The sequence below is a fragment of the Gossypium hirsutum genome, chromosome D11, assembly GCF_007990345.1.
Source record: "Gossypium hirsutum isolate 1008001.06 chromosome D11, Gossypium_hirsutum_v2.1, whole genome shotgun sequence".
In the NCBI taxonomy this organism is placed as follows: domain Eukaryota; kingdom Viridiplantae; phylum Streptophyta; class Magnoliopsida; order Malvales; family Malvaceae; genus Gossypium; species Gossypium hirsutum.
In genome coordinates this window covers 47,570,145-47,642,233 of record NC_053447.1, presented here as the reverse complement: position 1 = coordinate 47,642,233, position 72,089 = coordinate 47,570,145, and the positions used below count along the sequence as shown (strand labels likewise).

Genomic DNA, 72,089 nt, shown 5'->3' with positions numbered 1-72,089 from the left:
ATAGCGAATATTTTATACCACTTCTACCAATAAAACTAATTCAAATTGACAAACGAAATAATACAGTTATAGACTAAATGCCCATATTGGTCACTTGTCGTCGTTCGCTTTTAGATGGATATTGCCTGTAGTAGTTCGAAGCAACGTGTCTTAGTCGACTTCTATGGTGTGTGCGCTGCCACAAGCTTCCCTCTTGATCAAATGCAGCTAGTATACCGACGCCCCGATCTGAAATAACACAGATATCAGGTTGGGGGCACACATGCCTCCTTAACCTCGAGAGAAAGAAATCCCAGTCATCAGACGACTCCCCCGGTGTTATTGCAAATACAATTGGAAGAATTCTCCCACTGCCGTCCTGTGCCACTGCAACCAATAGCCGATGAGTATACCTACCCAATATGAAGGTACCGTAAATTTGTACCAACGGCTTGTAGTATGGAAATGCGTCTCGGTATTGCTTAAAGGTCCAAAATAGGCATTTGAACACTTGGTATCCACGTAGCAATCGGCCGTTGTAGTACGCATGTTCCGTTTCAAGGTCTGTGACGGCACCTGGGACGTATTTCTCTAGCACCTGATACCACTGCCATATTTCATTATATGAGGCGTCCCACCCACTATGCATCTTTTCCAACGCCTTCTGCTTAGCTATCCAAGCCTTGCGGTAAGAGGGCGTATACCCCATTTGGCTACGGATATTGGCAATTATCACCGGCACTGAAGTCCTAGGATCTGCTTTTATCGTGGGCAGTATCAAGCTAGCTAACATAGCTGAATCCATTTTGGGATGATCTTGTGAAACACTACAGAGGGAGTACATTAAATAATGCAACATTGCAAAATAAAATTATTATTCAGATACATTCAATCTTGTACCTGCAGCACATGTATGTGGACCTTTGTACTTTTTTATCTCCCACAACCCTGTCATTTTCCTTAACGAGGCGACGATTTTCCATGAACATGTGTCGTCTTGCACCGCACACTTCGCCTCAAACTTATCAGATTTTGATTTAACAACGTGGTAATTAACGCCGTTTTTGATGCTATGCTGTTTCAAAGCACCAATAAAACTATCATTGTTAGTAAACTAATTACCAACTTCAAGTTCACCGAAATCTACCCCCCGAACTTGTACGATCGCGCAACCGGTGTGGTAGATCTGGAAACTCTAACGCATCATCTGCTGACAGATCGACATTATGCATGTGGGCTGGAGGTGAGTATGCTCTGAATCGTGGATTTTTTTCTTCATCTGAACTCCTTTTAGCATCCTCACCCTCTGTTGGAATCGGCTCCGATTCAGAAAATAATCCCACTTCTGCACCATCCGGCCCGGGCTCTCGAGGTGGATCCACATCGGAGTCATCTTCTAACCCATAATCATCTGCAGTGTACGACGTCCCCTCACCGGTTGACGTCGTAGGTAGTACGTCATCCCTTCTTCTGGGCATTTGATAACGTCCCCAATTGGATGTAGATTGCCATCCACTAGAACTTGTTGCAGTTCCCCAGTACGTATTTCCAGCATCAAACGTCGAGCCACCGATGTACATGTCCCATCCACCGACAGAGTGTCTTGCGGGGGATGTACATTCAACACCGCTATCGAACATGGGTTGTTCCGTATTTTATAACCCGCTAACCGAGTGTCGGTCAGGGGTCGTGTATACATCTCGAACACCGGACGGAAGTACATCAGTTGGCGACGTAAATTGTACATATAACTCAATATAAGTTGCTCCACTAGCACGATGAGTCTGCACCATTGCCTCCAAGCTACGAGCACCTTTTATGTCGAACGAGTCATATGTCACCGGATCAACACAAGAACAAAATCGATACGTGATTGACAGAACTTTCATTGGCGTCGTTCTGAAGATTTTACACCTAATTCTTTTACGAAGTTCTGTCAAATCTATCTTCTGGTTAAATGACAGTCACACCTTATTCTCCGACAAAAAAACAACACCATTCTCGGTGTGGCAAACCTCACAATCGTAGTAAATAACAGCACTAATACGTTCACTCATTTTGAAACTCTAACTTTCTTAGTCTCTCTAAATTGTTTCTGCTATGACTTATGCATTCTAAGAACATTTTCTGCCTAATTTATAGCCTCAGCCCAAACTTGCTATTGTAGCAAAATCGCGTCCACGAGGGCGCGATTTTATAATTTCTTCTCAAATAGCATTTTGGTAGAGGCGATTTTATACTATTTGCTCAGAAACGTAAAAAAAAATTATTTCTTACATGACTTACTATAGCAAAATCGCGTCCATGAGGGCGTGATTTCACAATTTCTTCTCAAATAGCATCCTGGTAGAGGCAATTTTATACTATTTGCTCAGAAACGTCAAAAAAAAATTTCTTACATGACCTACTGTAGCAAAATCGCATCCACGAGGGCGCAATTTCATAATTTCTTCTCAAATAGCATCCTGGTAGAAGCGATTTTATACTATTTGACCAGAAACGTCAACTCGAAATAATTTATTCCGGGACCTAAAAACCCTAAAAAGCCTAAACCTTAAACCTTAAAAGCCAAAAAAACCAAACGTGAAAAATGCGACAAAATTGCGTTCCCAAGAACGCGCCACGTAGTAGGACATCGCGTCCACGTTAGCGCGACCTGCTAACGTGGAAGGAAATCGCTCCCTCAAGGACGCGATTTCCTTCCACATCAGCAGGTCGCGCTGACGTGGATGCGATGTCCTGACACGTACCCTGACATCGCACTGACGTGGACGCGATTTCCCGAAAAATGGCCCATTCCGGTAAATAATAAAAAAATCGACCCATTTCGGTAAATTTTGAAAAACGGCTTTTTTTGATAAATTGCCCACCAACCTACAATTGAGATATTTTATAAGTCGCTTTCTTAATAAAAATAGAAAACTAAAATATGCCACCAATTTCAAAAATAAAATATCTAAATCAAACTTCAAAAAAAAAAAAAAAACTCTACTGCTTTATCCGAAAAGAAAGGAAAACTGAGTACAGTAACCCAAAGCTTATCCTTTCGGCGGCACCAATTTGAACGAACACATTACAGTTGTTTTTGAAGTAACCAAATTCCCAGTTTTTGTTCAATGGCAGTCTCCACTTCTTTTCTACCCACCATCTCCTTCAATCCTATCTCTTCATCATCATCATCATCATTTATGGGTCCTGCTCTGGTAAAAACCCATCATCAAGGTAGCTTTATTATGGGTCAGTTTAGACGGTTGGTTATCAACTGTTCAGCTTCTTCTGATATGGGTGCCTCCCCACTCCCAGACCCCATGAACTTGAGGTATGTTTCAGCTTTAAGCTGGATTTATTTCCTTTTTGATTGTCATTTTACTGTTTGTGAAAATGCCTGTGAAGTGGTGAGACTTTGTTTCGCGCTTTCAATTTTGATGCTGTTGTTAGAATTTGATAGACTCTTCGATATATGTTGGTAATTCTGGTATTGTTTTGTTAACAACTGAGATGAGCTATGAGGATGAAAATTCCAAAACCTTGCACTTCTGTATTGGATATCAGTAGTCACTAGAAAGCGGCAGAGTTTTCATAACTGGTGCTGTTTCTGCATTTTTATTAATAAATTTCTAGTTACTTTCTGAGCCATAGAATATGTTTAGCTGGGTTCTTTCATGTGCATTAGATACCATTTTAGAGGCATCCTTCAGATTTAATACTTATGAAATTGATTTTCTCCGTAGGTGATTCGATGGTTAATGAATCAAAATTATTAGTTTCTCCTTATCTTACTTTTTTCCCAATATATTGATGAAGCTGTGTTAGCCTTTTATGCCTGGGAGTTCAATTTCTCATTGCTATTTTCAAGGTTACTGAATTGGAATTCTTGATTCATACATGTGGCTGTAGTTTTATAAAGGATATGCGACATTCTTTTTGGTTCTTTAATCACCTACTCAAGTTTGTTGAACAATTAATTGAACTCCTCTGCAACCTCCCTCCACCCTTTGTTTATTTATTTATTTTGACATTCTTGTAAGCACTTGTTTATATTGTTTTAACAGACATAATAACATGTCATCTATGGCTCCCTTTGGAATGCAAGTAAATGAGAAACCATCTTATAAATGGCGAAGGGTTTTGCTTAAAGTAAGTGGAGAAGCACTAGCGGGAGATCACTCTCAAAATATTGACCCAAAGGTTGTGATGTGAATAATTGTTGTACTTTTAGTGTTATTGCTTTTCTTCACAATAATTGAAGTATGAAGCTTGCTTGGATACAGGTTACGATGGCTATTGCTAGGGAGGTTTCATCAGTGACACGCCTGGGCATTGAGGCTAGTCTAAAGCCCCTTCTCTCTCTTATATGTTCCGTGGCCTTTTCTTTCTCCATTAATCCTCTTTTTAAATTTGGTTGTTGTTTCTTAATTCCTTTTTTCAGTTTCAGTGGTTGTGTTATTGCAATATCATGTTGAATTGGGGGTTAGTTTATCCGTAGAGTAAGAGTACAAGGTTTTGGTGGAAGACCATGCATTGCCATTTGGATATCAATAAGGATGGTATTTGCTTTATTTGGGTGTGATTCAGAATGACATTTGAGCAGGATAAACAATTCATACTACCAATGAAAATGGAAACAATCTTTCTTGAGAGTTAAGTTTAATGATCTAGTAATTACATTAAGTTGCAACGTGCATCATAAATGCTTTCATATTAACCTATTAAAGAATTATGCTAGGAGACTGCTTAGCAAGAATGAGTGGTTGGTTGTCTGGATGATAAGCTGTCTGAAAGAATTAGAAACTCTGCTGTTTAATTTCATTTTAGATGCTTATCGCAGGTTGCAATTGTGGTTGGTGGGGGTAATATTTTTCGTGGATCCTCTCGGGCAGGATGTAGTGGACTTGACCGTTCATCTGCTGATTACATCGGGTAAATATTTTACTTGATGCAATTTTATGTTTTCTAGAAGTCTTTCTGGTTTTGCGCAGATATTGTATTTCCTTAAAAGACCAGTTCTAGTTGTTGCAGAAGGTAATTAGACCTTAGCCACTTTACAGAAATCTTATCCGTCTCTTATGTGCATTCTTTTTGCTCCACCCCCCCCCCCCCAAGAATGTTAGCAACTGTAATGAATGCTATATTTCTTCAAGCAACAATGGAGAGTATCGGCATCCCAACACGTGTCCAGACTGCATTTCGTATGTCAGAGGTTGCAGAACCATATATACGTAGAAGGGCAGTGAGGCATTTGGAGAAAGGGAGGGTCGTCATTTTTGCAGCTGGAACTGGTAATCCATTCTTCACCACTGATACTGCTGCAGCCCTTCGTTGTGCAGAAAGTAAGTCATTTTTGCTTCTGGATTAGGAAATACAGTAGTGGGACTTGGGGACAAACCTATCCGAGCCATTCTCACTTTTGATGCATATTATATATACCCTATCACTGATTGCTCTATATCTTGCACAAAATGGTCCTCATTATGAATTGAAATCAATGTTAACTGATTTAAAATGGGTCTCTTTAAAATTTTGTTTTGGCAACAAATGTAGATAATTTTATTATCTGGGATAAAATTAGATGTTCTATTTGTTTTCCCAGTCAATGCGGAAGTTGTGCTGAAGGCAACAAATGTTGATGGGGTTTATGATGACGATCCTAGGCATAATCCAAATGCCCAGCTTCATGATACACTGACATATCATGAGGTGACTTCAAAAGATCTCTCGGTGATGGACATGACCGCCATTACTCTGTGCCAAGAAAATAACATTCCTGGTAAGTTTAAACTTCTACAATCTGCCTAGAGAACAACTGGAGGGAATAGCCATTAATTTATGTCTTTTTCCTTCAATGTAGTTGTTGTCTTCAATTTAACGAAATCGGGTAATATCGCAAAAGCAATAAAGGGAGAAAGAGTTGGTACATTGATCGGCGGAACATGGAACTCAACTGTCGCAACAACATGAAGATACTTGATGCAGTTGCCTATCCATGTAGTGGGTTTTCATCTTCAGAAAAGAAAAACGAGAGAGAGCGAAAGTATTTGATGGTGTAATTCATTGCTCAAGCATGAGCTTAATGAGAGCTTATCCAGGGGAAGTTACCTGGAGCTCGCATTTGAAAAACCGAAGATGAAAAACTGAAGCATGAAATTCAATGTACTGTTTTGACTGACCAGCATAATTTTCATTGTTGGCTTGTTTGAGAATTGTAGACTGTAGCAATCTCAATCAATCAAGTAATTCTTCAGTGAATTATGATACTTTTAGATTAATGTTTTCTTTTTCTTCGATGCAAATGTCATTCCCATTAGTATTCATGTCAAAGAAAGTGTTTCCTTGCTACTCAAGCAACAGGATTTGGATTTTTTTTTTGGGGGGCGGGGGGGGCGCCCTATACTTCATTTTGCTCTATTTTCGGTGTGCGATACTTCCTACTTTCTTTAAAATTTTAAATTTCAGTTTTGTTAGATTTATTTTTATACTTTAAATTTTGATATAATTTATTTTTTATATTTTTATAATATTATTTACTAGTCTAAATATTTAACATCATTAAGTTTCAGACTAAAATGTTAGATATTTATAATTTGAATACACTAAGGTTTGGGATTTACTTTATTTTTTTTTATATTATAAGACAATGGTTAAATTTTAATTTTAGCTTCTATACTATGCTAAAAGCTTGAATTTAATTCATATATTTTAATTTTTAACATAATTTGTTCGTGCTATTTTTGCAATGTCATTAGCTAGTCTAATTAGTTAATATTGTTAACTATTTCAATTACAATGTTGATGTTATTTTTATTAAGAATACTGTTCTAATAAAAAAATTATTTTATCATGATGTGTTCAAATTGATGTTTTTAAGAAAAAAAATTCACATAATCATTTTTAATATTTTTTGTCACATCTGTACCAATGATTTTTTTTAATTTTAAAATGGCACACCAGTGAATTTAATAGAAACATTTTAATAGTGGTAACACTTAAATTTGATATATATATATTTTAAATTAAAAAAAATAAAGGATTAAATTCTTGAAAATAAAAGTAGGGAGACTAAATTTCAAATGTATAAAGTGTACAAGGACTTAGAGTATATTTTAACCTTCAAATTTGTATTCTATAATTTGACACAAACAAATAATTAACCTAATTAGAAGCATGAACTAGTAAAATTTAAAATTTAAGTTTAATATGTAACATTGATCCTATCTTTATTTTTTAAATTTACAAATTATGCCAATGAGGCTTTGCATGTGTTGGCAAAGTGATAAGTACTCATAATTCTTATATTTTAGTCCTATATTACTTATTTTTTTCCTCATAATCAAGTGAAATATCATGTTTTTAGTTTTGTTTGCATGTTTATTGTCACATTTTTATATATTAACATTTTATTTATTTATATTTTGATTTTATATGATTAAATAATAAATAATAAATTTATTGTTTTCATGTTTTTAATTAGTTACATATGAGTTTGGCATGTAAAATCGAAGACTATCGAAAGTGAAACCGAACAATTATGAGGAGAGTTGAAGGAGAACGAGTAGATCGCGGCTCAATCCAGTTGTGCCCCAACACGCCTTAGCTATCAAACTTAGTGCATTAGAGCCAGTTCTCGAGCTCCAGCTCTGTGCTGCTAAGTCGCGATGCCAGCGCTCGTGTGTTATGGATTTTATTGCTGTTTTGGTTTCAAATTTAAGGCTATTTTCTCTTTTTTCATGGTTTAAAGCCCAAACAAGTATTGTGTCCCTAATTTAGGTAAAATAAACTTAAGTAAAACTTTTTAGAGGGTTACGAAACCTCTTCTGGATTTTTGGTAAACTTTTTAGCTTTTTGTAAACTTATTGTTTTTGCATTTTTCTTATTTTATGGATTGCTAGACCTCTTTTCTAGTAAAAAGAATATCAAAGTTTGATTCGATCAGTTTGTGATATCTAATTGCTTTTATTCTTTTCTTAATTCATTTGTATGCATATATTTTCTGCTTTAATTACAAATATTTAGATTTGATGGGTATTGGATCTGTATTCAATAGCTTAGAATATTTGTCTTGTCAGATAGAATTTAATTGTTTAATTGGTTTTAATACTTGTGACGAATAACATGATTGAGTATAAGCTAGAATTGCAACTCATGTTATGTGAATATGTGATCTAGTCTAAATAAACCATGTTCGTAAGTTTGTTAGATAAAATTGAGTCTCTTTCGTTCTTAATTCTATAGATAAATTAAATTCTAGGCGTTCGTTATAGTGTTATTTATTGATAAAGGAAATAATTAATGATGTTCGTCTTGATTATCGAGAAGGTAAGAAGAGATTGATTGCTAGACGTTCGTCGATAATTATAACCAATTTATCATAGAATGTTGAAATTATCTTTGCATCGATGACCTAACTCACAAATCAAACATAGATTTTACCTTTGTTTTGAACTTCATCTCCTAGATTTTTCTTCGATTTTAATTTTGATTTTTTAAAAACCCTATTATATTTACTTATTTTTAATGGAAGAGATAAAGTAATTATTGATCTATAAGGAGATAACAATACTCATTACTATATACTAAATTTATATTTTGAGTAGGATTTTATTTTTGTTGGTTTTGACCCCATCAAATTTTATCATCGTGGGGGGGGGGGTTTAGTGTTAATAATTTTATTTCTTCTTGTTTTTAAATTTTATTTTTGTTTATTTTATGTCTCGATCTTCTTGTACAGGTGAACTCCATTACGGTCCAGAGGTTGAGTGAATTACCTAATGACTAAGGTAGGAAATTAAACTTCAACGTAACCTTTTATTTTCATTTATCGATCTGGATTTAGAAAATGAGTTGTTCAAATCATCTATTGCTCCAAATAGAGAGGAAAATTTTATTGATTCATCTAATGAAACAATAATAGGAGAAGAGATTGCTGAAAGGACATTGAGAGAGTTAGCTGCACTAGATCTTGATCAACAATTGCTCTCTATTTGAAATAAATGAAATAAATGAATTACTCCAAATAAATCGAATCTCTAAACTTGAGGTATCTTTTGAAATAAAATTTGGAGTAATTCATTTATTTCCTACTTTTCATGATCTAGAGAACGAAGATCCTCACAAGCACTTTAAGGAGTTCCATGTGGTGTGTTCTACGGTGAGACCATAAGGAGTGACCAATTAATGAGCAAATTAAACTAAGAGTCTTCCCTTTTTCAGTAGCCAACAAGGCAAAGGACTGACTATTTTATCTAACTTTTAGATCTATATACATGGATTGACATGGTAAGATTATTTTTGGATAATTTTTTCGTACTTCACATGTTACTTCTACCAAGAAAAAGATATGCAATATCAAAAGGAGATGGAGATTTTTCATATAACAACCAGATTTAAGTCACGTCGGAAAATGTAGTTTCAGAACCTCTGAACTTGAGGTATCTTTTGAAATAAAATTTGGAGTAATTCATTTATTTCCTACTTTTCATGATCTAGAGAACGAAGATCCTCACAAGCACTTTAAGGAGTTCCATGTGGTGTGTTCTACGGTGAGACCATAAGGAGTGACCAATTAATGAGCAAATTAAACTAAGAGTCTTCCCTTTTTCACTAGCCAACAAGGCAAAGGATTGACTATTTTATCTAACTTTTAGATCTATATACATGGATTGACATGGTAAGATTATTTTTGGATAATTTTTTCGTACTTCACATGTTACTTCTACCAAGAAAAAGATATGCAATATCAAAAGGAGATGGAGATTTTTCATATAACAACCAGATTTAAGTCACGTCGAAAAATGTAGTTTCAGAACCTCTGAACTTGAGGTATCTTTTGAAATAAAAATTGGAGTAATTCATTTATTTCCTACTTTTCATGATCTAGAGAACGAAGATCCTCACAAGCACTTTAAGGAGTTCCATGTGGTGTGTTCTACGGTGAGACCATAAGGAGTGACCAATTAATGAGCAAATTAAACTAAGAGTCTTCCCTTTTTCACTAGCCAACAAGGCAAAGGACTGACTATTTTATCTAACTTTTAGATCTATATACATGGATTGACATGGTAAGATTATTTTTGGATAATTTTTTTCGTACTTCACATGTTACTTCTACCAAGGAAAAGATATGCAATATCAAAAGGAGATGGAGATTTTTCATATAACAACCAGATTTAAGTCACGTCAGAAAATGTAGTTTCAGAACCTCTGAACTTGAGGTATCTTTTGAAATAAAATTTGGAGTAATTCATTTATTTCCTACTTTTCATGATCTAGAGAACAAAGATCCTCACAAGCACTTTAAGGAGTTCCATGTGGTGTGTTCTATGGTGAGACCATAAGGAGTGACTAATGAGCAAATTAAACTAAGAGTCTTCCCTTTTTCACTAGCCAACAAGGCAAATGACTGACTATTTTATCTAACTTTTAGATCTATATACATGGATTGACATGGTAAGATTATTTTTGGATAATTTTTTCGTACTTCACATGTTACTTCTCCAAGAAAAAGATATGCAATATCTAAAGGAGATGGAGATTTTTCATATAACAACCAGATTTAAGTCACGTCGGAAAATGTAGTTTCAGAACCTCATTTTCGTAAAATGAGTCTGTAAGGATAAAATATAAAGATTAATAAAGTTATTATGAAAATATATTGAAGTTTAGTTAAGTAATTTAACCAAGAAAACAATTAATTAAAGCTCATAGATTAAATTGTAAAAGTTTAATCACTATAGAATTTTAAATTAGAAAATGCCTAAGGACCTAGATATTAATTATCCAATAGACCAAAATGATTATTTAACTAATTATAAACATATTGATAGTGGATTATGATGATTAATTCCACTTAGTTAAATTTATTATCAAAATATGTTTAATGATATCTTAATTAACTAATTAAGCATGGTTAATTTAACTAAGCTAAACTTAATCACAATATATATTAAATTAAGTGGAAAAAGATTAGAACATCATCTTTCTTAACAATTTGCATCATCCAACATTTAAGAATGAAAGAAAAATCTAACAACCATGCCTGACCTGGTCACTGGGTCCAAGCTATGAGATGCTATGATCATCGATTTAATAAATTTAAAACATCATGAAACATAACATCATTTAAATAAATAACATTTTAGTACATAATGTATTGCACAATCATTTTTGGGTCCTACACGAGCTTACAAAAGTTTTTTTGTTAATCCAAGCTTGAATTGCAAAGTTTTGAAAATTTATGGCCGATGTCGCGACTTCATAATCTCCACATCGTGATGTCACCAACTCAGTAAGTCATGTAGTGACTTGGAACACCCCGACTTTGTGATATCATTCACTTTCGGCACCACGTTGTGACGTTGTGTAACACCTTGTTCCCGACCTGATCAACGAGTCCGGTTACAAAATATCACGTCATCTCCGAAACAAACTATGATCAATTTACAACTAAATTGTTTGACTAACATAACTAAAACAACCAAATATGCCTTCTTTAATCATACTTAAACATCTTAACATGTTTAATTACCTGACCTGCAGAACGAGAATACAACTATAAATTTCTAGTTTAAAAATCTTAATAAGCGAACTTATGAAAAATTAACAATAATAGCTTTAATTTTTTTTGATTCGATTTCTCTTCGTTGTAAATAATATAATTTTTTTTTGTAGTTAAGGTGGAGAACTGAACCAAGAATTCTCTTTCTTTATCATCAATTGAATCACTATTCGCGACCCAGGATTCTATTTTCTCATTAATCCAATCACCGCTCACGTTTTTTTTTGTCAATGAATAGATCTCTTCACTTGTATGACTTAGATGTCTCGTATTTCTCAAAAAAATAATTCGATTGATGGGATTTGGTATGATACTTATGAGATTGATGATATCGATGATATTGATATTCAAATATTTCTTCTTAGAACGTATTGATCTGACCCCACAAGTGGGACCATTACCCCATAACATGTTACCGCCAAAAGCAAAACCCTTTTTTTTACCACTACACAAAGAAAATATTTTGTTACGAATGAACAAGATATTGAGAAATTGTCCATACGTAAAATCATAATTATGGATACAAGCCTTTTCCACATAAAAAGAGAATCTTTTGTTACAATAGAAGCAGAAGTGATGTGGATTATTCAAGAATTGAAGTCGATTTGCTTTATAAAAAGAAGATATCAATGAACTTTTATGAAATGGTTTTACGGGATTCAGCCAATTGTCTTGATCATGGGATATCATTGAGAAATAGGAATCCATGTTATCAAAAGATTTCCTGCGATTATTTCTAGTATGGAATGAGTCAATCATCCACTTTGGTATCTTATTGACCAAAAATGGTGATATTGTTCCTCCATTGATCAAGAATTTCAGTTTTTGAGAAGTATTATGATCATCCAATAAGAAAGGTTTCAATTTTTTCAAATGGACGATTTGAAGAATTATTGATTCTAACAACTGATTGCAAAGTTGATCATTCGGACCTTTCAATTCATATATGTGGATCTCAGACCTATGAATAAGGATATTCTCAAAACTCACAAAGAAAAAACGAAGTGAGTTAGACAAAAAGAGAAGCAACTTGGACAAAAAGAGAAGTAACTTGGACAAAAAGAAACGAAGTGACTTAGACAAATCTTTTTTGTCGATAACCTCAGACCAATCAATCGAATATTGATTAATACGTAATCGATTGAACACTACTTGAAAACGGCTTTTCTGCTCAGAAATGAAATGTTCCAAATGCTCTTGGAAATTCTTGCTTCCATTAGACCATTTGCATCTATATGCATTAGGATCCCGATTCATGGATCTCTCAGTCCGAGAAATCAAAATAAGAGGATCAAACCATTTCTTCTAAATCTTTTTCAAATGGTTCATACTTAGTTACAAAAAAATTCTAACCTTGAGGCTCAACCTCTAGTTCGCTCCACTATATGCATGTTATAGTTAAGAACACAAGTTCGCCTAAGCTTGAACGAAATCTGGCTTGATCCCTCTTCATCTCCTTAAATAAACCATTGTACTTGGAAGAACACACACACACACACACAAAAAAAAGTTCAATTGAACTTAGTGAGCTATTAATATAACATACCTTTTATGAATTTATAAGTTAGAACTTCATGGGCCTAGTCTCTTGCTTGAATCACTTGTACAAGTGTAGTTCGTACATCTTCTTGACGTATTTTTGTCGTCCCTTGCATTGTCTCAACTTGAGAATTGTATACTTTATGCATTGTCACAATCCCAATTTACATTGCTCGTACTATAGGATACAATGCGAATTGATTTTGCTTACCCATTTGTACTGATTTCATACAAGATGAATTATTACCTCTTTTTCTAGTAGAATATATTCGAATTGCCTTAGCCATTGTTATCATTATGGATTAACGTACGACAGATTGATTCTAGAGAACTCATGTATGGAGATTCACACTTGGAGAATTTTTACATACAAATTTACACATAAGGTCTTTACATATGCAGACTCAAGCTTGGCAGATACAAACCTGCAGACCATACTTGAAATATTTTATATGCGGAATCATAATCATAGATTCGTTTATGTGATTTCTTGCTTATGAACTCATTCTTAAATGATAATCACTGCAATACTCTTATTTGACAAATAGTCATTGCGGACTCTCAATTTAAAGATAGTCATTGGCTAACTCTTACATAAAAGAAGATCTTTGCAGGTTTTGGCTTAAGAAAAATAATTTTATACGAACTCTCGTAGCTTGAACATAAGGAAAAGTCCATGCAATCACTTGCTTGGATAATATTCCATACTAATTTTTGTGAAAGATAGTCTCTATGAACTCTTAAACCTGAAACATGAATATAAGATCAATAGATTGTTATAACTTGAATTATAAAGATAAATCCAGTGGATTGTCATACATACAAATTCATATAAAAGATTCAGGGATGCAAACTCATATATCGTTGACTCATACATGTGGATCCATAGACGAATATTTACATATAGATGTAGATTCATATATGTGAACTGTTTCGTGGACTTTCACATGGAGCAATTCCACGTATAACTTTGTCATAAGGCTTAGAGAACAAGTCTAGCAGACTGTCGTAATTCGAATCATGAGTTAAGTCCAACAGACTACCTTATATTGCGCGTGCCCATGGTTATGAGACTTGCTTACATACTTGAGGCTTTAAGCCTTAGACTCCGTAGAGTTTAATACTTGAAATAACCCACGTAGGTTTATTATATGCATGTGCGCATATATCTCAATACAATCCAATTGAACCTCCATAAAAACAATATCATGTGGCACAGAGTGCACAACATGACATTTTTTCATCTTTCATCTACCATTACATCCCTTCATACTCTGCATACCATTCATTTTCACGATTGACATATAACAAGCATTCAACTAAGCATACTACTAATGACACAACACAAATCATACCAAACATATAACCTATTTGACCATTTCAATGATAACCTCTTCAGTATTTACTTTACTAGTGACATCTTGTAACACCTTGGACTTGGCGAGTTTTGAGTTTGGGCTGACAGGTTGGGGAAAAAAAGATTGGCATAGTCCTACTCACCTAATTGGAGCTTTGGTATGACAATAGGGCGTAAAGAGGCCATGGTAGGACTCGAGGGTTTAGGCTATTTCGCGCCTAATGTATGAATGTATAGAAGGGGCTGACAACCATGACAAGGGATTCTCAGTTCTTATGAACGTCGCCCAGATAGGTCACACCAGCTTGTCTGGATAAAGTATAAATTGCGTGCTAACCAGAATGTTAAGTTTAAAAGGTAAGTCCAATCACGAGTATGAAACGATATTGGATTCTAGTATACGTTTCCTACAACTGTAAATCACTAGCTAAAGAAGCCTTAGAATGTATGACACTATTGAAGCCCTATAGTAAGAACCAAAATTTTTATTTAAGAAACTTCTATAGGAAAGAAAGTCATCTCCTCTTTTACTTATAGACACCCCTTTTATCTTCATATAGAGGTTGATGAAGGGATTCTCTTACCACATTAAGGATAAGAATTTAATTCATAAGTAGGGGTCATCTCCCACCAAGGTAAGTATTTCGATCCCTCATGTGAATTTGGGAAAATAGTAAGTCTATTACATGCATGAAAATAAGACTTTGCATGATGTCATCTGGGTTTGAGATGAAGGAAAAAGAGGTAGTTAACCAGTTTGTTAATATTAATCTTCTGTTTTATAGGCAATGATCACTGCTATATGTTGGAAGACCTTTAAAGCAAAGGCATAAGTTGTTGTTCGAAGGTTTCAGGTGAGTACTTCGTGAATTCCTTATGAACACATTAAGTGTTTCTACTTATCTATTGCATGTATGTTTAAATGCTTATTTTGTCTCTGATAAATGGCCTTTTGTGCAATGGAAATGTGTATAATGCATGTGTGATAATCCTTGTGAAAGATCTGTGCTTGATGGGCTCGAGTGTGATGCCTATGTAGCAACGTGCATATAATATGTAAAGGAAGTATGAAAATGATAAATATGTAAGAAAGCATTAGCTGAATGATAAGTCTCTGTTTTGCTGAAAAGTATGTGCATGCACGAGTGTGCTTGAAACATGACTATCTTTGCATAATGAGTCTCAATTGCATGTCTGGAAATGTAAACACATCTGCATGTTGAAGTCTTGTATAATGACTCGTTCAAGCATGAGTCTGCATTTTGAGTCTACTTGCGTGTGAGTTTGTCGGAACATTAAACACGAATTCTGATATGGAAGTCCACGACCATGGCAAGTGAAGACCATATAGTGTTAGACCTAGTTTGGGTTTATGGTATCATATGGGGAAATGAAGACCACATAGTGTAAGACCTAGTTTGGGACTATGGCATCATGTGGAGAAAAAATGAAAAAGATGGTTGGGTGAGTACCAGGTGATGAAGGGCAAACCTCATGACGATGAGTTTAGGCAAATCCCTATCGTCAAAAACACCATTACCTAAAAGTGATGCCTTTATGGCCGAATCTATTATATGTAAGCCTTTCTGGCTGTTTTTTGTTACATGTGAGCCCTTGTGGCAAAATCGTCAAGAGAAGCCCTTGTGGTTGATTTTGTTAAAGGTATATTTGAGGCGAAGTCTATTTTAGGAGGACATCTTTGCGGCTATCTAATGTTATATGGATGCCTTTATGGTTATCTATCTCTATGGACGCTTCTATAGCTATCTTTTGTGTGTGTGTGTTTGGACACCTTTGTGGCTATCTATCTATTGTGCAAGGATGCCTCTGTGGCTATCTATGAAAAATGAAGTATTCGCCTCCATTTAGTAATCTAAGTAAATGCCTATGTAAGAACCATATGGTAACAACGCCAATTGGGCAGACTCTGAAAAAGCTAACCTGAACCCCATAGTGAAGTTCTTGTGACTGAAAAGTATAATAAGAAAGCTTCTAAAGAGAAATCAAGTAAAAATGGAGATTTCTCACTAAGTTCTATCAAACTTACCCCTATGTGTTTGATGTTTCAGGTGGAAACACATCTGGAGGGGCAACGTCAGGGCTGCACCAAAAAAATGGCGAATTAGTACTTATGCATACACATATCTAAATTAGTAAAATCATTATGTGATCCCTGAGTCGCATACACGATGGGTTAACCATACAAGGGCAGCTAGTGTCATAGACTTAAGATGTTTTGAGGAGAGTCATGTCGAATAATTTTGTATATATGTTCAGTTGTAATACTCCACCAATTATAAGACGTGATAAGTGTTATAAGAACTCTTGGTATACTCGGTTTTGAGTTAATAAATATGATAAATTAAAAGGGAAGGTATTATTCAAAATAAATATGTTAGTAGGTGTCAAATGATACAAGTCTGAAATTTTAGTACTAACACCCAAGATTCGGATCCGGTCTATCGGGGCATGTCGAGGGTGTTACATGTTTGGTATTGGAGCCTAATTTTAGGCGGTTCTCAAACCATGAAGAGAAAGGAGCCTTGTTTGCATAGTGCGCCGAGCCTGGCAGAACCCTCAGGTATGTTAAAGTTTCTTTTTCTATTGTGATGATAATATGAGTCCAATGTATAACAAAGACAGATAAGTGATGATCAAAAAAATTGTTTTATAGATAAAGGCAAGGGCTATACAATGAAAAACAAAACACATAAGGAAGGTAAATTCTTCACTCCTCATCAGACCGATCATTGGTTGTAGTTGAGACTTCACCCATAGGAGGAGTGCTATCTGGAACCTGGTCCCTTAGTGCCAAGTCTTTGTCGGAATGCTCCACTACTTGCTTCCATTTCCCTTGAAAGGCCTCCTAGCCTTTACCTTCTGGTTGGTAGACGTCGAAATCAAGTGAAATCAAGGAAATACTCTTAAGCCTATTAAAGTCTACCTTACTAAGGTTTAACGGGCTTCCAGCCACTTGGGAGTGCATAATTATTTTTCTTCTCCATTCGGGTAAGGCTTGAACAAGATTCTTTTGGGTATCCTCCTGGTATTTCTTTAGAACCTCAGCATGATATTGATGTTGGCATTCTACGACTACTTGATGACTCTCTTTTAGAGCCTTGAAATTTTCCTCTGAAGTAATCTTCTCATTCTTTGAGGAAGTGACCTTCTCATTCTCTGAGGAAGTGACCTTCTCATTTAACTGAGTGATTTTTGTAATGCCCCTAACCTATCTTCGTTATCGAATTAGAGTTACAGAGTGTTACTGAGAAGAACAGAACATTTCACTTCATTTTAGAATAATTGTACAAATAATTTATAACATATAACAAATAGATCAATTCATGGTATAAATACACCTATGGGCCTTAAAATGGGCTTACGAGGCCCTAAAAATAGTTTAATGATGATTTGAGATCAAATCGGAATAAAATAGAAAATTTCAGAAAAACTTAAAAGTTTTGAAAAAAGGGGTCACATGGTCGTGTGACTAAGACCAGACCGTGTGGACATTCAAATTCTAGACACATGGCCATGTCGTAGGTCATGCGCCAAATCGTGTGTGTATTCGAGGTTGGCTTACACGGCCGTGTCGCAGGCCATGTGTTAGACCGTGTAACAATCTATTTTGGTTCACACGGTCGTGTCGTGGGCTGTGTGCTAGGCTGTGTGGAACTGCATCTAAAATCAATAATTACACACGGCCGTGCATGGTGACCATGTGTGGCACATGACCATGTGAAAGCCCGTGTCCCAGGCCGTGTGCACCATTTTTGACCCCTAAACGAACCAATCTCATACACCATCCTTTCACAACAAGAAATACTATATCTATATCAATTCCTAGGTTCAAAAACACATTCAATTAATCAATGACATGCTAAAATTTCATCCATATTATGCATAACCAATATGCCATCCAAAGGCACCACAATCAAAGATTATTAATTCAATAACCAATCTAAAAGGAACACATGACATTTACCACCTATTCATAATCAAATTTCAACCAAAATGACACAAACATGAGCACTTTCATCAAGTTATCATTATATGCATCATGACCTAAAACATAGTCTTAAGGCTTATAACTAAAGCACATCAAATACATACCTTTAAAATAACCATTTCACTAACATAACCTTTATAAAATAAGATTTACATATTCACAACAAAACACCTATATATATACATTCTACATCCCAAAACAAAATATAAAAGCTACCAAATAGCTGGATAGTGTAAGCTCTCTTCCGATCCATCTGGTCAGTCCGCAACTTAGACAACTGCAAAAGAACATAAATGAAACAAGTAAGCTTAAGAAGCTTAGTAAGTTCATAGTTTAAATCATCAAACTAAACTTACCTTAATTGTCATCAAAATATAAAGATATAACATACAATTCTTGATAGCCAAATACACATTCATAATTCTCATTAGTTCATGATCACATATCAACGTATAACATGATAATCCTCATCAAAAATAACTTATCATTTCCATAATCAACATATCATCAATATAGATGTGCTCATATATAAACAAATATTTCATTGAACATTTAACACTTTCAAATATCTTGAATATGCATCAACATTTAACTCCACAAGTCAATTATACATTTCATTAACATTTAGCCCGATAAACTAAGGAACTCGACTTGGATACTCGGGCAACTACACCACACCAGAGGCATCATAGATGCATAGCAGAGGCACCGAAGTGCAGACAGAGGCATTGAAGTGCAAACAAAAGCACCAAAGTGCAAACAGAGGCACCAAAGTGCAAATCCTGTACAAGCGCGCATACTAACCCTATTGGCATGCCAATCGTATAGTATCCTACACGATTACTAAGTTTGACTGGGCAGTAACCAAAAATCTATTTCTTTTATATCAATTCAGAGGCACTTCATTATTTTTCATACACATATGGTATTTTCATTATAAACAAATTCATAATATGAAATCATAAGATACTACCATCAATCGTATATTTCCATACATATTCAATTATATATTGCAATCATATATCCCTATCTATTGAATTTTCACAAGATTATCTACTAATAACCAGAAAATGATAAATAATCACAAGCAACATACATTTTCATATTGAAATACTATGAACTTACCTACGGTTACACCCGATTTCACAGTAGGGACTATTCTGTAATTTTTTTTCCACAATTATTGTCTTTTTGATTAAAGTATTGATCTAAAATAATAAGTAAATATTCTCTATTAATTTCACATAAAATTCATGCTTAATTTAATGCATATGACCTTTACTTTTTCTGTAACAATATGTTTTTAGTGAAATCAGAATAGTGGTTTTGGGACCACAAATTTGATGACCAAATCATTATTTTATTATTATTTTAATGTTTATGGAATGTTAGTAAGGTCGTATGAAAATTTTATTAAAAAATTTTGACATTTGCATGCTTAATTATGAGAAAATGACTAAATCGTAAAAAGTATAAAAGTAGATTTCTATTAGTTAAAGCTGTTTAATAGCTATGAAATTTTAATATAAGGGACTTTGATGGTAAATATACCGATTAAACATTTATGGATAAGGTATTAATGTAATTTTGATGATTTTTAAAGGGCAAAATAGTAAAATAGTAAATAAAACATAAAAACAAAAGAAAGAAAAAGAAAGTATTATTTTCATATTGTCTTCTTCAACTGAATTCACCATGGGAGCTTGCTAGGGTTCATCCAAATTAGTCTCACTTGCATGGTATGATTTTTGATTTCGTTTTTATTGATTTTTATGTTTACGGGATTATTGTAGCTTAACCTAGCTATATCAACGATTAATTTAAAAATTGTTAAATATTTATGGTTTTTCCATGAATGTTCTTGTATGGTTCTTGATTTTTAATGGAAGATTATGAGTCCTTATTGATAAATAAACTAGTTTTGTAAAGTGATTTTGGATGAATTTGTCATTTAGGGACTTATTTGTGAAAATGATGAAAGTTCTTGGTAAATTTGTTGAATGGTGAGTTGTATAGATTGATATAGGTCCCTAGAGAAATTTTCTAGCTTTGGGAAGGATGAAAATGCTTAGATTTCAATTTACGAGCTTAAGGACTAAATTGTGAAATAGTTAAAATGTTAGGGGCAAAATTGTAATTTTGGAAAATATAAAATCAGACTGAATTGAATAATAGAAGGATTAAATGGATTGAATTTATCTATTTAGATCAAGATAGACCACGTATAGATCTAGATCGAGGAAAAGCTAAAGCCTCAGATTAGTCGATCTCATTTCTACGCCCTTGTCGTCTAGGTAAGTTCGTATAAATAAGTACCGTTTATAATACTATTTTCAATTATATCTTATTATGTTAATTGTCATATAATTGAATGATGAATATCCAACAATGTCATGACGGTTATCGAGCCCTATTTGAACCTTAGGAATACTAATGACATGTCATTAGAGTTTTCATGTTTTCGGTGCTGGTCTTGAATGTCCTATCAATGACTGAGGTTCTACATTTTTTGCAGATACTCCATAGCTCATGTGAGCAGCATCGTGTAACTTACATTCCAACCCATAGCTCGTGTGAGCAGGCCCACTTCACAGCTCGTGTGAGCAACAATGTAAAGGAAATATTACGGTTATATGTTTAACACACTTCGAGTGAGCTTTCCTGAGTATCCAATGATATTCTAAATGGTTCAACGGGCATAAAAAGGAAACGATCGATAAGTGTTCAAATGAACTATATAATGTCATTATGAAAAGGATTGAAATGGTATTATTGTAAGCACTAATTTCGTTTTTAACTCTTGTAGGGAAGCCAATGAGTCATGTCTCTTCATTGGAATCTGATGTAGTTGAAAAGGCATGCCAACTCTCCTTAATGAAGACTTAATGTATCCTTAATGTGTTTAATTGATGTCCTTTCAGCTCCCTTGATACCAAATTTTAAAAGCTTGTGTAACATCCTCTTCAATGGAATAATGATGAAGGTTTAAGACTCTAAAAACGTTCAGACTTGAAGAGTCTCCTTTAGTCCATTAAACAATCTCCATAATATTCTTTAAAAAGATTTGAAACCGTCCAACTTGAAGAGTCTTTAGTCATATGAAAAGTCACCTTCAAAAATAGATAATTATGCATTAAACAATAACTTAAAACACTCATAAAAACAACATATTTAGTAACACTCATGCACACGAATTAATTGAACATGCAACGTAAATCACCTTATTTAAAATGAAAATAAACACACTTTAATTTATGCATTAAAAAGTAACAACCAAATTAAAAAACATACTTATATAGACAAACTCAAACATATTTAACAACTAAGATGCTTAAATGCATGGTTTAATATGCAAACTAAATGAACAAATGAGTAACTGAATGCATGACTTAATTTAATGATGCAAACTTTAACTAACATGGGAGTTACATAATGCATGTCATAATTTATGATGCAAACTTAACTAACATGAGAGTTACATAATGCTTGACTTTATTAAATGAATAACACATAGTGCATGTCACAAGTAAAAGATGGAGATTAATAATGCAAGACATTAACTAAAGATGCATATAATAAAAAAGACATAATTAAAAGCAGTACAATTAATTAAAGTAAACTAACAGCCACATGCAAAACATCACATGGACTTGTGACGTTATTTTGGTTCCAATAAGGGTTGGACATCTCATGTTCAGCCTAAACTTGCTGAATCAGGCCCATCATTGCCTTTTTAAAATTTTTTGATCTAGCATGTGTTATAAACCCGATGAGAATTTCAATTGGATCATCTCTTGAAATGGGCAACTTGGAGTTTGGTCCACTTAATGAACTCGAATGCACTTCAATCCTTCCTGTGTATGTATCACACACTATCCAGTGATTATATTGGTAGTTTTTGATGTTTTGGCGAAGGTTATAATGACATGTATAGGTGGATTTGTGTTTAATGTTAGTTGAATGTTGGTTGATGATTTTGGCATGTATAAGTTGTTTTGGCACCATGTGATGTTGGTTGGTTTGTGTCATCTTGGTATTTTTGATGCCTTATTAGTAAGTGTTAATGTGGAAATGGTTTGATGCATGTTTCAACGGCCAATATGGTATGTGATGGATTAGTTTCAATATGGTAAAGGTAGAGTATGTTTTGAAAAGGTATTGAACTTGATGTGCATGAATGAAATGTCGTCAAGTATATATATGTTTAGGTAAGTTTGTATGTTTGCTTTTGAGGTACCTTACATAAAATATTGGTTGAATGGTTTTGGACTATTGAATTGGTCATTTCATTTTGGTTTTGGTCATATTATGATGCTTTGATCATATGCACAAAATGCTTTTAGGTGGTTGCATGATTTGGTGTTAGAAATGGCTTGAATTTGGCCAATTTCATGTCCACAGGGCCTAAGACACAGGCGTGTCACTTAGCCGTATGTGACACATGTCCGTGTGTCCTCTGTAGATTTTAATGCATACAAGTCAGGCTGTTACAAGGCCTAGCACATGGCTTGGTACATGGGTGTGTATGGCTATTTCGAGAGTTACACAACTTGGCACACTGGCGTGTGGCTTGGCCGTGTGGCACAACTCAGAGAGTTACACAGGTGAGGAAACAGGCTGGGACACGATCGTGTGTTCTATTTTGATTGTTGCATGACCTGAGACACAGACGTGTGTCTCAGTCGTGTGAGTCACACAGCCCGGCCACACGGCCATGTGACCATTGCAAATTTTCTAACTTTTTCTTAAACTTTCCAAATGTTTCCAATTTAGTCCCGGATTGTTTCTAAAGTAATTTTTGGGGCCTCAAAGACTCGATTAAGGGACAATATGTATGTGAATGAATGGATTATATTATGTTTATGTTAATGATTGAAATGTATGTATAATGTTCAGTTTGTACGGTAATGCTCCGTAACCCTATTCTAGCGACGGATACGGGTTTGGGGTGTTACACTTTTGTTAACTACACAAATTTCCTAAATTTTTACATCCTTCACAATTTAGTCCCTACCTTCAAAATACCAAAATTAACAAAACTTTATAACATAACTTGCTAGCTGAATTTTCACCTTACCATATTCAGCCTACATTTATTCTAAATTCATAAAAATTCCCTATCAATTCTAACATTTAACCAATTTAACCCCTTACTCAAAAACTAACAAAAATCACTTTATAAAATACTCATAATCAACAACTAATAACTCAAATATATTATTTAACATTATGAACATCAAGAACTCATCAATGGTAACATCTAAAATCTTTGATAGTTTTAAAAACAAAGGTACGGGTTAGCTGGACCTAGTTGTTACGATCATAAAAACATAAAAATTATAAGAGACGGTATAAAAATTACTCACATGCATACATCAAATGCTAGGCCAAACCCTAAGCTTCATAAAATGGTGTTTATCCCTTTTCAATTTCGGCTAACCACTTGTGGAAGATGATGATTCAAGTTGTTTTATTATTTTACTTAAATTTTCTTTTATTAAATTACAAATTTGCCCTCAATCATAATCTTACAATTTCCTTTTTAAAAAGGCCACTAACTATCCATTTACATTTCTAATGGACTAGTCACATCATAAGTCCTCTTTCTTTTAATAACTAAGCTATTAAATCAAATCAATTCAATAATTACTAACTTTTATGCCTTTTACAATCTAGTCTTTTTTTCCAATTAACCAACTACATGTTAAAATTTCCTTTCCAAAACTTTAATATTACTTTAATGTAATTCCACAAATATTAATTAAATAACAAACATGACCTGACATATCAGAATTGTGGTATCGAAACCACTATTTCTCACACTACTAAAAAAATCAGATATTATAGTTTTAGCTTGAGCCTCCTTGAGTTTCTCGGCCATAACTGAGAGCTGTGCATCCATTTTGCCAACCTTGGCATTATCCTCCTGGTTCCTCTGGCGTAGTTTGGTCAATGAGTCCTTGCCAGCTTTCACTATATTTTCCAAGTTGTAAAGCTTGTTCTTGTAGCATTGGTTGGCTCTTCAGTAAGCCCCACCCCAAAGGCTGTGTTCGATAGAGGCGATCTCAGAAGCTTGAGCCATGACAGCGTAAGGGTCTTTGTCAGAAACTGAGGTGAGATACGAAGAAAAGGCTTCCTTCATTTGTGGAGATAACATGCTCAAATGTTGTTTAGAAAGAATATTGAGTGGAATAGGGGTCGGCACAGACTGTAGAATGGTGTGCCAAGGAAAAGTGCTACCCAACCCAACAATGGTAGCAATGGGAGTCTGAGGGGAGGATGCTGCTGGTTGAACCATGAGAGTCACCTCTGCGGGATCTTGTGATCGAGAAGGATTCAAAAGGATAGGAGAGACGGGGCATTGAGTATACTCCCTTGGGACCAAAGAGGCTTCAAAGAGAACAGGTAGGGACATTAGAGGATGAAGGCGCCCTGCCGAATTTATGCTTAACAAGAGGGGGACACCCGCTGCTTTTAGAATCCTAGGGCTCTCCTTCGCCTTGACCCTTTTCTTTGCCTTCTGTGTTGTTGAATTATTGGGCTATGTGATGCTAGTATTTCTGGAATCTTGAGCTTTCTTAAGAATGGAAAAGACGTCCATTTCTTGGGAACTGGGAAAAGAGGAAGGTCCTACACCATCAATAGGAAAGTTGGCCCAAAGGGAAGAAGAAGTAGAACTAGAAACAAGATTAGTGATGATGTTCCAGTTTCGGGGCAATAAGCCACAAAGATGGTAGAAAAATAGAATGGCTTTTCTTTTCTATGCTCGAGTAAAATCTTAGCTAACTCGTCATTGGAAAACCAAAATCAGACTCGAAATTGCTGACAACTATAAACTCAAAATTATATATGGCTTTTTTATATATTTTTACCATAATTTTACTTAATAAATGTGTTTATATTGAGTAATTATTAATGAAATAAGTGAAATTTACTTAATTAGTAATTTTAGACATAAATTTAGAAAGCATGTGAAATTATGCTTAATTACATGATTTTCATGCATATTTTATATTAATTCATGTTAATTTATTAATGTATGTATTTTTCACTATGAAGGTAGGCTATTGGAGACATGTTTTAAATAAATAAAAGATGGCCATGCACAAATTATCCATGTGGATGGCAAGACCATGCAATTTTGGGCATGAGGTTGACTACTTCACCCAGTAAAGAAGGTGATAAATGATGGACATGTCTACTAAGTTATTGGACTAAAAAACCGTCCAACAAGGGGAATTAAATGCCCAATTTTGTCAATAGAAGATGGCTGCCCAAAATGTGTTTTGGGATATTTAATTAAAGGTCCCTACAATTGGAAAATAATCAAAATTTAGCCCAACAACTTCCCTGTTGAAACCGTCCACTTTATAGCTATTTTTAGCTTGAAATTAGAGTTCAAATTGAGAAGACTTAGTCATCCCTTTTCCTTGAAGCATAGTTGGCCACATGAGAGAGGGAATGAAGGAAATTTAAACCTATTTTTAGTAAACTTAAACCCTTACCTTCACCTATAAATACTTTTCTATTCTTCATTTTTCCATCATCCCTTATCACTCTTGTAACATACCAATTTTGGGCCTAGTCGGAACAGTGGTTTCAGAACAACAAATTTGATGAGAAAAAAATTATTTTTACTATATTTTTATGGCCTACAATTTCACAGAATGATTTCGTGAAAAATTCGTTCAAAAATTTCGACATTTGGGCACTCAATTTAGTCAAAAGGACTAAATTGTAAAAAGTGCAAAAGTTGAGTTCTACATGTTAGAGGTGTCCAATTGTTATGAAAATTTAAATTTGAGGTATTTGTATGGTAATTAGACCATTGGTTAAGTTATGGACAAAAATGGATATGCGATAAGTGAAATAGGGAATTTTTAAGTTAGGGGTATTTTGGTAATTTGGTAATTAAAATGAATTAAAAGGGGAAAAGATGGCAAATTGTGCTCATCTTCTTCATTTGACCGAAATTAGCAAGGGGGAAGCCATAGTTAGGGTTTTTAAGCTTTCAAGCTCCATAGTAAGTGATTCCAAACCCCGTTTTTAATGTTCTTTACGTTTTTGAAGTCCCGGTAACTTGATTTAACTTATTCTAGCAATAATTTAACCTAGGGTTCATATTTGGAAAAATACCCATAGGTGAAATGTTTTTATTTTGATGTTTTATGGTAGAATATGAAGCTTGAAATTATGTTAAACAACTTTTGCTAAGCGATTTTAAATGAAAACGACATAATCGGTAAAAATACCTAATGTTCATAAGTAAGTTTTAGAATGGGAATTTGATGTTACCATAGAAGGGAAAAATGTTCAGCATGTTATAAAACATAAGAATATGGGATGAATTTTAATTTCCGAGATTTGAGGCAAAAGTGTAAATATGTAAAAGTTTAAGGGCAAAATCATAATTTTGCCAAAGTTAGAGTCGAGGGCTGTTTTGATAAATGTGAGTATTAAATAAACTAAATTTGCTATTATAGATCAAGAAGAACAAAATTCGAGGTTAGACCGAGGAAAGAAAAAGGTTGAAGACTAAGTTGATAGATTTGGCCATATTTTGTACTGAGGAAAGTTTACGGTAAATAAATACAATATTTTAATAATTATTATTAATGTTGTTATTTTATAGAAATTATATATTTATTTCATGAATTTATTTAATGTTGAATCAAGTATGAGATGACAGAGAATTAGTGTTAAAAAGTCCCGTTGAAACATAAGGAATGTATCGGATACAAATGTCATGATATTTGGGTAAAGAGGTCCCATGTAAGACCATGTCTGGGACATGGCGTTGGCACCGAGATAAGAGGTCCCATGTAAGACCATGTCTGGGAGAAGGCGTTGGCACCAAGATAAGAGGTCCCATGTAAGACCATGTCTGGGACATGGCGTTGACACTGAGATGAGAGGTCCCCCGTAAGACCATGTCTGGGACATGGCATGGGCATCGAATGAGAACTCCCATGTAAGACCATATCTGGGATATGGCATTGGCAGTACAAGAAACATCACATGTAAGACCATGTCTGGGACATGGCTTTGTCATGTTATTATCAGAAAAGAGACCCAAGTATCCTTATTATTCCAATATGGCTTAATGGGCTAGTAAACAAATTATGTTCCATGAAAGTTTAGGTAAAAGCATAAATAGAAAATTCAGGTGAGTTATAAGAGTTAAGAACATATTATGTTATCAATTGAGAACCAACATTTCAGCAAGAGAAGAGTAAGTTATAATCATGAGTTATCTAAGTAAACAAGTAAGTGAACAAGTAAGAAAGTAAGTAAAGAGGAAATTAGAGATCATGACACTTGAGTATATTTATTTGTGTTAAATGTTGTTATTTATTTTCTTGTAAACTTACTAAGCTTTATGCTTACTTCTTTTACTTTTCTTCTTTTATAGTATTGCAAAGCTAATTCGGGGATCTTAAAGATGATGGAGAGCACTCACACTATCAACAACAACAACTCGGTATTTTATGATGATCAATGTTTGAGCTATGACATGTATAGGGACTTAGTCATTTTGAATGTATGTCCTTATGATATTGCTAAAGGATGATGTGTAAATATGTGATAATGTTTAGCTATTAAAATGGCTAAGTAAGAGTATGTTTGGTATTATGAATGCCTAGGTGTTAGTTTATACCTAGAAATTAGGACAGGGTAAAAATTTGCAATGAAACAGTTTTGGAGTGACATGACTTTGAAAAATCACCAAGGATAGTATAAAATGAATTAGAGAGTGAATGATATATAAAATTAAATATTATCGAGTCTATTTTCATAGAAAAATAACGGTGTGGGTAAATAAATTTTATACTCTGAGATATTTGAATTTTGGTTAGACAGGGTCAGAATAGTTTTTGGAGTCCCCTGTTCTGACTTTAGAAAATCATTAAAAATTGTACAAAAAGAATTATGAGTTATAATTTATATTTCTAGATTCCTTAGTAAGTCTATTTTCTATAGAAAAAGTGAGATCACCATATGAAAATCATACGATGTGAAAATTGATTTTTAGTGAATAAAGGTCAGAACAATCAGGTAGTGAAACAGGGGAGACTTTAATGTATAAACTGTACTAATTGAATAAACCAAAAATTTTTGAAAATTTGATGGTAAGATAATATTTGAGTCTAGTTTCAGTGAAAATTCACGGATCTAAATTTCAAGTTTTTTAACTCGAGTTATAGTTAAATTAGTGACTGCTGCGCAGGTGCACAACATTATGGTGAACAGTGAAATAAATTTTAAAAGCAAATTTTTATGCCCCAAAATAATAAGTTAAGTCAAGTAAAGCCCCATGCTCAACTCTAGCAACGGTCTCGGGTAAGGGGTGTTACAACTCAACATTCTTGTCTCATTTTCAATAGTTTTCTCTCAATTTTTTTCCCTTTTTCCCTTGCATAGCCGTCTATCCCCTCTTCCATCTTTAGCCTCAAAAGCTTTGTCAAAAGCACTCTTTAGCTGGCTACCTTCTAAACCCTTAGCAAAAGAAGCTTCAATTAGAACAGAGGAGCGCTTCAGTTAGAATGGATTCGAAATGCTGCTGAATTGAGTAAAGTTGAGCACCTCAGTTAGAATAGATCTGAAAGGCTACTGAACTAAGTCAATCAAAATAGATCTGAAAGGCTGCTGAATTGAATAGAGTTTACACTTTCCTCTTGTTATTTATTTTAAACAAGTTTGCTTTGAGTTAAGTTTTTGACATCAACTATGAAATTTTAATTCCTATCTGTTGGGATGATTATATTAATTTAATAAGATTTATTTAATTCATGTTAACATGTTTTGTGCCTCAGTCGATTATGTTTTCAATTAATATCATGATGCATTTCATTCATACGTTATTGCGTGCACTCAGATTAGTAGAGCGATCCTAACCAGACGACATCTAGCAGATGTATAATTTAGGTCATTAAAACTGACTAAGTTAAGGTTCATAATATCTTTAGTTAGCTCTATTATCTTGCAAGGTTTTTAGATTTATGTAATTAAACTGTTGCAAATGTAAATGTCCCTGTGAGCTTGCATAAATGCTAAGAAACCCTTAGTCTAATATAATTAGTAACATGTATATTTAACTAAGTAAAAGATTCGAGAGGACTTAATTTGGTTTCCAAACCCTAAGAGATCGAGTTGCCATGGAAGTAATTCCAAACATGTTAGCATGAGGAAAGTAAGTTGATTTGATTAATATAATTATCCTAGGCCATTTGATGCTGATTGTTTTTGTTGCTAAAGCCCTCATTCATACATTTATGTACTCACATTTAGATTAGAAATTCGATTAGGGATCACTCATTGCATTTAATTAATTTAATCATCTCCCTACAAATTTATTGAATTTTTTGTACATCAAATTGTTAATTATAATTTTGCAATTAAATAGATTAAGCTTATATAGTCTCTCTGGAGATGATAACTCATTTTTACTTATTACTTGAATAATTACGTACACTTGCGTGAACACATTACAACCCGTTACAACAACGCATATTTTCCCTTTTACTGATGAAGGCTTGAGATGTGATTTTAAATGATTTGTCTATGCCTTGGGCGCATGTTAGAGTGGGTGTTACCCGCAGAAATGCCCCGCCTCGTTACCTTTAATTGATAGAATCTCTAGAAAACCCCCAACATCTATGGTTCCTTGTGTATGCAGTAGTTGATGAAATAAGCCACCAGAATCCACCAAGACGTAGTGAATAATTTCCCTGGCGCAATACAATATTCATTCAAAATAGCACAAAAGAAAAGATGCAAAGGAAGATGAAAACCAGCTTCTAAAAGAATCAATGGTAGGATAAAACCCTTGGTGGCTGACCAAATGACTATGGTCGGGTATTTGAAAGGTGTAAGTGAAGATTGGAATTTCGATACCTCGGGCTTATCGGTAATGAGTCATTTTATCACGAGAAGTACTGCAAGTGGTCGATTGAATTTCTACCCTAAGCAAAGTAACTTCGAGATTCTGATGTGGACTCGAACTAGCCTGAGTAGGGGATCGATTGGATTGGCCATAGTTTCCCCATTGAATAGTAGTGCGAACCATTATAGTGACAAACAGATAAAAAAAGAAAGGAGAGGAATGGAAAATACCTTGATTCGATAAAGACGAAGAAGCAGGGAGTGGGCTAAGCAGGCAATGAGAATTTTAGGGATTCAAAATATTTGTGTAGGAAGGAAAGAAAAAGGAACAGTAAAACTGAAGAAAAATAAATAGATGAAATGTACATAGAAAGATAAGGTGGGACACACAATTTGAAATCTCCAAAGAGACAATGATATCTGTCACAGGAAAGCGTGGAAATTTTGAAACCCACTCAAGAGGGAACGCTTCGTTTGAAATGTAGGTAACTAGGGTTTAAGGAATTTTGGGGACGAAATTTCCTAGGTGGGGGAGGGTTGAACACCTCGGACTTGGCGGGTTTTGATTTTGGGCGGATAGGTTTGGGAAGTATAGATAAGTGTAGTCTTACTTGCCTAATTGGCGCTCTGGTACGACAATAGGGCATAAAAAGGCCATGGTGAGACTCAAGGGTGAAGGCAATTTTGTGTCTAACATATGAATGTATGGAAGGGACTGAAAACCATGTCAAGGGATTCTCGAGTCTTAAGAATATCACCCAAATGGTTCACACCAGCTTGTCTAGATGAAGTATAAATTGCGTGCTGACTGGAATGTTAAGTTTAAAAGGTGAGTCCAATCACAAGTATGAAAGGATATTAGCTTCTAGTATACGTTTCCTATAGGTGTAAGTTAATAGCTAAAGAAGCCTTAGAATGTGTGACACATGTTGAAGCCCTGTGGTAAGAACCAATATTTTTATTTAAGAAACTTCTGCAGGAAGGAAAATCATCTATTCTCTTTTACTTAAAGACACCATTTTCATCTTCATATAGAGGCTGAAGAGGGAATTCTCTTACGACATTAACGCTAAAAATTTAGTTCATAAGTAGGTTCATTTGTCACTAGGGTAAGTATTTCGATCCTTCATGTGAATTTTGGAAAAGAGTAAGTTTGTTGCATACATGAAAATAAGACTCTGCATGATGTCATTGATAGCAAGCTAAATTTGTATGTTTAATGTACTTAGTTGTGGTCAAATTTTGAATAGAATGCACTAAGCTTGTGTTTCTTATTTTAATTTTTTCAGGGACGAAATTAGAGTGTTGAAATTAAAAATCAAGCAAAATGGACTAGAATTGGAAGAAAAAGCAAAGAAAGGGGTCAAATTGGAAGTATTGCTGAATCGGTGGTTGATTAAAAAGTTATATTGTGAATTTGTCAAACTCTATGAATAGAAAAAAAATCAGATTTTAGTTGGTTGATTAGGAACAATCTTAGGTGGAATAATGTTAAATTTGACATATGAAAAGTGTAGTGGTGGTGGCTTGGAAAAGGCACACTTGAAGTTGAATGGAAAAAAAAATTATTTTCTTTTTTTTTCACATGCCTGTAAATTGGCAAAACAATTCTGCCATTTCATTCATTTTTCTTATTTTTGGTTCAATTGCTTTTTAAGACATTTCACCTTTCTTCACTTATTATTTTCCATTATAATCCACTCTTTTTAAATGCCCATCGAGTACGATTAATTTCATGCTTAACTAAACACCATTTAGTTGTAGACTGATTATCATTCATATTAAAAATAGTGAGATATGAACCCACACTAAAAATTTTCAACATGGTATTCGTTAGCTCTGGTATATGAGATAGTCACATTCGTCCGTTAAGGTTGATTCAATTTTAGCTCAAAGTGCAAGTTGGGAGGGACTGTTTTGGCGTACAGTTGGGAAAGCGAGTCGGTCATCTGTCATATTCGAGTTCTCGTGAACAAATTGGTGTGTCAAATTAGAAAAAGCTAGTTGGGTTTCATAAAAGGAGATAGTGATCAGATTTAAATGACCTACGTGGTTGAGATCATAATTTGGGTTAGGCTTTTCTAGATCTCAAGGCCACCGAGATCTTAAATCGCGAACATATGTTATGTGGTTAGATAATCAATAAAGGTTGGTTTGCAGGTCGTACCAGAAACAACTACACAAGGAAGAGTTGACAGTTGGGACATACTTGATCACTATAACCAACTTATCGTTAAGAGACATGAAATGCATTTTCAAGGATCAGTTGGAGTTCAGAGTGTACTGAGGCTAAGGCTATGCATTCACACATTGATTTACCGATTTAATTTAAATTACTTAATTTTATTTTTCAAATATCATTTTTTTATTTCATTTCATTTTATACTTATTTTTCTTTATCAAGTAAACTCCTATTATTTATTTTTTAGCTCTGCACGAACAAGTTGTGCGCACGACAGCTGTTTAGACTTAGGAATTTGGTCATGTAAATAGAAAAATTACGAATCCCAGTCCCTGTGGGATCGAACCTACTACTCTATACTATTATTTGATTCAATTAGAGAGTAAGAAATTATATTTGGTGGTTTTGACACCCATCAAATTTTGGCATCGTTGCCGGGGACTGGAATTAATTTTAATTTTTCATTTCTTTACTTATGACCAGGTCAGAACCGGGGACCTTAGAAAATCAAGAAATTAGCTTGAACACTATGAAAAAAAAGCTATTCGACACAGAAAACAACTGCAATTGAGATATGTCGAATACGAAACACTATCTTACATGGAAGCGATAGACGATACACTTAGTGAACCAGAAGAAATGGCGATTCAAACCATTCGACAGCTCACTACGGCATTGGATGAGCAATAGCTGCTAAGCATAAATTATCTGAAAAGATGAACACTATTTGAATTAAAGTCAGGCTTAATTCATTTATTGCCTACTTTCTGCAATTTGCAAAATGAGAACCCCTACACTTATCCTAAGGAGTCCCATACAGTCTGCTTAAACATGAAACCATAGGGAGTAATCGAGGATCAAATTAAACTTTTAGCTTTTCCTTTTTTGTTAGTTGACTCTGTTAGAGAATGATTATTTTATTTACCTTAAAGATTTGTTAATACATGGCCTGATATGTCTCGTTTCTTTCTTCACAGGTTCTTTCCAGTAGCTCAGGCAGTCGAATTAAGGAGAGATATTATCGGAATACTATAGAAGGAGATCGAATCACTTTATGACTACTGGGAGTGATACAGGAAGTTGTGTGCAAGTTTCCCACAACATGGCTTAATTGAACAATCATTTCCTCAATATTTCTATGAGGGGTTACTCATTATGGAAATGAAGATGATTGATGCCGCTAGTGGAGGGGCACTTGTTAACATGACTCCTCAAAGAGAAAGAGAATTAATTTTGACCATGGCTACAAGTTCTCAATAGTTTCAACCAACTTCATAATCTAAAAGACAAGTTCACGAGCTATGTACTCCATCCTTTGTAGATAAAATTGATGAGCTTACTAATGTAGTTAAAATTTTAATTATAGGAAAAATGAACCCAACTTGGTTGTGTGGAATTTGTGCCATGCATGATCATCCAATAGACTTGTGTTCGATTTTACACGATGACAACAACAAAAGTAGATGCCTTTGGGAACTTTCTAAGGCCACCTCAAAGGCATTATGATCCACATTCGAATACTTACAATGTAGGATGGAGGGACCACCCAAATCTAATTTATGGATCGAATCAATGGTACAACCAACTGTATTAACCAAGTCCACCTTCACCTTAATAGTTTCAACCTCCAAAGTCATCCCTTAAAACCATAGTGGAGAGTTTAGCTGTTAGCACTGAAACGTTCCAACAGAGGAAGGAAACGCACTTACAAGAACTAGGTAAGCAAATGAGTAAGCTTGCACTTACAGTCAGTCAATTGGGGTCCCAAGGGAAATTGCCATCTCAAACTGAGTTGAACCTACGACAAAATACGAGTGCTATGACCGTAAAAGATGGAACAATTTTGGAGCTAGTACCTAGCATGAGTCGTGATCACGACGCTGAACAAGAAGAATAGAAACTTGAACCAGCAAATCCTACAAAGTTGGCACCGTTGAAACTGTTCATGGTACCACCCCCATTCTCTAGAAGGCTCGCCCAATGTAAAAGGGAGCGAGAAAAGAAAGGGATCCTGAAGATGTTTCGAAATGTAGAAATTGGTATTGCCTTACTTGATGCAATCAAACAGGTTCCACGCTATGCGAAATTCTTAAAAGAATTGTGCATTGGAAAGAATAAGCTCTTAAGTAATGAGAGGGTCAATGTAGGAGAAAATGTCTCTGCGATTTTACAAAAAAAATCTCGCCTAAGTGTAAGGACCAATGTATGTTTTTTATATCCTACAAAATAGGTACAACGTTGGCATCAAAAAGGCCATGTGTGATTTAGGTGCATCTATCAACATTATGCCTTTATCTACTTTTAAATTACTAAAGATGGGTCATTTGAAAGAAACAGGGGTGATCATTCAGTTAGCAGATAGGTTAATTGTATATCTAGAAGGGGTGTTGGATGATGTCCTCGTCAATGTAAATGAACTAATCCTATAGATGTTTACATCATCGACGTGGAAGACAACAACTCGAAACATTCCTCTGATATTTTTCTCGGGAGACAATTTTTAAGCACTGCACTAACGAAAATTGATGTTCGGAGTCAAACACTCTCTATGGAATTCGATGGTGAAGTGGTCAAGTTCAATGTTTATGAGGACATGGGCTGCCCAAGTCCAATGGCAAATGTCTCTAGTGTTCATGTAGTGTGTAAGTAAATTAGTGTGACTGTAATTAAAAATTCTACAGGTGAATATTGGAAATTACGCATTCAAGAATTCGAGGAAATCTGACATGATGTGTGTGAAAATGCCCGAATTTATAAAGACAAAACCAAAGTATTTCATGTTCAGAAGGGTCATGTAAACAATTTTCTATAGGACAAAAATGTTACTTTATGATCCAACACTAAGGATCTTTGCTGGTAAACTTTGAACTAAATGGCTAGGTCCTTTCATTATTACTCAACTGTTTCCTCATGGTGCCATTGAAATTAAAAGCGAGGAATCCGAAAAGTGCTTCAAGGTCAATAGGCAAATTGTAACGACCTAAAAAGTGTAGGCATTGGAAAGTGAATTATCGGGTCTCCATTTTGGTAAAACAGACTCGTAAAATAATTATTAAAAATATTTATAGAATTAATTATATGACTAATTGGATTTTACTTAAGTGAATTTAATTGAATTAAAGTTAATTGAGTATTATGACTAAATTGAATTAAGTGTGAAAGTTAATTATAGAATAGAGAAAGGTGAAAGGACTAAACTAATAATTAAACCATAAAAAGTGACAAGTATGTGGTAATTATAAATACATGTGTAATAAATATATGTATACATTTGTAATTAATATATTTACATACTTATTAATTAAGTAAAAGATATTTATATATTATATTATTATTAATTAAACAAAAGAAAGAAATGAAAATAAAAGAAACAATGAAATAAAGATAGAAAAAGAACAAAGAAGCTCATGAAAAGGAAGGAAAGAACGGGAAAAAGAAAAGAAAAAGGAAAAATAGGGTTTTTGAGCTTCAAGCTTAAATTGGTAAGTCAATTTAGTCTTTTTTCTCTTAGTTTTGATGTTTTTGGAATCCTAGAACAAAGTATTATTGGATTTATGTTGAAATTTTATAAGATATTAGATTTTTTTGACATGGTTAATGTTGGGAAAGATGATGAATTGGGGTTAAATTGATTTAATTTCAAGTTAGAAGTTAGTAAAGGATTTAATTGTAAAATAAAGTGTAAGTTTTGAATAATAGGGACTAAATTGAAAGAATCTCAAAATTAGGGATTTATGGTGAAATTGAAGAGTTAAAAAATGAGTTTATAGTAAGAATTGTGAGAGAATATGGAGTTAGATTGGGAAAATAAAATTAGTATTGATAAGGGATTAAATTTGAATTATGGTAATACTACTGAGTGCACCCATACTCAGCGTACAATTGTTTCCATGCGCAGGTTAGTAGAAAGCCAGTGTCCGGTCCAGCATCCAGAGAAATCTGGACCTCAGATAAATTTTAGTGATGTATCTTTGTTTTGATAATGTGGCATGTACCTACGTGATGTATAGGTTAAGTATAAGAGTATTGCGATTATGGTTGTAGAATGATGTTTAAATTAGTTATAAGTTATCTGATATGTCCGATAATGCTCTGTAACCCTATTCTGGTGACGATTTAGGGTTAGGGGGTGTTAGACAAATGTTGAAACCTATTTTATGAGAACTTCCAACTGCACATGGTGAAAGAATTAATTCTCAAGGAACCAAATGAATAACATTCAAGTAGTTGAGCTAACGACGTTAAACAAAAGCGCTTATTGGGAGGCAACTCATAAATATTTATTTTAATTTATTTAATTTTGAATTCGATTTAATTTATGTTGAAAATAAAAAATAATAATAAGATTATTAATTAATCTGTTTTAATGTGTTGCTTTCTAGGAATAATGATGGAGGCTCAAATCTCAAATATCTTTTTTATATTGCAAAGCCGTCATTTCCACCACCCTCTGCCAAATTAAACATACACAGGGAGTACACTTTACCCTTCTCTTTTGTTATTCTTTTAAATTTCACATTGAAGGCAATGTTGGCTAAGTAGGGGGATTTACATGCCATGCTATTTCTTCTTTGCATGTGTTAATTCATATACTAAGATTATTCCTTAAGTTGTTTCAAAAATGAACCTCCAATTCCTATGTTTAGTTTATTTAAATAATTGGGTAATTCATGAATGATTGCTTATTGCTTACTTTGATGGACAAGTATTATGGCTAAGTTAATATTTCATAAAAATTGTTGGGTCTTTAAACTTGCCTAATAAAAGTACTCAGTCTCATTAAAATTTTTTTATTTTCTAAAAAAACACTTCGTTAATGGCTTAGTTATGAGTGAAGATTTTGGAATGTGACCAAATTGAGTAACCGAGATGAGATGCTTGGGTTGTCATCTCATTTCGCATAAAAAGATTCGAGTGACGAACCGAAACTTGTAGCACTTTGCTAAATGAGATGCCTTGAGTAAGGAGAAATAAACTGATTGGAGATGTATCAAATTGAGTAACCAAAGTGAGGTGCTTGGGTTGTCATCTCATTTTGTGTAAAAAGATTCGACTACATCTCAAACTGGTGGAAAATTTTGATTGAGTACGATCGTCTCGCAAGTTTGATTAAACTTTAATTAAGTGAAGTAGTAAAATTTTGCATAATGCTAGAAATTTTATAAAACACTTATTGGTTAAACCTAGCAATTGCTTATTCTTGTTTCATCTAATTTTTTTGATTTACGCTTGGTTATGAAAGGAGACTTGATTTAAAAAAAAAATTGTTGAATGCTTTTTAATATGGAAATGCACATCATGCTTGAGGATAAGCATTGACTAAGTAGGGGGATTTGATAGCAAGCTAAATTTGTATGTTTAATGTACTTATTTGTGGTCAAACTTTGAATAGAATGCTACTAAGCTTGTGTTTCCTGTTGTAATTTTGTCAGGGACGAAATTGGAGTGCCAAAATTCAAAATCAAGCAAAATGGATTGAATTGGAATAAAAAGAAAAGAAATAGGTCAAATTGGAAAAATTACAGAGTTGGTGGTTGATTAAAAAGTTAGATTGTGAATTTATCAAACTCTATGAATAGAAATTTTTTTTGATTTTAGTTGGTTGATTAGGCATAATCTTAGGTGGAATCATGCTAAATTTGACATATGAAAAGTGTATAAACACCATATAATGATGGCTTAGAAAAGACACGCTTGAAGACTAATGGAAAGCAATTTTTCTTTTCTTTTTTTTTTCACATGTCTGCAAATTGGCAAAACCACTTTGCCATTTCATTCATTTTTTTTTATTTTTGGTTCAATTGCCTTTTAAGACCTTTCACCTTTCACCTTTATTGACCTATTATTTTCCATTATAATCCAATCTTTTTAAATGCCCATCAAGTATGATTAATTTAATGCTCAACTAAATCCTATTTAGCCTTAGACTGATTATCATTCCTATTGAAAATCGTAAGATATGAACCCACACCAAAACTTTTCAATATGATAATTCGTTATCTCCCCACTATATGGGATAATCACATTCGTCCCTTAAGGTTGATTCAATTTCAACTCAAAGTGCACGTTGGGAGGGAGTGTTTGGGTGTACAGTTGGGAAAGCGAGTCGGTCGTTTGTCATATTTGAGTTCCTGCAAACAAATTGGCGTGTCCAATTGGAAAAAACTAGTTGGGTTCTGTCAAGGAGATAATTATCAGGTTTAAATGACCTACGCGGTTGAGGTCGTTAGCTGAAGTTAGGATTTTCTAGATCATAAGGTTGCCGAGATCTTAAATCGCAAACACGTATTACATGGTTAGATAATTGGTGAGGGTTGGTTTGTAGGTCGTACCGGAATCAACTACACAAGGAAGAGTTGGCGGTTGGGGTGTCCTTGATCGGTTTAACCAACTTAACGTTAAGAGAAAGAAAATTCGTTTCAAGGATCGGTTCGAGTTCGGAGTGTACTAAGGCTAAAGTTAAGCATTCACACATTGATTTACCAACTTAATTTAAATTACTTAATTTTATTTTTGCAAATATCAATTTTTTATTATTTCATTTTATTTTATACTTATTTTTCTTTATAAACTAAAGTCCCCCTTATTTTGTTTTCAGCTCTACATGTAAAGGTCGTGGGCACGATAACTGCCTAGACTGAGGAGTTTGGTCACGTAAACAGGAAAATTAGGAATCCTCGTCCTTGTGGGATCAACCCTACTACTCTATACTACTATTTTATTCAATTAGAGCGTAGGAAATTATATTATGTTTTCGACGCCCATCAGTCATCTGGGTTTGAGATGAAGGAAAAAGTGGTAGTTGAGAAGTTTGTTAATAGTAATCTTCTCTTTTATAAGCAGTTATCGCTACTATAAATTGGAAGTTCTTAAAACCAAAGGCATAAGCTGATGTTCGAAGGTTTCAGGTGAGTACTTTGTGAACTCCATATGAACACAATGAGTGTTTCTATTTATCTGTTGCATGTATGTTTATATTCTTATTTCTTCTCTAATAAATGGCCTTCTATGCAATGGAAATGTGAATGATGCATGTGTGATATGCTATCTTGGGAAAGATCTGTGTTTGATGGGTTCGAGTGTAATGCCTAAGTAGCAATGTGCCTCTGATATGTAAAGAAAGTATGAAAACGATGAATATGTAAGAAAGCATGAGCTGAATGATATGTCTCTGTTTTGCTAAAAAGTATGTGCATGCACAAGTGTGTTTGGAGCATAATTGTCTTTGCATAATGAATCTGAGTTGCATGTCTGGAAATGTAAATGCATTTGCATGTTGAAGTCTATTGCAATGAGTTGGTCAAGCATGAGTTTGGATGTTAAGTCTTCTTACGTGTGAGTCCGTCAAGATAGTACACACGAGTTCTTATATGGAAGTCCATGACCATCGCAAGTGAATACCATATAGTCTAAGACCTAGTTTGGGACTACGACATCATATGGGGAAATGAATACCACATAGTGTAAGGCCTAGTCTAGAACTATGGTGTCATGTGGAGAAATGATGAAAAGGACGGTTGGTGAGTACCGGGTGATGAGGGGAAAAACTCATGACGATGAGTTTAGGCAAATTCCTATCGTCGAAAACACTATTACCTAATGATAACTCTTGAAAAGAGTTATATTTCAAGCCTCTAAACTGAAGTATTTGCTTGTAATTAAGAAAATGTGTTTGCATTTTAGACTTATTACTAGAGCATTTCATACTCAAGCTTGGATTGTGTTTTAACTGTAAATTTATGTTACATTTAATTGTTGAAAAGAGGTTTGGTAGTCTTTGGTAGTAGGTGCAGGTAGGATGAAAGAGACAAGAAGAAGGAAAAGAGAAATAGGAGAAAAGAACGAAGGAGGTGAAACATTGCCATGTCAAATGGCTGGATAGATTGCCAATAGAAATGCCATGGCAATTCCAAGAAGATGACGCAGCACTCAATTCACGTCACTCTCAACCAGTTGTACGTGTACCATATAAATCACCCTAAAAAAAGAGGAGTAAAATATGTGTGCTGAGAGGGATGGATCTGCCCCATAAAATGACGAGAAAGAAGAGAAGAAAACACACATAGATTGTGAGGGGAAAAGAAAAAGAAGAGAGCGGTTATTCTCTCTACAATAGAATTCTATGGAGAAATTGTGTGGAAAATTCAGAAGAGAAGAAGGGATAGTAGCTAAAAAGAAGAGATCATAGACGTGAAGAAGAGGAATAGAAATCTGCCATGAGTTTAGCGTAAAATCTTGAGAAGAAGCTGGAGTGTAGCAAGAACTTCTTGCAGTTCTGCTTTTGTTCTATTTTTCTTGGTTTTAATTTCTTTGTTTCCTAAAACTTGAAGAATGTTGATGAATGATTTAATTTTGGATTTCATTTCCCAACCCATAAGTTAATTATCTTTGGGTTGGAATTATTTGTGTGAATATTGAATTATCTGTAATGGACATGATATGATTCTAATTAAAATCACTGTTTCATTCGATTCTTGTTTATTTTGAATGCTTACATGCAAGCTCTAGACATAGTTAACTGCATGTTATGTTCTTAGATGAATTTGAATATGAAAAGATTAAATACATCAAATTATTAATCGATAGATACAAGCGAGTACTCGAAAGAATATTCACAGCACTCTAGACATAGAAGTTGTGATCTGTACAGGTGAAGAATGTTAGTGTGGTTATCATTCACGAGTCTTGTAGACGTACACAGACTCAGAATAATAACTAAAGTATAACTCTCGAAAGAAGTAGGTTGTAGTTGTAACTCTTTGGGTAGTAGTTTAATAAAAAATTTGCCATTGCATTATAATGTTATGAAAATATTCCCTAAGTAGTTCCAACCTTCATCATTCAACAGCAGAAATACTCTCTACTTGTTCTTTGTGAATTTCCATGACATTTAGATTGCTTTGTCATTTTTCAGTTATAATTTATATTATTGGTTCATTTATTAATTCCTTTCACTAATTTATACTCTATTTCTTTTGCACAGTTTCATTAGTTAAATCTATAGTAATAATTACCAATTCTAATCAATTTTTGCTCCCTGTGGAGACGATACTCACTCATTATTATATTACTTGAATCGAAGTGTACACTTGCACATTTGCATTACATATTTACACGCAAACAAGTTTTTGCCACTGTTGCCGGGGATCGGCAATATTGGTGAAAAATTGGTTTTATTATTATCTGTTAATTTCTGTTAGTTTAGTTTGATTAGTTGTTTTGATTTTTCTTCTTCAGATCTTTGCTAGTGCATGCGTAGAAATATTCAAGAGAATACAAAGTACTGTTTTAATCCAGAGATTGAGAGAACCTTAAGGCGAAGGAGAAAAGAGTTACGAGAAATGGAAAGAATTAGAAACGGTCAGGTTAGAGAAGAGCCATTACATCAGAATGGAAGGGTTGTTGATATTCCTCGAATTGTAGATGAAAGAGACAGATCCATTAGAGAACATGTAGTGCCAATCTTATATGATCTGAATCCAGGAATTGTCAGGCCGCATATTCAGGCTTAGCATTTTGGATTAAAACCAGTAATGTTTCAAATGCTGCAAATTGTAGGGCAGTTTAGGTTCTTTATGAACTTACCATGTTTCTCTCCTTTGTTTCAAGTATTCTAAGTTGTTGTTCATTGGAGAAGAAGGAACTAAGCCAGAGTCTTCAAAGTCTATCGTGAACATGTCACCTTTTGTTTTGTAACATGTGTAGACATCAGGGCAACTTACAGTCTTAAAATTTTGTTTTGTATTTGGATAAGAACTCTTTAAACTTAGTTCAAATTTTAATTAGATGAAAATGATGCTAAATTATCATATTTCTATAAGAAGATCTTATATTATCATAAGTTTGTTATATATTGCGACTTCACAGGAAACCATAATAGAACTGTTGAATGGTTATTAAATTATTTTGCATACGTTTATAATTGAAACCTTGAAGGGTCGATTGTCCGACCTATGAGTTGAATGTTATAACATGTATCACTATTCACAGTGAATACATTTGCTCACTATAAACAAGAGATGACTTGAGAATTGAATTAATTTCTTTGAATTATTATTTAATTTGTAAGTAAATAATCGAAGTTTGAAGTAGAAATTAAATTAATTAAGTCATCATAGTTTTTTGATAATAAGTTAATTAGATTAATTTGTTCATAGATTGTAATACGGTAAACTCGTCATGATTTTAACAAATTTAAACTAAGTTGAGGAAATAAGTTAATTAGTTTAATTAATGAATTAAATGAATTAATAATATTTTGGGCATAGGAAATATATTTATTGGGATTGGATAATTTATGAGTAGGTTTAAATAAAACTATCCTTCTTGTGACGTTTTTATTCTTTCATTACCTTTTAGTCAAAAAAATAAAAGTAACTATTGTGACGTTTTTGAATTGATTACTCGTGACACTTTCTAAATGTCACATAATACACAACATTAATTTCTAATCCATTTTTAGTGACGCTTTCTAAATGTCACAAACTAAGCTATCGAGATATTTTAGATCGTATTTTTTGTGACACTTTTAAATGAAGAGGTTTGGACTGAGTATTTGTGACGCATTATAAATGTCACAAAATAAGCAAACACTTTGTTACAGTTTAGATTGAATTTTCCATGACATTTTTAATCGTCACAAGAGAGGTAATCACTTTGTGACTATTTTGATTTGTCAACGTGACACTTTAAAAAGTAACATAATATAAACTTTCTATGACATTTTTGTACCTTTTGTTAAATTTAAAAAAGTCACAGTAGAAATATCTTTTTGTGACTTTTTTAAGCGCATGACTTTTATTTACACTACATCCGTGACGCTTTCTTACTTTTGTCCAAACATGAAAGGTAAAAAAAAAATAATTTTCATGATTTTTTTTTCGTAACGTTAAATGTCATGAAAAATCATTTTTAGTATAATGCACAAAAAAATATACTTATAATTAGAAAAGAAGGGATCAACTTGTGCTGATGTAAAACTATTCCTTTCATATATTTATGTACGATTAATAGTTTAATGATCCAATCATGAAATTTTTCTATATAATTGTTTTTGTTATGCATGTAAATTTCAAACCAACCCAATATCTCTATCGATTGAAAATATGGTATATATTAATATTTAACGGTTCATTCATTAAAATATACCAAACGTTAAAATATTAATCCCACAAAAATATATGAAAGGGTGCAAACTATTTTAGCTTTACATTGATGTAAAGGGATCCCTCCCTTAACTGTAATATATTTGGACCTAAACCATAATAGATATGGACATATGAAGTGAGAACCCATATATGATATATACGCTGTAGGACTCAAAATTGGAATATTAATTAAAGTTTGATTAATTAATATTTACTTAATCTTTTTTTAGTTCTATCGTTTTATTGTTTTGTGATTAAAGTAGCATGAGTTGAATTTCAGCAGAGAAGCTAAGCATTACTTGTTCTCAACTCAAAGTTAGATGCTACTTTGAAGAACAAAGTACAAAGCTAAGAAGATAAACACGAAGTACCTATTTTAACAAAATCAGATATATCTATCTAGTTTTCTATTTATATATATATATAAAAAAATACAATTATGCATAAATCCACTTACTGAATCAAACACAGCAACTTTCAATATAACAAATAAATTGAAGCAACTATGGCTTTTACAGGCATTGTTAGTGATAAACTGAATGAAGAAAACTACGAGAATTGGAAGGAATGTCTGGAAAGCTATTTGAAATCGCAGGGGCTTTGGGGCATAGTGAGTGGAGAAGAAAAGGAACCACCACAAAGTGATAAAAACCAATACGATCTGTGGGTGAAAAACAATGCCAAGGCATTGCATGCCTTACAAATCTCATGCGGGGCTCACAGTATTGCCAAATTCGGAGGTAACCAATCAGCCAAATACCAGTGGGATCGGTTGGCAGAAAAGTTTCCCGCCCCACTGCCACAAGGCAGTGGCTGCTTGCTCCGTCAAGGTAATTAAATTCCCTATATATGGTTTTCTATTTATTATTGTTCATGCTGAAAACATCATACAAATCTAATTTTGTTATCTTTTAGTGTCTTTGCACATAAGAGCAATATATCCTAAAATTTTTATCTCCAACTCTGAAAAAAAGTAGGTAAAACTATGACAATTGAAGAACTTTATATATGAAGATACTTGAATAATAATAAATAGAGTTGGGTTCAAGTCCCCTGTTCGTTGATTTTGCCTGTTTAATCCAATCATTCGAGAGACTTTATCTAGATTCGAAGATAAAACGGTGGGCCGCTATTCAATGGTCACTCGGCACATAAAAAACAAAACCTGATTTGCGTGATGTTTAGCGAATCAATAATTATAATAATAGCAAACAATAGAAATACGATATATATTGCAATGCAGGGGAATCAAATGTCTTCCAATACGATAAGCTATACCGGAAAATCGAAAAAGGTAAAGTGGAGGAAGTAAAAGAGTTCCTTCGTGAAAACCCTAACGCCCTGAGAGAAAAGATTACACTGAAAGATGACACGGCGCTTCACGTGGCGGTTCTGGCTGGAAGAACGGACATTGTGAAGGTATTGGTGGAGATGATGGGAAAAGAGGAGCTGGAAATGAAAAACGACATGGGGGAGACAGCCTTTTCCATTGCTACCATCAACGAATCCCGGAAGATGGTGGAGGACATGGTGGAGAAGAACAGCAACTTGCTGACGCTGAAGAATCGGTATGGGGCGATCCCAGTGGTTGTGGCTTCGTTGTTCAGTGCCAAAGAAATGGTTCGTTATCTTTACCAAATTACACCAAAGGAAATACTGAATCCAGAAACTGAAGATCGAAGCGGTGCCACACTACTCACTTCCCTCATCGCTGATGGCATTTTTGGTGAGTTCATATTTTTATGTATAATATAAACAAGTAGAATTAATAATCGCTGAGACATTAACAAATGGTTTGGATTGTTTATGATTGGTGACGGTGAACTGAATACTGTAGATTTAGCGATAAGTTTGGTGAAAACATATCCAAAACTTGGGGTTACAGAAGATATAAACAATAATTACGCCATTAAGCTGTTGGCCCATAAACCATCGGCATTCATGAGCAGTAAGAGTTTCGTCTTCTGGAAACGTTGGATCTATGACTCTTGTAAGTTTTGATACTTTATTTTTATAATTTCTTTATTTTAATTATACTTTTTCATTAGTGGCTAAAATTATTATGAATACATGTAATAAGAATCTGATTATATTTTATTCTTTCTATAAGAAAAAGACAAATTAGTCCCTATACATTAGATCCAATAGCAAACTAGTCAATTATTTCTATTAAAATTTCATTAAATTCTACCGTAAAAAACTTGTGTGATAGACAAAATAGCTAGAAAATTACATGTGACATGTAATGTGTATCTTATTTTGATGTATGTATCGGACTAGTTTGTAATAATAGAAACAGATGAAATTTTAACTGAAAGATTAATTCTGAGACTAATTTGCTCATTTTCTAAATAAAGAGCAAAATGTAATTCAACTTCTTGTACAATAACCTCTATGATACTTCTGTCTCATTATTGCCAATAATATACGTAGTATAATAATTGTTGAAAAATGTGATGTGGGTAACTCCAGGTATAAAGATATCAAACAGAGAATTAGAAGGTGAGAAAATAAGCAAGGGTGAGTTAAGGAGAGATTTAGAGAGCAATACAATGCAGCATCAGCGTCCAAGTGATGGTATGTTGAAAGTTATTATTATACAGTTAACTTTATTTTGCTTTTTAAAATATTTTCCTCTGTTTCATCAAATATTATTATTTATTATAGTAAGTTACATATAAATTTCACCTTTCTTGCAGTGCGTGGTTCGCTAATGAATTTTATTTGGAAGCTTACAAAACGGTTTGGTATGCAACATCTACTTCCTGCAATATTTTGAATTTTGTTGTTATGTTTTCTTTTTATATTAATATATATAATCTTTCTGTTTCAATTAAATTTAAAAAGCTGCTAGATTCAAACTTTTATAAAATATATTTTCTCAAAGTTTATGAAAACTAAATTTAAAATAATAAGAAGTCAAAATGTAACTGGTCGAAGCTAGGGTAACTGGAGCCTTCCCATTGGTTAAATGTTCCAGTTACACTTTTAACTCCTCTAAAAACTTGCATATTATGTACACAATAACTTGTTGACACTTCCACTTTTCATGTCACTTAATATATCATTTTCTCACTTTAATTCTTATAATTTTTAGATATAAACTATTATGTAATACTTTACACTAATATTATTTTCAATTAAATTCACATACACCACATTTATTTCATCATATCTTTCAATCTAATTCTTTAGAGAACAAGTAGAATTCATAAGAGTACTTACCTTTCTTTAGATTTCACTTCTTTGGCTTCTCTTCTCTTCCTTTCACACTTTTGTCACTTCCATCCTTTCTCTATTATATTTTCATTATTTTCTTCTCTTTTCTCATGTCACCTTGATTTCTTAAACTTTCTTAACTTTCCTTCAATTCCATCTTTGATTTTCTTGATTCCAAGCTCACCAAGGTCTAAACATTAATTTTTCTCTTTGGGCTCCATGGAAATTCCAAAGGTTTTGAGTTGGAAAGGTAGTATTTAGTGGGGAAAGCCCAAATTGAATGAGAGGACAAGTTTCTTCCTTTCTTTATGAACGTATAAGTGGAGAATTATGGAGAAAATTCTCCATTTTTCTTCTTTAAATATTAACTAACAAGAATAATAAGATAATAAAAAATCCTAATACCATAATTTCAATCCAAAGGTTATAAATTGATTTCACCTTTTGTCAAGATCCAATGGCTCATATTATGCCAACGTTTCATGAATTAATAAATATAATTATCTTTGATCCAATGGCCCATATTAATTCCATCGCTATAAAGCAAATCCAGTACCTGAAATTCAATACACATATCTAAAGGCATTTTGATAAAATTATTAAAATTATCTCACTTCCAAAATGACCATTTTGCCCTTAAATATTTTTAGTATTTACTATCAAGTCATTCCCACTCTTGTCATATTGCAACTTTGGTCTTTCAACCTTTCCAAAATTTTAATTTAACCTTTCCAGTTTTGATTATTTACAATTTGACCCCTTCACTTTTTTACTTCTTTACAATTTAGACTATACCTTGAATTAATATATCATAACATACTACTTATTTCAACTTTTTCTGATATTCAATACCCTCCCTACTATATTGATATATCACATTTATTTTAATTGAAAAATTCCACAATGCATATTCCTAATATAGCTCTTCACTTATATAGCATAGTGGTTTTAGGGGAGTTACATTTCTCCCCCCTTCCTTAATAAAAATTTCTTCCTTGAAAATTCCACAATCTCTTATCTTCTTTATGTTTTCTTGATAACCTCTTTCACACTATCATATTTCTAAAATTCCTTTACCTTGTATATCATGTTCCTTTCTCAAAACTTGTTCTATGAATTCTCACTTTTCCTTAAACTTGCTCTCTTACTATTCTAATTACTATAACCTTTCATTGCCATAGTCATACAAAATCTTCTCTTTATCCTTGCTTCATTTAATTTTATTGAAACCATCATTTCAATTTCATTCATACTACGCTCATATGCAATCACTTCACAATTTCATAACACTTGTATTCTTTCCTTCAATCCACCACCACTATCTATTTTATTCTCTGCCATTCTCCAAAAGTCTTAAGCTTCCTTATCATTTGAGTTTTGTAACACCCTTACCTGAACTAATCGCCGAATTCGAGTATGGGTATCACAATTGAATCAGGTTAACTGTACATACTTAGAACTCACTAACTCTTAAAATCAAACTATATTACCTATTAATTAAAAACATAATCAACAAAGTCTATAAATTTTAAAATACAAGTTTATTGTCTTAACCCCGGACTTAACTGGTTACAATATTTTCGCCCCTTTGTCTCTAAAAGTATCCCTATTCCAATGTATGTGATACCTTCATAATGAATTCCTTGATCTCATACGGTCCAGCTTGGCCCCTCCATGATTTCCTTGCTCTACGAATCCTATAATCACATGTTAAACCCTTGTAAGTTCGAAAGAACTTAGTGAGTTTCTACATTACACGAAAATGTACCCTACCATTTCGAGGGTAAAATAAATAATATTCAAATTACAAATAAACTCCTTGCTCATTTAGGGAAATTTCTCTCAATATAACTCGATGGTTTTTGATTTATCTCCAAACCTATCCATTGGAGGATAGGAAGTTAAGCAATCCTTTATTCAACCATATCAGTTTAATGGTTCCTCGAACGACTCCTCATATCTGCAAAATCTGCCCCAAACTCTTCCCTTCCTTTACTTATATCATTTATTTTAAACCTACCTTAGGGTGGGTTTCTTCTTCTCACCATGTCATGTTATAGTGGCCCCTTGGGCTAATTCTTCATATGCCATTGGGTATATTCCCCTTTGGTGATCATTTCAATTCTGTTTAGTCTATGACGGATTCATTTCCCTACCATAATCCCATAGGATTTTCTCACATTTCATCTATTGGAATAAATAACAAGGTCACAAACCACTCTGACGGACTAAATCCCACTTGGTCTAATAGCAATAGGATTACATCTTTGTAACTCGCCCTATTCGCGTTATCTTACTTTTTTCGTAACACGCCCATTTGTTATGGCCACTTTCACCTGTTGTACTCAGCTGACTGTCATTTGAGAGACTATCTTATTTCATTATTTTCCCTTATATGATAGTTTCCTATGGAACTAACTATTCGGCTGATACTTTCTCAATAGTATTGCTTAAGAGTGGAACAATTTTGACAAATGTATCTATCACTTGGTACCCTTTATTGGCACTTTTCACTTTGCATACCGAATTTATTGAATGCTTTCTGGCAAACTTAATAGTAAATCCTTATCTGCAATCCTTGGATACATATTTTCTCGCTTGCTTTTACCCCAATCATTACTAGCACATCATTTCCCTTGTCTAAATCTTACTGAGTTACCACTTATAAGCCTTACTAGCCCTTTTCTGATCCCTATGCTAGCAGACTATTTCCTTTTCTACTTCTTTTTCTTTATCCAATAGATTTCCCAATAATCCGTTGGCTTACTATGATTTTTCCATTACTTACAGATTTCTTCAACCATTTTTCCTTACTCTTGGGATTTCCCACAACTACTGTCCTGAATATCAACTGTGTTTTCAGTCCCGACAAACTCTAGTATGTTGCCTCAGTCGAGCTAGAATCTTATGCAATGTAATCTCATATTTAACGTCATACTGGACTATCCCGTGATTAGTATCCTGGTAGACCACCCAATGTTTAATGTCTTGGCAGAATATCCCTTATTTATTGTCTCGATGGACTTGGTATGCTGTCATAGCCTATCTATAGTCTTACACAATATGCTTCATGATTAATGTCCTAATAGACCCTATTTTTATTATTATAATCCCCGTGTTTACTGTCCCAATGAACTTTAATGGTTGTCATAGTCAAACTTTGGTCATACACCTTATGCCTCTTTGAGGTGTCGTCTCAAAGGACCTTACTGTCATCGCGGTGTCGCCCTATATATATTACTGTCTCCCAACATATTGTTGCTCTATAGAACCTAATAGCCGTCAATATCATCTCATCTTATTTCTACATTGATACTTGAATACCGAAATGTCCCCCCACAAGTCTCAGAGCTTCGTACATCTTAGTTTGCATACAGTAATACCGTATGACGGTATCTAATAGAATCACCTATTTTTCCCATCTTAACTTCATCTATCCTTTCAACATTCCCCTCCATGCTTTACATTTTAGAACCTTGCGAGCTCTCCAAATTTCTTATTTTTCTAACTAATTCCTCAGGATCATCACTCCATGTAGAGCTTTCCATAACCATTGTTTCCCCGGAGCAACCATGAAAGATGAATAAGAGGAAAGAATGAAACAGAATTAAGAGGAATCCCCTCCTGAAAGTCACTTCTCCGCTATTTATAGCCATTCTTGCATAGTCTTCAACCATGTAAAATTTATATGTTTACAATAATTTTGTCCCCTACTAAGGGACCAGTTGGTTTTAATCCAACCAAATGAGATTTAGAACTCAACCATGTCTAATTTTGTTTCTAGCTTTTCCTGAATTTTAAGTGGAGACAGTCAACTTACGATCTTATTCAATTAGATCCCCAAATTGTTTCTAACTTTTGGGTCTAAAGGAAATAGGGTGTGATAAGTCTCCCACCCTAAAAAATTTCATCCTCAAAATTTCCTATCTCGCTCATCCTTAAAGGCAAACTTAGAGAAACTCTTTTTTATTCTTTCCCTTGTGGGGTTCTCATAATCAATCACCTTTCATCCTTACCAAAACCTTCACATTGGTTCCTCTTTTGTATGTTCAAGTTATTCTTGCTCCGCCTAGTTTATGGATCCCCTCAACCCTTAATGAATTATAGATGCCGACTCATTGGCGGGTATCTGACCATTCCGATATCAAGCATATTCAGTCTATAATTTCTCCTAAATCAAAACTTTGGTGAGTGCTCTAAAGTGAACATTGCCTGAATAACATCTTTTTATCCCTAATTCAAGTGGATAATCTCATGATTCTTAGACTCATTTATACTCTAACTCGTCCATTTTAATGGGTCAATTCCTTACCTATCGTAGGGCAACTAACATTCTCGTTTCTACTTCAACGGAATACCAGAGCCACTGTTGTGATTCTAGAGTTCTTATTCCAATAGTAACTGTATCCATGGCTTATCGATTTTACTCGAATAAGGTTGTCATTGAACAGTCCTACGGCTAGTTCTACTTTTCTAAGGGCTACCTCATAATAGGCAATAGTTGGCAAGTATCCCTATTTTGGAGATCTTAAAGGATTCTTCATTTTCCTGATGTTGACAGGTCCCTTCATGCATTGATAGCCATGAATGGTTTCCTACCATTAATTAAAATTTTGATAACTCCCCACGCTTTCCTTTGGTTATAAATATACTTGAATGTTAAGGGGAAAGTCACAACTCCACAAATCTTTTGTTTGATCATCCTTCCTAGTGTCTCTCATTCTTTTCTCCCTTTAATTACATTTTTGGAGTGCACTCCCCTTTCCACTCCGACATTAAGACCTCAAAAACAAATCTAATATTTTTTTCCTTCATTGCCTATCCACTGATCAAATTCACAATTGAAGGCATAGGCAAGGCGATAATTACTTAGTTATAGGGATACACCTACCCAATAGATATGGAGGTTTCCTTATTACCCCAAGAAATTTATTTTCCCTTATTTGTCTTCGTCCTTAGGGTGAACTAAGATGAGTGTTGGCTAGAGGTTGCTATTGGCTACCTCCTCCTTTCCTAGAGGAGATGTTTTATCACATAGGGTTACAAACATTCTTCATTTTTGATCATTCTAGAATAAGACAATGTTCTAACTCAAAAATTGGGGAAGTTCTTTTCCACAACTTCCCTGTTCCTCCCCAGGGCTCGACTTATTGTGACTCATATGGTAACATCATGGGGAAACTATGTCAACATCATTCATCTCCCCACCATATCAGCTCTGGTGTTCTTTCCAACTATTGACAAGGTGTTACATTCTTATCTGCCCTTCAAAGTGGAAGTGAAGCTAGATAGGTTGAACTTCAAGAGGGTCACCCATTCTGGAATAGTACATCGTATATATCTCTTTAATTTATAAGAGTTTGCCCGTCAGAGTTGAGGGTTTACCTACGCTACACTCTCTATACTTAGAGGACTAAATTCAAACCTTGTGAAGGTTTGCATAAGAAAATAAACTGGTGAGAGCTACACCCTGACAAAGAGGTGCACTTATAAAATGGAGGATCTATAATCCCTTGAGGCATGTATAGTAGACACCAAGTCTAACATCCAAGTGTACCTTCCTCCTCAACTCTTTCATTTGATCTTCCTTTCTAAATAGCAAGCAAGAGTGTTTCCACCCCTTTCAAGGAGGTGAAGATACATTTGAGGCAACAACCCACTTGGCGAATAAATATACTTATTTCCCTTTTTGTATCTTTTCCTTAATGAATTTTTTCTTTCTTCAGCACTTGTATTTTTCAATCAATGTATTTGCTTATCTTTTCCTTATTTCCTTTTCCCATTCATTTGCTTTTACTCTCATTTTTGACCACTACTTTAAGCAATCATATCTGCACTTAGCACATATAATAACTTAATAAAATAAGGACTCGATGGACTTAGCCAAATCAAACGTCATACATGTTAGGAGTACTTTTTCCAATTTCTAGGTCCAGAGGACTAACTAAATTATGCTTTGATACCACTTAACTTGTAACACCTAAACTAATCGTCGGATCTGGGTACGAGTGTCACAACTAAATCGGGTTAATTGTACATACTTAGAACTCACTAACTTTTAAAATCAGACTATATTACCTATTAATTAAAAACTTCAACAACATAGTCTATAAATTTTAAAATACAAGTTTATTGTCTCAACCCCTGACTCTAAAAGAACTAACTAGTTAAAACATTTACGCCCCTTTGGCAAGGTCTCTAAATTTATCTCCCTTCCTATGTGCATGACATCTTCCTAATGAACTCCTTGATCTCACATGGTATAACTTGGTCTCTCCTCGAGTTCTTGACCCCGTGTATGTTCGAATGGAATTAGTCAGTTTCTACATTACACAAAATGTACCCCACCTTGCCAGAGTTTAAATAAATAATATTAAAATTATAAATAAACTCTTTACTCATTTGGGGAAAATTCTCTCAATACGACCTGACGATTTCTGATTTATCTTCAAACTTATCCTTTGGCAGATAGGACATTAAGCAATCCTTTCCTAAACCACACCAATTTAATGGTTTACCAAACAACTCTTCATATCTACAAACTCTGTCATTCATTACTTATATCTTTTCTTTCAACCCTACCCCTAGGTAGGTTTCTTGTTTTCACAATGTCCTATTATAGTGGCCCCTTGGGCCTACTCTTCATATGTCCTTGGGTATATTCGCTTTTGGTGATTATTTCAATTTTGCTTAGCAATGGCGGACTCCTTTTCTTACCATAATTCCATAGGATTTTCTCACATTTCATTCGTTGGAATAACTAACAAGTTTCCACACCACTCTGGTGGGCTAAATCTCACTTGGGTTTAATAGAGATCATATTACATCCTTATAACCCATCCTACTCGCATTACCTTACTCTTTTTCGTAACATACCCATCTGTTCTAATTGTTTTAGCCTGTTGTAATCAATTGCCTATCATTTGAAGGGCTATCTAATTTCATGATTTTCTTTTATACACTGATTTCCCACAGTGTTGCCTTATAGAGATTATTGTCCATCGTCACAGTGTTGCTCTATGGAACCAAATAGTCATCAATATAATCTCATCTCATCTAATCTAACCAAACTAGATTTGGAACTCAACCATGTCTAATTTCATTTCTAAATTTTCTTGATTTTTCAGTGGAGACCACCAGTTTATAGTTTTATTCAATTAGATCCCCAAATTGTTCCTAATTTTTGGGTTTAAAGAAACCGGGTGTGACAAGTTCTAGATAACTCATCTAGATCATTTATTCTTCTTTTTCTTGATTATGTAATTCCTTTAAATTCCTTCAAATAGTCCCTCTTGTTTTCTCTTATTTCTATATTCCTTTAGACTCTATAACAAATGCCTTAAGTCCTTGTAAAATTTTGTACTACATTAACCACAATGTCTTTATGCTTAATACTTTTCTCAACTTTGCATTACCATTGCATTCAAGGCTTTCATATTCACTTTTATCATCATTTAACCATAACTAAGTCACTTATCATCTTTCTAAACAACTCCTTTATACGCTTCCTTTAATCTTCTCTAGAGGAAAAGAAATCTTATTCAAAGATATCTAAGCTCGAATTATCTTAGAAAATCTTCGAATCATTTCAGTTGTGGACAGGAGTATGTCCCCCTGGTCCAAACCTCTAAAATCTACTAAATTGACTGTTACTAATAGATTTCTCGACGTAATTGCTCTTATCAAAGTTTGCCTCTTTAACTTCACGACTCGCAACTTTCTAACTTTCGCTACAATTTTTTCCTTGCCCCACTTATTTTCATTCCTAAAGATCCAATCACTTTTTATTTTTTAATCTTTGTAATCGAATAATCACATTGTCATAATTCTTTTCTCATACTTTCTAATTTATTTCACGATTTCCATTATGATTCTTTCATTCACTTATTCACTACCTACTATCTCATCTATCCTCTATCACTACTATCACTAGTATCCCACTAGACATTCACTATCATGAATTTGAATTTTATCTCTTTCTAGTCTATATTTCACATCTACCACAACATTTCAATTCAAAATCATTACTTTCTTGATAACAATTTAGGTCTCACTTTATTAACACTTTAAGTTTTGGAATCACATTTTATCTTTTCACTTCTGTTTTCTTATATGACATGTACTTATATACTCGCATTCTCCAACATCGATTAAACAATAACTCTAATGCCAAAACAAATGTAACAACGCTTATTCCAGCCCAAAACTTAGACTCACTAAGCTTTCTGAGTAGATAAAGCTCTCATTCTAATTCACTTTCCAATTTTTGGTAAATTTATAAAGTTGCACCACTGCCTTTTTTTTTTCAAAACAATTTGAATATCATGTACACATAAAATTTTTCATACTTCCAAGTTTCATGTCACTTGCTCACTTTAATTCTTATAATTTCTAGTTATAAACTCTCATAGAATCGTTTGCACTAATATTATTTTTAATTAAATTCACATACACCACACTTATTTTGTGACATATTTCAATCTAGTCTTTTAGAAAACAAGTAGGATTTATAGTACTTATCTTTCTTTAGCTAGATTTCACTTCCTTTGCTTCTCTTCTCTTCCTTTCACACTTTTGTCACTTTCATTCCTTTGTCTATTACTCTTTACTTTCTTCTCTTTCCTATTGTCACCTTGCTCACCAAGGTCTAAACATTAATTTTTCTTTTTGGCTTCCATGGAAATTCAAAGGTTTTGAGTTGGAAAGATAGTATTTGGTGGGGGAATGACCAAATTGAATGAAAGGAAAAGTTTCTTTTCTTCCTTTCTTTATGAACGTATAAGTGGAGAATTATAGAGAAAATTTTCCATTTTTATTCTTTAAATAATATCCAATAAGAATAATAAAATAATAAAAATATCCCAACACCATAATTTCAATCCAAGGACCATAATTTCATCTCACTTTTCATTAAGATCCAATGTCTCGTCTTGTGCCAACATTTATCTTTGATCCAACGACTCATATTAAATCCTTCATCATAAAACAAATTCAATACACAAGTCCAAGGAATTTTTGGTAATTTATTAAAAACTTGCAAAATTATCATTTTTCCATTAACAAATTTTAATATTTACTATTGAGTCATTCCCACTTTTGGTATAATTGCAACTTTAATCTTTCACCCTTTACTTTTCACTTCTTTACAATTTAGTCCATAGCTCGAATTAATATCTCACAACATAATAGTTATTTCAACTTTCTCCAGTACCCAATACCCTTTTGTACTATCATGGATATATCACATTTCTTTTAAGTAAGAAATTTCACTATGCATAATATAACTCTTCACTTATATAGCATAGTGGTTTTAGGGGCATTACAAGATATGGAGCACATTTTAACTGAAATTTTTAATTTAGGCATTGTTTGTTAATTGTTGAAAAGTTCGAGGTTAAAATATATCCATAGTCCTTGTACTTTTAAAAAATTAGGAATTTAATTTCTCTACATTTTAGAATTTGAAATTCAGGTCCAATTGTCAATACTGTTAAATTTATTATTAAATTCAGGTTAATTACAATATTGTTTTATTACATGACTATCAAGTGAGTAGTTTTTTATTATTTCAGATTGCCACAACAACGAATTTAACAAAAAAAATTAATAGTGTTAATAATTGAACTTGAATTTTGAAATCTAAAAAGAAGAGGACTTAAATTCCTAAAAATACAAATACAAAGATTATAGACACATTTTAACGAAAATTTAAATCAATTGAAAATTAAAATTTTTAATGATTTAATTTTTTAACATACTTTTGATAATCCAAAATAAAAACAATCTAATAGAATTTTTCTGTAAAATAGTATGGAAAATAATAAGCGGATAAACTACTTATCATTTATATTTTCAATTAATTCAATTCAATTTTATATATCCTATAAAAACTGTACGATTAAGATTTAATTTTGCTAGGGATAGGGTGAAATGTTTACAAATGAATGATATAATATAGATTAATAATTTTTAATAATTTAAAATTTATATTTATTAAAAAATGTAATTATATTCCACAATTAATTTTAAATAATGTATCAAACATATTTTATAAATTAAATTTAGTGTTGAAATTGTTAATATTTAATTTTTTAATAATTATTTTTTTCACTCAATTTTTCAGTTAATCTTTAGCAACCCGAAAAAAAAAATTAAAACATGCAAATACAATTGGAAAAAAAATTTTGAATTGTACTAGGCAATCAAAACACAAAATTAGCAAAAATTGGAATAAAAAAAACACAAAATTCTCACATGAAAACATAAAATTAGAATAAGTAAAAATTTGCGGGCCGCCTACCGTCTTATTATTTCCATTGTTATCCTTTTTTTTTTCAATACAATTTTAATAAAAAAAAAAACTTATTGTATAGCGACAAATTCAAAGAAATTAGTCATTATTAGAATGAAGCACACATATTAGTTATAAAATAATAAGTATTAGTGAACCTTAATTAAGAGAGAAAAAAAATTCGGACCAAAACCCCAGTAATAAACATGTCTACTTATAATATATTTCAAATTGCAATTCCAGAATTTAAGCACATTCATGATGCAAAGTTACAACATGATCAAGCTGTGGAACTCCTTAAATGCATATTTAAAGAGATACCAAAGCTCAGCAACCAGCAGCTGGAAACAATTGGATTGGATAAAGCAATCTATGATGCAATCAAGCATGGCATGTTTGAATTTATTGATGAAATTATAGAACTATATCCTGAAATCATATGGAGGAAAGATAAGAAGGGTCGTACCCTTTTTGCAAACGTCATTGTTCTACGTCAAGAGAAGATCTTCAACCATGTCTTCAGATTGGGGGAAAAGCAGCGTATAACATTGCTTCGACATGATATCTTTCGTAATAATTTCTTACACCTGGCTGCCAAGTTGTCCCCTCCTTCTCGACTTGATCATATCTCTGGTGCAGCTCTGCAAATGCAAAGAGAACTACAATGGTTTGAGGTGATATATTGTATACAATTACTTTTTATTATTATCTAAGTTTAGTTATTATCTTATGTGGACAATTAAATGGATTCATAAATGATATAAAGAGTTGTGTGATAATGTTGGATTAGGAGTTGAGGAGGATTCTACCACCAAAATTTGAGGAAGAATTGAACGAAAACAATAGAACGCCAGCGTCATTATTTTCTCATGAGCACAAGGAGCTGATGAAAGAAGGGGAGAAGTGGATGAAGAACAACGCAGCATCCTGCATGGTGGTAGCTACTCTCATTTCCGCCGTCATGTTCACGTCGGCTTTCACTGTTCCGGGTGGCATCGACGAAAAAACAGGGTCCCCCATCTTCCTACGATCCAATGCTTTCCTGGTTTTCGTCATCGCCAATTCTCTCTCGCTTTTTTCTTCCTCCACTTCGGTTCTGGTGTTCCTGGGAGTGTTAACGTCTCACTACGCCGAGAAAGACTTCCTCCAATCCTTACCGGCGAAATCCATACTCGGTCTCTTCACTCTTTTCTTCTCTATTGTGACCATGATGGTTGCCTTTGGCTCCGCCATTTTCATCACCCTCCAGGAACGGCTGGCTTGGGTTTCAATTCCGGTCATCATTCTTTCAACCGTTCCCATTGCTTTCTTTACATTGTTGCAGTTCCCTCTCTTGATTGAAATGCTGGTTTCTACCTACTGTTGTCGCATCTTTGATATTCCCCAAACCAAACTTAAGTAGTTTAGGGATCCATGAATAATCCCCTATTTTGTGATTTGATTCAGGTATTGCTGCTCTGCTTGTTTGCATATGAACAATCACTCTATTTATATTCGTCATTGAACTGTTTTCTAAAACATGAATATGATGCTTGCTCACTATAATATTTTCGATGCGTATTAAAATTTGAGTTCATATTTGAATTTATAATTTATACACTATCATTTTTAAAATACATTAAAAAAATTTAGACTTTATTAACGTATTTCTTTGTATAAAAATTTTAGAGTTATAATTTAATTCTATATTTCGATTGGGGTGGGAAAGGGAAGGTGGAGTAAAATAGGAGAAAATATCATCATTTCCTCTATTGTGAATAAAATTTTTCATTAAAGCTACTGAAAATGAGAGAAAATTTATTATTTAACGCTAGGCTTTGGTGAAGTGGATTCGAGTTATTGTATGATATAATATAATTTATGTTTTTTTAATTTTACTTAAATTTATTTATATTTGTAAATAATTAATTTAAGGGTGAAATTAAAAATTTGTTTTAGGAGAGTCAAAAATGAATTATAAATTTTTGGAGTGTCAAAATATAAATTTATCATTATATTAATTTATAATATTTTAAAATTTGAAGGAGCTTTAAGAAAATTTTACCAATTTTAAGGGTCAAGACCACCATCTGCCCCCTTTTTCTAGCCCTTAGATTAACCATACTTGTATGCTCGTTTTATGTCTACCCATATTTTAATATTTTAAAAAATAATTTATGTTAATTTTAATTTAATAGTTAATTATTTTATTATTTTTCTTTTATTAAATATAATCACAAAACAACTTAACATATTTTTAAATATTTATGTTATATTATAAAATGATAAATTTAATTTTTATATTATATAAATTAGATAATATATTACGATATTAAAAATAAATGAATTGAGTTAAACTTCGGCCTTGAATTTAAAATTCAAGGTGCATTCATATTTCAAACAACTTTTTTTTAACTCATTTCTTTTAGCCTCTCATAGAATTTAACAATCTATTTTTTTTTTAATAAAAGTTGCATAACCCTTTCAAATATTCTAATTGTCGACAAGTTGCTATAAAGATGTTAGGTTCATAGCCGCCATTGTTGCCATCCCTGTACAATTTTAGGAGGCGCAAAGATTGGAATCCAAAACTTAGCATTGAACTTAATTTTAAGTTGTCATGAAAGCTTATCGTTTGCAATCCATCAGTAACACCATGACTGCTATCTGATTAAGGGTGGGTTTGGATGGTGCGGTGCGTTTAGCTTATTTTTTGTCTCAAGCTACATTCTCACTATAGTATCTAATTTCACCGCCACCGCTATTTGTACACTAACCGCAGGTAAACGCACCGCCCATCCAAACTCACCCTAAGTTCGGTAGCCTCCAGTGAAGTGTGATCATTATAATTTTTGGTGCAAATTCATCACTATAACATTTTTGGATGACATTTTAAATTTAACCACTTACAATTTTCAACACACTAGAGATGAAATTTTATACGAGAATATTTTGATATAGTTAAGAAAAAAATTTGTAGTGGGAAATGTTTTTTTTTTTAGTTTTATTGATCACCATGGATGTTTACAATACTTCTCTAAAATTTATATTATAGACATAAGAAGTATAAATGGAATGAAATTCTACTTCTAATTAATAAGAGAGTTCTAAAAATACATCAAATTTTATCTTGATCTTGATGGGCATCCACATAATGATAATATATTCATAAACTTCCCCTTAAATATCAATTGGTAGATAGTGTGCCTCATTAAAGCCTTTCTAAGATAAAAACCTTTGGGAAAAAAATCTTAGTGAATGAAAAAAAGTACACTTATCTATAATATGTATATCATGCTGCCTCATTAAAAATCTTACCATGAAAACTCTGTCGAAACCACCTTTTTTGAAAAACAAAAATTTTAGTTGTCTACTTAAAAGACGAAAATTAGAGTCGCCACTGATCTTTTAAAGAGGTGTGATCAGATCACCTTGAAAATGATTTTAGGTCTACAAATTTTGAGAAAATAGGTTCGGGATTCGGTTACGTACGAGGAAGGGTTAGCACCCTCGTAACGCCCAAAATTGGTAACGAATTGATTGTTTAATGTCTTAGTGTCGAGAATTTGAAAGGATTTTAAAATACGATCCTTCCTTTTTTATTAATGTTAATTTTATAAAAGATGCCTGGATAAATCAAAACGGATGCTAAAGACCTACTTATCTCAAAGTAATAAAATGTCACACCCAATACGTTAGGACACGACATTTTTAGTCCTCGAGAATAAGCTTGTCTTTTGATTTTCAAAACTCGCGCGGTGAAGTTTAAAAAGGATATTCAATTGCTTTAAGTCAGATGAAAAATCGAAGCCCAATACGTTAGGGCACAATTTCTCAAAATTCCGAGCATTGAATATTGCCCTCATTATTTTTTAGAAAATTCTCGTCTCGAGAAATCAACATGTCACATCCAATACATTAGGACACAACGTATCAAATTCCCAAGAGAGAGCTTTTTATTTATACGAAGAACAATTAAAAAAAAAGCACAACAAAATATAAAGGAGAATTCTATAAATAAAATGAAATGCGCTAAAAATATGTACAAATAATAAAATAATAATACAACATAACTTTTAAGTAATAATACATAATAATTTTAGAATAATAAAACACAATAACTTCAAAAATATGAATACATAATACATGATGAAGTATAAAAAAATAATGCATAATAGGTTTAAAATAATAATATGTAGTAAACTTAAAGTATAGTACATAATAATATTATACGATAAATCTTATGTATAATAACTTTAAAGTGATGTGAAGTATAAATATTAAAAATAATATTAGATTTAAAATTTTCTATATTTAAATAATAATGGAATAGTGAATATTTAAAAATGAAAATATAAAACAACTTAATAAGGGTCGAATTTTAACTTAAAGCAGAATTAAAGGTAACAAATGGAAATAAATCAAAATGCAGGGGCTGAAACGAGATACGCGAATAACAGGGGGACCAAAAGGGAAATATTCCCGTCCCTCAAAACGCGGCACTTTGTTGCGGATCTAATCGAAACAAAAATGAAATAAAAGATTAAATTTAAAAAGGAAATGAAATAAAAAAGTACCGAATTGAAATACTGTTACAAGGTGGAGGGTCATGGTTGCAAATAACCCTCCACTTACCAAAACACGCGGGTCACGCTGCATGTGGATCGGGTCATCTGGTGTCGAACGATACGGCACTGTTTTGAAGCCATTGTAATGAGGCTCAAACGATGTCGTTTCACGCTTTAAAAAACTTAAAAAAAAACCTAAAACAACTTAAAATCTGATTTATCACCCCAACAAAAAATAACCCTAGGTACCAACCCTTGAAGGCTGTGTAACACCCCGAACCCGAGACCGACACCGGAGTCGGACACGAGATGTTAACAAACTTTGAAAAATTTTTCCAGACATTGCCCAGTCTGAGTACTAGTCGCTTCAAAAATCATATCTTGAGTTTCACAACTCAAAAATCAGTTTTGTGATTTTTCCCTGAAACTAGACTCATGTCCCCACCTATGGATTTTTTTCTAGAATTTTTGGTCAGGCCAACTAGTACAGTTTATTAGTCAAAGTCTCCCATGTTACAGGGGTCGACTACACTGACCTTTTCCCATTACGACTGGGATATCTCTCTGCACAGAGCTTCAATACTGATGCCGTTTGTTTCTATGGAAACTAGACTCAGAGAGAAATCCATACATATATGGTATGACCCCTAATTATCTCTGGTCAATTTATAGTGAATTTCCAAAGGCGGAACAGTGAATCCAGAAACTGTTCTGGCCCTGTTCCACAAGAACCCGAATATCTCTTTCTGTACTGTTCCTATAATTGTTTCGTTACTTCCATATGAAAGTAGATTCATCAAGGTTCGATTACATAATTTATTCACTATTTAATTCCACTCCTACGAATTCTTGTGATTTTTCCAATCCACACCACTGCTGCTATCAGCTTCTGTTTTCAAAGTGAACCTTACCTAATTTGGGGTTTCATGGACCAACTAGGGCCTTGTCATACATAAGCCCACATATGATCATACTTAGCCATTCTAGTGGCTGATCCTTTGCTCAACACTTCCATTCCAACATAGTTACATCATGAAACCATCTATACATTCATAAATACGAATGGTCTAATGCCATACTCCACTTCTACAAGCCATCTTCGCATGGCTGTACACTTATACATTTCATAAAGTACTCGAAAGACAACAATGGGTAGTCCTATACATGCCATAACAAAATTCAACCAAAATAGTACCCAAAAGAGCCTTTGATAGTGTGGGCGACTTCGACTTCAAGATCCCGAGTCCGATAGCTGGAGAACCAAAAATCTATAAAACAGAGGAGCAATGTAACGAGTAAGCAATTTATGCTTAGTAAGTTTGAGCAAGGAATTCCAGCATGCACAAAGAATAGCACACATTTAGCTAAACGGAATATTTCATAATACGCAATTTACCGATATCAAACTTGCTTCACAACATTAACAACCATTATGTACATACACAATAAACTAACTTGGCCGAAGGCCGGTAGCTCGTTTATCAACTGAGCGAACATTTATTTGTAAGGGCTCGATTAAATTCAACACATACGTAACATATCCCCATATTGGGATGTTTTTCGAGTATTCGCTGGAATTTTACAGCAAGCTCATTCATTACCAAATCACGTACCTTCGGGATTTAACCGGATATAGCTCCTCGTTCAAATGCCTTCGGGACATAGCCCGGTTTTAGTAACTCACACAATGCCTTCGGGACATAACCCGGATTTAACAACTCGCACGAATGCCTTCGGGACTTAACCCGGATTTAATAACTCGCACGAATGCCTTCGGGCTTAACCCGGATTTAATAACTCGCACGAATGCCTTCGGGACTTAACCCGGATTTAGTTCTCGCACAAAGGCCTTCGGATCTTAATCCGGATATATTCACTTAGCACAAAGCCTTCGGGACTTAGCCCGGACAGCATTCAATTAATCATGCACATCTAACAATAATTCATAGCACATTCATATTTCATTTTCGTTTACGAAACTCAAACACAAGGCACATATTGTCCTTGCACATTCGGCTCAATAGCCACACATAGAGCATGATTTAATCACATCGAAATTTAAGCTCTCTTACTCAAGAACTTACCTCGGGTGTTGTCGAACGATTCCGCTAGCTATTCAACCACTTTTTCCTTCCCTTTATCGGTTTTATTTCCCCTTTGCTCTTGAGCTTAGCCTAGCTACATGCATGGCCGAATCTCTTCACCTTTCTTCTTCTTTCCTCCTTAAAATTTTTGGCCAAGGATGAACCAAAGGATGAGAAAATTTTTCTTTGTTTTTCTTTCTAGTTTTTGGCAAGCATGAAGATGAGAAAAGGATGAACAAGATTCCCCCTTTCTCTTGTTTAGCTCACGGCAATGGGGGGACAAACACCACACACACATTTTTTTTTTCTTTTGTTTTCCATTTCTTTATTACCCATACTCCTTATTTTATTCTTCCACTAACAAAACATGTTTCATGACATGTTTTGCCCATCCTTCCTTGTCATGGCCGGCCACTACTCATTAGGGGGGAATTTGACATGCAAGTCCCCCTTTGTCCACATGCACTAGTAGGTCCTCACACATTGACCTATCACATTTTAGAATTTTCTCACATAAGTCCTATTGACTAAATTCACATGAAATCAACCAAATTGAAGCTTGAAATTTTCACACATTCATAATTACATATTCTACACAATAAGTATCACATTCAAACATTTCGGTGACTCGGTTTAGCGGTCCCGAAACCACTTCCCGACTAGGGTCAACTTTGGGCTGTCACAACTCTCCCCCACTTAAGAAATTTTTGTCCCCGAAAATCTTACCGGTAAATAGGTTTGGGTATCGTTCTTTCATCGAGCTCTCGGTCTCCCAAGTAGCTTCCTCGATCCCGAGTTTGAGCCATAACACCTTTACTAGTGGAACTCTTTTGTTTCGCAACTCCTTCACTTCACGAGCTAGGATACGCATCGGTTCTTCTTCATAGCTCATGTCGACTTGAATTTCAACCTCCGATGGGCTAATTATGTGCGATGGATCAGATCGATAGCGTCGAAGCATCGAAACATGAAAGACGTCATGAATCTTTTCAAGCTCCGGGGGCAAAATCAATCTATACGCAACCGGACCAACTCGTTCGGAGATTTCGTACGGCCCAATGAATCTTGGGCTCAACTTGCCCTTACGGCCGAACCTGAGTATCTTTTTCCAAGGTGAAACCTTAAGGAACACTTTGTCTCCCACCTGATACTCGATGTCTTTTCGTTTCAAATCTGCGTACGATTTCTGACGATCCGTGGATACCTTCAGACTTTCACGGATTACCTTTACTTTCTGTTCAGCATCTCTAATCAAATCAACTCCGAAAATTTTGCTTTCACCGAGCTCGGTCCAAAACAATGGTGTACGGCATTTACGACCGTACAAAGCCTCATAAGGTGCCATCTTAATACTTGATTGAAAACTATTGTTGTAAGCGAATTCAATCAAAGGTAAATACCGTTCCCATGAACTACTGAACTCGAGGATGCAACATCTCAACATATCCTCAAGTATCTGAATTATCCGCTCGGATTGACCATCGGTTTGGGGGTGAAAAGCAGTGCTAAAATGCAGCTTAGTACCCAGAGCTTCTTGCAATTTCTTCCAAAATCGTGAGGTGAATCTCGGATCTCTATCCGACACGATAGAAACAGGTACCCCGTGTAATCTCACAATTTGATAAACGTACAATTCAGCTAGTTTATCCAATGAAAAATCCGTACGTACGGGGATGAAATGAGCCGACTTAGTCAGTCTATCAACAATAACCCATATCGCAACCCTCTTACTTGCTGACAAGGGCAGTCCGGACACAAAGTCCATTGTGACTCGATCCCATTTCCACTCGGGTATCATGATCGGCTGGAGTAATCCTGAAAGCACTTGATGTTCCGCTTTCACTTGTTGACATATTAAACATCTCAAAACAAAGTCGGAGATGTCCCGTTTCATACCATGCCACCAAAATTGACGTTTCAAATCGTTGTACATTTTCGTACTCCCCGGGTGAATTGACATTCGGCTACAATGGGCTTCGTTCAGAATCATCGAAATGAGTTCCGAATTCCTTGGAACACACAAACGATTTCTGATCCTCAAACAATCATCATCATCAATTTGAAACTCCGATTCCTCGTTCGGAAAACACTTAGCCCGTTTTGCAACCAATTCATCATCGACTTTCTGAGCTTCACGAATTTGGTGAGTCAATAATGGTTTAGCTTTTAATTCAGCTACTAACACACTGTCTGGTAGAACAGACAAATGCACGTTCATCGCTCGTAAAGCAAACAATGACTTCCGGCTTAAGGCGTCCGCAACCACGTTAGCCTTTCCCGGGTGGTAATCAATGACAAGCTCGTAATCTTTCAACAACTCAAGCCAACGTCTTTGTCGCAGATTCAAGTCTCGTTGAGTCATCAAATATTTGAGACTTTTTTGATCCGAAAATACATGGCACTTCTCACCAAACAGATAATGTCGCCATATTTTTAAAGCAAACACGATGGCAGCTAGTTCGAGATCATGGGTCGGATAATTCCTCTCGTGTGGCTTCAATTGTCTCGACGCATAGGCCACGACTCGACCTTCTTGCATCAATACGCAACCCAACCCAAGTAGGGATGCGTCACTATAAATGACAAACTCTTTACCTGATTCGGGTTGCACCAAAATTGGAGCTTCAGTCAAATGAGTTTTCAGTTGGTTGAAACTTTTCTGACATTTCTCCGTCCACTCGAACTTAACATCCTTTTGAAGTAGCTTCGTCATTGGTGTGGCTATCATCGAGAAACCTTTCACAAATCGTCGGTAATAACCGGCGAGCCCCAAAAAGCTCCGAACTTCAGTAATATTTCTCGGAGGTTTCCAGTCAAGTATGGCTGAAATTTTGTTCGGGTCAACTCGAATACCCGACGCGGATACCACATGACCCAAGAAGCTAACCTCTCTTAACCAGAACTCACACTTACTGAACTTAGCATATAACTGCTTATCCCGCAAAATTTGCAGCACTAGCCTCAGATGCCCAGCATGTTCGGTCTCATCTCTTGAATAGACCAAAATGTCATCAATGAACACAACTATGAACTGATCCAAATACGGTCTGAAGATCCGATTCATCAAATCCATAAATACCGCAGGGGCATTAGTGAGCCCAAACGGCATCACTAAGAATTCGTAGTGACCATATCTCATTCTGAAGGCAGTTTTGGGAATATCTGGATCTCGAATTCGTAACTGATAATAGCCCGATCTCAAATCTATTTTTGAGAACACTGAGGCTCCCTTCAGTTGGTCGAACAAATCATCGATGCACGGCAACGGATATTTGTTCTTTATCGTCACTTTATTCAGCTGACGATAGTCAATGCACAACCTCATGGTTCCGTCCTTCTTTTTCACGAACAATACTGGTGCACCCCAAGGTGAGAAACTTGGTCGAGCGAAACCTCTATCCGTCAGTTCTTGCAACTGAGCTTTCAACTCCTTTAACTCAGTTGGTGCCATACGATACGGAGCTATCGAAATCGGCGTAGTCCCAGGTACAAGCTCAATACCAAACTCTACCTCCCGAACAGGTGGTAAACCCGGTAATTCTTCCGGAAAAACATCCGGGTATTCACAAACCACCGGCACAGATTCGGGTTTCTTTTCTAATTCTTTGTCATCAAGCACATATGCAAGGTATGCTTCGCACCCTTTTCTTACATATTTCTGTGCCAACATTGCTGATATTACAGCTGGCATCCCCTCCAAGTCCGCAGACTCAATTCGGACTACTTCGTTATTTGCGCACCTCAAATCAATAGTCTTGCTCTTGCAATTCACAATCGCATCATGCGCGGTCAACCAATCCAACCCAAGGATAACATCAAATTCATCAAACGGCAAAAGCATCAAGTCCGCTGGAAAACAGGAACCTCGAATTTCCAGGGGAAATTTCTTACACACTTTGTCGACAAGCACGTAACGACCCAAGGGATTTGACACCCGAATTACGAACTCAGTAGACTCAATAGGTAAAGTCTTACTGGATGCTAAGGTTTCACATATGTAAGAATGAGTAGAACCGGGGTCAATCAAAGCAATTACATTAGTATCAAAGAGGGTGAATGTACCGGTAATAACATCAGGTGAAGAAGCATCCTCGCGGGCACGTATAGCATAAGCTCTAGCAGGCGCACGGGCTTCGGATCTGGTTATATCATCTCTAGATCCTCTCTGACCACCACCAGCATTGCCCATATTTCCAGATGGTCTACCTCGAGCAGTGGTAGCACCCGGTCTCCCACTCTGATTTGCATTCTGCCCCGACAACCTCGGGCAATCTTTAATGAAGTGGTCCACTGATCCGCATTTGTAACAGGAGCGGTCAGGAAATCTACAACTCCTCGAATGCCATTTACCGCAATATCGGCATTTCGTCCTGTCTCGACGTTCATTCCCAACACTGGCGACCGAAGTGCCTCGTGTACCCACAGGGGGTCGATCACGATCTCGTCCAAAAAGGCCCGAAGTGCCTCTAAACTGGCCCACATCATCTCGAAATCTCTTCGATGTCTGTTGAAGAGACCTCCCCGAGGATCTTTTACGAAACTCTCCAGTTCCCTCATCAACTCTTTGCTTTTCTTTTCTAAGCTCTTCGGCTTTACAAGCTCGTTCAACAAGTACCACGAACTCTTGTATTTCAAGAACGCCAACGAACATTTTTATATCTTCATTCAGCCCATCCTCGAAGCGTTTACACATAATAGCTTCGGACGAAACACATTCCCGAGCGTATTTGCTAAGTCTAACAAATTTTCGCTCGTAATCAGTAACCGACATGGAGCCTTGCTTAAGCTCAAGAAATTCCTTCCGTTTTTGATCAACAAATCTCTGACTGATATACTTTTTCCGAAACTCAGTTTGGAAAAACTCCCAAGTTACTTGCTCTCGGGGCACAATAGAAGTCAGAGTACTCCACCAATAGTAGGCAGAATCACGTAGCAAGGAGATAGCACACTTTAGGCATTCATCGGGTGTACAAGATAGCTCATCGAGTACCCGGATAGTGTTGTCCAGCCAAAATTCAGCTTGCTCGGCATCATCGCTATCCATAGCCTTAAATTCAGTAGCCCCATGTTTTCGGATTCTGTCAACTGGGGCTTATGTGACCTTATTTGGTCCGTTACCGGCGGTATTGTAGGTGCGGGGGTAGTATTTGTTCGGGAATGGAGGTTGTGGAACAGCCATATTAGTTCGAATGTATTGGTTAAACCAATCATTCATCACGCTATAGAATGCTTGTCTAGCTTCATCATTCTGATTACTAGCATTAGGTTGAGAGTTTGCCGGCACTGTCCCTTGTGCGGGAGCAGGCGCTACACTCTCAAGATCATCAGCTACCTCTCGGTCACGATCGGGATCCATTACTATAAATAAAAACATTTACAATTGTCGGAAATCACCACACTATCAAGTAATCACATAAAATGGCATGTATAGCTAGACCCAAAACATTACGGTAGTCCTAGAATCGACTAAACCGTAGCTCTGATACCAATAAAATGTAACACCCCGAACCCGAGACCGACACCGGAGTCGGACACGAGATGTTAACAAACTTTGAAAAATTTTTCCAGACACTACCCAGTCTGAGTACTAGTCGCTTCAAAAATCATATCTTGAGTTTCACAACTCAAAAATCAGTTTTGTGATTTTTCCCTGAAACTAGACTCATGTCCCCACCTATGGATTTTTTTCTAGAATTTTTGGTCGGGCAAACTAGTACAGTTTATTAGTCAAAGTCTCCCATGTTACAGGGGTCGACTACACTGACCTTTTCCCATTACGACTGGGATATCTCTCTGCACAGAGCTTCAATACTGATGCCGTTTGTTTCTATGGAAACTAGACTCAGAGAGGAATCCATACATATATGGTATGACCCCTAATTATCTCTGGTCAATTTATAGTGAATTTCCAAAGGCGGAACAGTGAATCCAGAAACTGTTCTGGCCCTGTTCCACAAGAACCCAAATATCTCTTTCTGTACTGTTCCTATAATTGTTTCGTTACTTCCATATGAAAGTAGATTCATCAAGGTTCGATTACATAATTTATTCACTATTTAATTCCACTCCTACGAATTCTTGTGATTTTTCCAATCCACACCACTGCTGCTATCAGCTTCTGTTTTCAAAGTGAACCTTACCTAATTTGGGGTTTCATGGACCAACTAGGGCCTTGTCATACATAAGCCCACATATGATCATACTTAGCCATTCTAGTGGCTGATCCTTTGCTCAACACTTCCATTCCAACATAGTTACATCATGAAACCATCTATACATTCATAAATACGAATGGTCTAATGCCATACTCCACTTCTACAAGCCATCTTCGCATGGCTGTACACTTATACATTTCATAAAGTACTCGAAAGACAACAATGGGTAGTCCTATACATGCCATAACAAAATTCAACCAAAATAGTACCCAAAAGAGCCTTTGATAGTGTGGGCGACTTCGACTTCAAGATCCCGAGTCCGATAGCTGGAGAACCAAAAATCTATAAAACAGAGGAGCAATGTAACGAGTAAGCAATTTATGCTTAGTAAGTTTGAGCAAGGAATTCCAGCATGCACAAAGAATAGCACACATTTAGCTAAACGGAATATTTCATAATACGCAATTTACCGATATCAAACTTGCTTCACAACATTAACAACCATTATGTACATACACAATAAACTAACTTGGCCGAAGGCCGGTAGCTCGTTTATCAACTGAGCGAACATTTATTTGTAAGGGCTCGATTAAATTCAACACATACGTAACATATCCCCATATTGGGATGTTTTTCGAGTATTCGCTGGAATTTTACAGCAAGCTCATTCATTACCAAATCACGTACCTTCGGGATTTAACCGGATATAGCTCCTCGTTCAAATGCCTTCGGGACATAGCCCGGTTTTAGTAACTCACACAATGCCTTCGGGACATAACCCGGATTTAACAACTCGCACGAATGCCTTCGGGACTTAACCCGGATTTAATAACTCGCACGAATGCCTTCGGGGCTTAACCCGGATTTAATAACTCGCACGAATGCCTTCGGGACTTAACCCGGATTTAGTTCTCGCACAAAGGCCTTCGGATCTTAATCCGGATATATTCACTTAGCACAAAGCCTTCGGGACTTAGCCCGGACAGCATTCAATTAATCATGCACATCTAACAATAATTCATAGCACATTCATATTTCATTTTCGTTTACGAAACTCAAACACAAGGCACATATTGTCCTTGCACATTCGGCTCAATAGCCACACATAGAGCATGATTTAATCACATCGAAATTTAAGCTCTCTTACTCAAGAACTTACCTCGGGTGTTGTCGAACGATTCCGCTAGCTATTCAACCACTTTTTCCTTCCCTTTATCGGTTTTATTTCCCCTTTGCTCTTGAGCTTAGCCTAGCTACATGCATGGCCGAATCTCTTCACCTTTCTTCTTCTTTCCTCCTTAAAATTTTTGGCCAAGGATGAACCAAAGGATGAGAAAATTTTTCTTTGTTTTTCTTTCTAGTTTTTGGCAAGCATGAAGATGAGAAAAGGATGAACAAGATTCCCCCTTTCTCTTGTTTAGCTCACGGCAATGGGGGGACAAACACCACACACACATTTTTTTTTCTTTTGTTTTCCATTTCTTTATTACCCATACTCCTTATTTTATTCTTCCACTAACAAAACATGTTTCATGACATGTTTTGCCCATCCTTCCTTGTCATGGCCGGCCACTACTCATTAGGGGGGGGAATTTGACATGCAAGTCCCCCTTTGTCCACATGCACTAGTAGGTCCTCACACATTGACCTATCACATTTTAGAATTTTCTCACATAAGTCCTATTGACTAAATTCACATGAAATCAACCAAATTGAAGCTTGAAATTTTCACACATTCATAATTACATATTCTACACAATAAGTATCACATTCAAACATTTCGGTGACTCGGTTTAGCGGTCCCGAAACCACTTCCCGACTAGGGTCAACTTTGGGCTGTCACAGGCTGCGCCGTTCTCGCACCTTCGACCTCCCCCAAGACTCTAATTGTACCGAAGATGGTCAGAGATCCGACGGCCAGGTAAGCTCCTATCCTTTAACTCCTCTCTTCTTTTATTTTGCACCCGAATAATGAAATAAAAAGAATCCAAAGAAGAAAAAGAAAGAAGAAAAATCTGCAATCACCTTTTGAGTTTTTTGTTTTGATTTCTCTGAATATTTTTTTTGTATTCAATGTCTCTGTGTAACCCCTTACAAATTTCGTATTTGGCTTTATATAGCCCAAAAAGAAAATACAAAATCCCTA

General features: G+C 34.6%; 2 protein-coding genes across 2 annotated transcripts; both read left to right on the top strand.

The window, feature by feature from the left end:
• The first annotated feature begins 2,896 nt into the window (after positions 1-2,896).
• Positions 2,897-6,225, top strand: LOC107911173 (uridylate kinase). The gene is made up of 7 exons (XM_041104179.1): positions 2,897-3,298; positions 4,032-4,167; positions 4,251-4,304; positions 4,808-4,899; positions 5,083-5,309; positions 5,570-5,746; positions 5,828-6,225. Exons 1-7 carry the CDS (start codon positions 3,096-3,098, stop codon positions 5,935-5,937), a joined length of 999 nt encoding a protein of 332 aa, XP_040960113.1. The 5' UTR covers positions 2,897-3,095; the 3' UTR covers positions 5,938-6,225.
• Positions 6,226-44,034: 37,809 nt separating this feature from the next.
• LOC107913578 (uncharacterized) lies at positions 44,035-58,704 on the top strand. Its single transcript, XM_016842210.2, has 7 exons — positions 44,035-44,477; positions 44,891-45,373; positions 45,485-45,637; positions 46,120-46,224; positions 46,347-46,394; positions 57,401-57,831; positions 57,948-58,704. Exons 1-7 carry the CDS (start codon positions 44,153-44,155, stop codon positions 58,557-58,559), a joined length of 2,157 nt encoding a protein of 718 aa, XP_016697699.2. The 5' UTR covers positions 44,035-44,152; the 3' UTR covers positions 58,560-58,704.
• Positions 58,705-72,089: the final 13,385 nt, after the last annotated feature.

Coding starts and splice junctions, on each gene's coding strand:
- LOC107913578 (XM_016842210.2), top strand. CDS start 44,153: ATGGCTTTTACAGGCATTGTTAGTGATAAACTGAATGAAGAAAACTAC. Junction 45,374..45,484: donor CATCGCTGATGGCATTTTTG/GTGAGTTCATAT, acceptor TGAATACTGTAG/ATTTAGCGATAAGTTTGGTG. Junction 46,395..57,400: donor GAAGCTTACAAAACGGTTTG/GTATGCAACATC, acceptor TTGCAATTCCAG/AATTTAAGCACATTCATGAT.
- LOC107911173 (XM_041104179.1), top strand. CDS start 3,096: ATGGCAGTCTCCACTTCTTTTCTACCCACCATCTCCTTCAATCCTATC. Junction 3,299..4,031: donor CCAGACCCCATGAACTTGAG/GTATGTTTCAGC, acceptor TTGTTTTAACAG/ACATAATAACATGTCATCTA. Junction 4,168..4,250: donor CTCAAAATATTGACCCAAAG/GTTGTGATGTGA, acceptor GCTTGGATACAG/GTTACGATGGCTATTGCTAG.